The sequence below is a fragment of the Petromyzon marinus genome, chromosome 25 (genome assembly GCF_048934315.1).
Source record: "Petromyzon marinus isolate PM22_M1 ecotype Great Lakes invasive population chromosome 25, UKy_Petmar_22M1.pri1.0, whole genome shotgun sequence".
Taxonomy (NCBI): domain Eukaryota; kingdom Metazoa; phylum Chordata; class Hyperoartia; order Petromyzontiformes; family Petromyzontidae; genus Petromyzon; species Petromyzon marinus.
In genome coordinates, this window is record NC_133691.1 from 8567511 (window position 1) to 8632219 (window position 64709).

The window sequence follows — 64709 nt, forward strand, 5'->3', positions numbered from 1 at the left end:
TCAGCATTGGTTCAAGCAAGCCTGCCTGACTGCGGATGAGACACTGAATGTCGAAACTAGGCTCAGGGTTATCAGTCCACGTGTTGGCGTCTGTGTTTGGGTGGCAGGAATTGAGATGCGGTGGTATTGCCATGAACTGATTTGAGTTTACTGCACAATTGATAGACCCAGCCCGAGACAGGTGGCAACTGAAACCGGTGTAGAGATTGGATTGTAACAACAAACTTCCCCTTTTTTACGTGGAGGGACAGAAATGGGAAAGAGATCAATTGTCTGCTTATTTATTTTAATTGATTTAACAATGTGAATTACGTGATTTGAAGCTTTCGTCACTGCAGGAATCCATACTCTTTGGTTCTTTCGCTAAAGACACTGTGACTTTAGCGAAAGAACCAGAAATAATGTGAATACGGTAGTTTCTTTGTTTTTATAAAGCAGAATGGAGGACAGTAAATTGGTGATGCTGCTGCTGTGTGGACAGTGTTGCACATTACCCCCTCCTCTGGCCTCTCCATGTGCTGTGAAGATGGACTATTGCCCGAAACGTTGCCTATTTTTTGTAATTAATGGTTTGGCCCCATGTGACCCGCCCATACTGGACATCAGTAAGAAAGAGCTTCTAAGCTCATCGGATTCCTCCAGTCTCGTACCTGTCAACCCCTAATCAGTGCCCTCCCTATCTTATGACAGACCAATTCAGACCTTATTGGTCACCCCCTTGCCCTTATAAATCTCAACGTTCATCCGACAAAGTCCCATCATCACAAGCGAGAAAAACACAAATAAACATTTTATTTTGCCCGTATTGAAACGGCTGTACGCCGCATGGACCTGCAAACTCGATTTCCCCGCACAAAAATACGGGTACAAACCCGTGTTTGCTTTGATAGCTATGAAGTCTCAATAAATATTCTAACATTACTGACCCAAGAGGTACACACACACACACAAAAACCCCCCCACACACACACACAGAGAGATAAACCCTCTGACATGGCAAGGGGGCATTGAACGTGACCGAAGCCTAAGAACCCCGTGGCATGTCAACGAAAACCAGAGACGCGTCTGTGCTGTGCGTGTGTTGGGGGACGGGTGGTGTCAGCCTCGCTGCCCCCTAAGTTAAACCTCGGCGTTGTTGTTGTTGATGTTGTTGATGTTGTTGTTGCTGCTCTTCAAGCTGTTTAAACGTCGGGACGGGTTCCACAATGCGCGCCCTGCTGATCGCGGCTTCCTGCAGAGCGGCGCCGCTGTTCGCTGAAGCCCTCCGCAGAGGAGGCGAGTTGCCAATCCGGGATTCTCTCTCTCATCGTCGGCTCGAGGGCCTTCAGCTAGCAGTGGATCGATCACTGCTGCTGATGATGATTGTTATGATAACGAGCATGATAATTGGGGGGGGGGGGAGGCGGAAGCAAGTGGACTTGTAACTTGCTTCGTACCGCCATTGCGCGCGCTGGCCGCGAGGGGGTTGTTGTTGTTATTGTTGTTGTAGCCATACTTCACCACGATGGTCGTGTTGTTTTTGTTGGTGAGATATTGTTGGTGGTGGTGGTGGTTGGTGGTGGTGGTGAGGTTTATAGCCTCTCGGTAACAGGATGAATGTGGGTGACTTATTTGTGGATGCAAAGTGGGGTTGAATGTTCCGCCAATTCCTGGGCAACATTTTGTTAAAACGTTTTGGCGAGCGGTGGGTTTGATGACTGTCCACGGAATAACCGAGATGCTCGGATAATTGGGAATTACCCCACGGAATCGATCGAGGGGTATCGGCAAGAGTTGTTGAGTGGGATTACGGGAATTTCATTCCGAGGTATCGTGTACAGGAGGGTGCTGTCTGATAACTTATTTGTTATAAATCAAAAGCCTCTGGGTTTTCGCGACCTGCAGTATATGATTAAATATTCGCTTTTTGGGAAGAGGTCCCTTGAGTAAAGCGTGTGTCGTAAACCCTCCTCCACCCGACACAGCCAATTATAATACAGTACAGTTGTCGCGTGAAGAGACCGTGCTTGATTGATCACTGCTTCCGATCGATCACGAACGTGTCCGATCGATCACAAACGTGTCCGATCGATCACGAACGTGTCCGATTTTATCACAAAGTGCTCGATTTATCACTGCTTCCACACTTACTGGTGATGTTGGAGAGTTGATGATCGGGCAGTTATCGCAGTACTGACAAACTGCCTGATGATGCTGGTTGTAAGCTACCAGCGAAACGTCGGACTACTACCCGATTGTTAAATGTGTGGGAATCGCTCTCCATCCCTTCATGATGTCAAGACGTGCTTTGATACTGGCAGGAACCTCCCGGTTACACCACCAGTCCACAGGGGATTATTGTGGCCGTCCGTCCGTCGTGCATCCACAAATGGGAGGGGTGGGGCTGGGTGGGGTGGGAGGGGCTGGTCACCCCGTGGTGCCCTTATAAAACTCAACGTTTAACCTACTCACGCCGAATTTTGATTTAAAGCTTTCGTGACCGCAGGGATTCATATTCTTGGTTCTTTCGGTAAAGTCACATATTATTCTATTGTTTCCCTTCTACTCAACGCCGGTTTGTGCCCGCCCTCACAGTCGGGCATATTTGTGGAATACACCACGTGGTGCCGCCGTTGACCCTGGCCATTGACCGAGCAACCCAACGTTCCTACCAGCTCCTCCCTCCGCAGGAATGTGTTAAGGCGCGATTCTTTCTAACCACCCCCCTCCGTGTTTGTATCTGCCTCAGGATTCAGCACAGGACGTTTCAGGAGCCAAAATCTTGTGGTGAGTTTTCTTTATAATGTGTGTGGTCTAATGACTATAAGACGTTAGTTTTACACTTGATAACCTCGCCTATTGGACATGAAACGTGTTGAACTTGAGAGCTTTGGTGAGAGAATTTCGTCTGAAGTACCCTTGCAATATGTACGTTGTTACCGATGTTAATGTGGTGCCTCAGGAATACCCAAGAACGCATGACCATATCTGTCAACCCATACGGTTTACCCCGTATCCTTGTACTGTATAGGGAAATTGAGTTTCAGGTCCAGACGTTTCAATACGGGCAAAAAAAATAGTTTTTGTGTTTCTCCCCTGTGATGGGACTTTGTAGGATGAACTTTGAGATGTATAAGGGGCATGGGGTGACCAGTAAGGTCTGAATTTGTCTGTAATAAGGTAGTGCACTGATAATTAAGGGCTTGACAGGGTATGCATTACCAATGCGCCTAAAAGAAGAGCATCTTCAATCCGTGCAGTGCATGGGCGTCAGGAACTTAGACATTGACAATGGAAATGGAACGAGCTGTTAAGTGGGCAAAGAAACATGGTGAGTGAGGTGCACGTTTGGAATGATTCTGAGAGACAGTGCCGGTTAGCGTTTTTATAGCAATATATAAATAACTTCTGTCTGGGTTACTCATTCGAGTCACATAAATCACCTCCTTGTGTTTTTTTTCACGAATAGGCTTTGCTGTGTGCTCTGTAATTTTGCAGGTATCAGTCGAAGGCAACATTGGGTGTGGAAAAACAAAATGCCTGGAATACTTCCAGGGTTCACCGGGTATTGAGGTTCGTACCGCACGTCAGCACAGCGGTTCCAAAAGCCTTCGTGTGAATTTAAAAAAAAAATGCAGCTCATTACATTTGGAGTGAGAAACTTCTTGAGACTTTGATCTGAACAACAAACTGAATGCTGCGGTGTGTGATTACTTGTAGCGGCACCGTAAGTTAATTGAGAGCCTTTTGTGAATTTCGTTACTGACGTATGATGAGTGTCTTGCTACCGTGTTGCAATTTGTCACATTTCAGGTGGTTGCCGAGCCTGTTACCAAGTGGAGAAACATTTGGGGCCATAATCTACTGGTAAGGAAGCCCGGAACCCTCCGAGTTGGAAGTTGATTTCTTGTGCGTGAATCTTGTTATCTGAGAAACAGCACTGCGAGGAAAACACGAGGGATTTATGTGGAAATATATCGATGATTTAAATTTATAGGGGACTTACATTATATTCTGCAACTCAAAGCACCTTGCGTCAAAACTCCTGTCAATAATTCCAAGTGGCAGCTGTAGTTTTCTTTAGCCTAGGGGGCTGAACCCCGGTTGAGAGTTGTCCCTGAGGGACACAAAGTGACGAAGCACCGATCTGCAAGTTGAAATTAGACCATCAGTAGGGGGTGGTGGGGGGGGGGGGAATGTCGCCACTGGTTATTAAAATTGTACATTTTTAAGTAAATTTTGAAATTTGGCAAATTAGGATCGTCACGCAGGGATCATATATTGTCAGGAATCGCACTGTGAATGAAACACAAAGGAATACATTTATTTCTGAACATTCCGAAACAATTGGACTGCGAGGTGGCCAGGAGATGAGGATAAATTAAATCAGTCTGAGAACCCATCTGTGCAGATCTTGGTGTTGTCACCACGCACGTGTGGACTTTCGCTGGGTTCTTCCAAATGCAATTTTTGTTTTTCCAAACGTCTTACTGAAAGACTCAATTATTTTCTGCGTACAGACATTTCACGACTTATTTTAAACATAGTGTTCACGTATTTTTAGATGTTCTGTCTTCAGACACCAATGTAAGTATTTGGGAAGCTTGTATGCAGACCATGTATTAATTTACATTTGTAGGTAATGTATATTGGTAATATTTGACTGGACCTGTTTTTTGTATTATTACTACTTCCCATGACTGTTCAAAATGAACATTGATGTTAAGGCCTAGACTGATTGAATCATCCTTGCTCCATGTCCCTACTCGTCAGTTTAGTCATCTCCATATATATAAAAGGCAAAGTTGTGAATGTGTGTGTTTTATATTTTTATTATTTTATTGTTTCCCTTCTACGTGAATTTACCGAAAGAACCAAGAATATGTGTGTGTCTGTTAAAAATGTTTAGCATACTTCCCGACATGCAACAAACTTGAAATTTGCCGTGTGGGTACTTTCCAGACTGTACACCATGCACAAATTATAAAAATACACTTTTTTTTTGGGGGGGGGGGGGGTGGGAGCTCAATACTGCATAGATTTTTTGCACGGCAAGTGAGCTGTGACGTCAAATCTGTCACGTGACCCTCGCATGCGGAAGCGTAACGCATTGTAGTGTAGTGGTTAGCGCGCTGCGCTACAAACCCGGCCACCTGAGTTGGATTCCCGCTCACGGCCACCACCGGTGACGATTATTTAAACCGCTCCTGGGCCTCCTCTAGGTCGACTCAGCCTCAAACGAGTAACTGGTGTGGTGTGTGAACATCGCCATTGGGGAGACAAAGGCGGCCGGGCGTGGTGAATCCAAGTCCCGGGCGAAGCCGGGTAGTTAAGCTAGTGCAACATATAATTGAAGACCAGACTGTTGCATGTCAATGCAGAGTATACTCATGCAACCTTCTTTGCTTTGTCAAACTGGCTCTTTCTAATGATGTTATTAAAATAAACTGAGTTTGATTCCCGCTCACGGCCAACATCAGCGACGATTTACTTGAAATAGTCACGGGCCTACCTTAGATTGACTCGGCCTAAAATCAGTACCACGTGTGATGTATAAACATCGCCACTAGGGTGACAAAGGCGGCTGGGTGTGGTCCTTTTCGCCCACCCCATCGTGTGCCGTGCCGGCTTACATAGTTGCTGCTCTCTTACAGCACTTGCCCCAACTGCTCATTAAGAATATATGGCGGATCTTTGTTTTGTGTGTGTGTGTGTGGCAGGCATTGTTATACAGTGACCCGAAGCGCTGGAGCCTGACGTTGCAGACGTATGTGCAGCTCACCATGATCATGAATCACACCAGCCCATCGGTAAGCGAACACCCAGACCTGGGTTATAGCCGCAGTATTGGATGCTCGACAAGCACGCACGCCAGGTTGGCATAGGTTTCTGTGGGGTTGTGCTAATGTTGTGGGTAGCATAGAGCAGTTCAGCGAATATACGTTTATGTATTGCACACCTTTGCCTCCATGTCTGTGCTCACTGATCATCTTGGTGAAGTTATGGTCAAACAGCGTCCACGATATTCACAGCTTGAGAAGGTCATCATCCAGAAGTGGCCAAGGTCAAGAGGCCATCATAACCAGTGCCACCGATGCCCACCGCATCGTCACTTTGACAAAATCCTGCAACTCGTGCTTAGCTACAACCGACTCCAAGCTCCTCTCTCACTGTATACATTGTATGAGTTAAAGGACTCGAAATAGCACCTCTTATTAACTAGCACGGTTGGCTTCGTACGGTGCGGAAGAAGTTCAACATACAAAAACAACGTGACTTTACCAAAAGAACCAAAGAGTATGGATTCCTGCAGTCACGAAAACTTCAAATCAAGATTGATACATAAACAAATTCCACGTCACCTCCAACATGGTCATTAGGCAGTGTTAATTATGGCATTGTATAAGTTCACCAAATAATAAACCTGCAGCAAACTAATTCTAGAGTAATTTAAGCAGATGTATTCCAGTGTGGTGAACTGCACCTCTTGCTCATCCCATGCAGACCACCCCAGTCAGGATGATGGAGAGGTCTATCTTCAGCGCAAGATACATCTTTGTGGAAAACCTCTTCCGAAGGTAAACCACCTGCATCCCAGTATTAATGGAAGAGTTGCCAGATCATGGATCACATGATCAAACACTGCCCGTGCTGCTTATTCGCAGGCAACATCACTGACATCCACCAAGCCTCCGCAGAGACTTCTGAGAATGGCTTAATAACCTCAATATCCGCAAAGATAACGTTGCTAATTCACCTCGCATATTCTTAGCTCTTTCGGTAAAGTCACGTTGAAGGGAAACAACAAAATAACAAAATATATATAAAACAATAACGTGACTTTACCGAAAGAGCTAAGAATATGAATTACTGCAGTCACGAAAGCTTTAAATCAAAATTCACCTCGCCTTATGAAATAATGAGAATGAAAAAGTAGGTGTTGAATAGAGATATGGGGACGTCCCTTTCGAATCCAGCGAACGCGTTACCTCTCTCTGCCGCCGATCTGTTGTTAAGTACACGGTTCGATACTGTACTATGAGACGTAAGATTCCCTTGCAATTGACACATTTTATTGAATCGTTATGTGCTTCTAATAGGGGAGTGTCGATTAATCCGCCCCCCCCCCACCTCCCACCCTCGCCTTGTGTTACCTTGTGGAGCAGTGGCCTAATGCCAGAGGTGGAGTACGCCGTGCTGGGCGAGTGGTTCGACTGGCTCACCAAGACCATCCCCATACCCGTCGACCTCATTGGTACGAGCGCACGCCACCTCGCGACGATAAACGCAAGGGCCGTGAGAAACAAACGGTGCCTACTCACGGCCCACACTTGTAAGCTACCAGTTTTGTTGCTTTGTGTCAAGTATATTTTGCGTAACCATGTAAGACCTCAGGAGGCCAGGATGAGTCTCATTTGCAAGGTTGACCTGGGGCGTTAGTCTGCCAGTAGGGAGGCGATGATCGCTCGGTATGATTTCAGTTTGATGTGTTTGTGGACAATTTGGACCCTGAAATGCCCACACACATTGGCCTACTCTTGTGAATGAATTGACGGGCTCTTTAAGGTCCACCTCGAAGCGTGTGGCGTGTGGCATTATTATTTTATCACACCCACTGCTGGAATCGAACCGCGAATCTCTGCCACAAGCGGCAAACGCGCTCGCGCTACGCCTTGTCACTGCGCTCATGTCGCCACCAATGTATTACCATTTCTCCGTGTTCTGTCCCGCTGCTCTCCTACGTTTCTGTGTTTCACAACGCAGTGTACCTTCAGGCGTCCCCGCAGACTTGCCATGAGCGTCTGAAGTCGCGCAGCCGCGAAGAAGAACGCGTCGTTCCGCTGGTAGGGGCTCCCCACAGCCGACACGTGCCTCCGCTCTCGGTCTCTCGCCATGACGCTCTGCATTACCCACTCCCCGCTGTGTCCACGCACTCGGTCCTTGCGCCATGGATGCCTTGTTCTCAAGAAGAGAACAATATACTTTCTAAAGTGAATGATTCGGAAGGGACATTAGAACTTCGAGTCGTTTAGAGAACAGGACTTGAACCATCCGTAACCATGTTTTGTGATTTATGTAAAAGACCGACCGCAGTTTGAATTTTTGTAAAGCAAATCGAGATGTGGTGGCAACAGAGTGGCAGCCAAGGAGTGGAACACGTCCGAGGGGATGTCCATCGAGGGGGACATGGAATTATGGAATCGGTACATATGCTGCTACTGTATAAATTATTTCATCGCAGGATCGAGGGAGGTTATGGTGGCTTGTGGATGCCTCCACCCAGCAGTGGATTGATCATGGCTGCTGATGATAATAGCCTTCGGATGTAATTGCATTTAGACGCTATATAAATTATAGTTCTCGTTCTTTATTTCAGTTATACAGGACATCTCAATGAAGCCAAAGCTTGCAAGACCTGATCAGTAAAATGGTGCCCGTGTGTGCAGGAATACTTGCAGAGTCTGCACTCGCTCTATGAGAGTTGGCTTGTGGACAAGAGTATCTTCCGACTGCCGGCTCCTGTGCTGGTGAGTAAAGTAATGAACGGCCGGCACGATCACACGGGAGGGAAAAATGTTTTGGTTTGAGGATCGAATCGCCACACTTTTACCGAGGCGATGCATCGAATTTCCAGGGAGGGGTTGAATGGTTCTGGCCGCACCTGGCACCACGTGGAAGCACTCTGGAACGGCATTGCTGAGGGCCTGTGTTCCAATCTGGCCAACGAGCTTGCAGCTTGTGGTCACCAATGCCTGACCAAAAAAAAACACCAATAGTTTTTTTTAATTTTGTTTGACCTTTTCCAGCTCTGATAATTAACATTTTTTTAATTTCATTGCCATTCAACAAACATTGTTTAAATGTTATATATGTAAAAAAAAAGCTGCACACCTAGTTTTGAATTAAGAGTCCTACTAAAGTAACTTAAAAAGTAGTTCTGTGATATCATAATCCAGGACAATTTTTTGTTAAACATAGTGTTATACTGCTAGCTGTGATCATTCCAAATGGAAATGTCTTCTCCATGACATTACACTGATCGTACAATCGGGATATATTTTAGGGGGAAAGGGCATTTGTTTAAAGGTAAATGTAATGCAATGTAAATGTGTATCTTGACGGTGACCTCCAGGTGATCCCAGCAGAGGAGAGCTTGGAGCGCATGTACACCGTGTTCGAAGAGGCACGACCTCTCATCCTGCGGCCCAACTCCAAGAACACGCTCGGCGCGTGACCACCTCCACACCGATCACGCCGTCACGTGACGAGCGAGGTCACGTGACCTCCGCAGCCGGTCGTGTGACTTCATACCCTAGCCTTGCACCCTTTCAAGTTTACATTAATATTGTATTACGGCCTTTAGTTACCCAGGAGCGCTTTATTGACTGTCCAATTGCCTACTTCGGAGTACCAAGCCAGGTCTGCTCTTGGTTTGATTCTTAAGCCGGGCGACTGGGCTCAGCCTGCATTCCCTTCTTGCTGGGCCAACCTGGCTTGGATGTTGTACCGGCTTGTGCGTGCTTTTACAAGGTAGCCTGTTGGTTTACACTGGCCGTGCTCACAAACAGTCGTGAGGTCAACACGAGAGAGAGCGCAGTCATTGGTCTCTTTCACCTCGGTCAAATTTAGGTCCATGCTCTTTGTTTAATAAAAAAACTGGTGGAAAATTAATATATAATGTATGTATATGTAAATAGATTTAACTTCTTTCGTACCGCATAGCTTGGGGTGACCTAACCCAAACCCAAACCTTTTCATATTGTTAAAAAAACATTAAATTGACTTCCCTCTGGCTGGTGGAGGAAGGGTGTGGAAGGGGCTGAGCGCACGGGAACCCGAGACGCCTCGAATCGTTGGGATGCATTCCAAGCTGCGCCGGGATGGCCCAGGACAGTTTCCGGGCCTGCGAGCTTTTGTTTGCCCGTGGCCTTGGGAATGGCGGCATTTCTCAGCAGGGTCATGCGTTGAGATATTTGGTTTAAAAAAATCATTTTGCAAATTACCCTGTACATTTCCTGAAAGCGTAGAACGTGTACCTTGTGGACATGTCTGGTGGACTTGTGAAAGTAGGAGGAATAGTGGTTATAATTGTGTTGCCATAGCAATTTATTTTTACTTTTAGATCAGTATGCATTTCACGTGTGGGACTACTTATTCACATTTATGAAACCCAAATCTACCCATCCGAATTAGGTCAGCAATCTGATCATTAGCAACGTTGAAAGAGGAAAGCGTTCCACTGCGTTGCCTATTTCCGCACTAAAAAAATAGCACAAAAACATTTTTACAGGTCAAGGTGTCTATAGATGTAGTCTCTGGTTGTGATCTGGACACCATAAACGTCTTAATGGGTGTCTCAATGCTTGTTCATCATTAAGGAAGTGCTTTGGGAGATTTAAAAAAAAATATCTCCTCTAAGTCTGTCCATGTGCACGCTATTTATTGATGTCGTGTATACGTTTAAATGTTTAGCAGCCTTTCCATTACGTATACACCGCTCTGCCCTTTAGGTCGGACCAAGCACATCTTGTAGTCTCGAGAATACGATACATTTAATTCTAAGCACTTATTAATTTGGGAACATGGTTTTAATTTTGCGACTTCCGAACTGTTTATCTGGGGTGCACGGAAACTGCTCACCGCCTCCTGCTCGCTGCTGCTCGTCTAGGGATCAGGAACTGGAACCTGGTGACTCGATCCTTGTGAGTCACCAACCTCGCCTCGCCCCACTACGTTACAGGCATGCACCATGGACTCCAATGGTGGGAAATCATAAAAAAAAAATCCGAGGCCTGGTGTAAGTGCTATAGATGGAGCATGGAGTTGGCGTTCATTATCAAGTGTTGTAGAGGTAGTTTAAGGTCTGGTTGGCTAATGGGGGTGAATCTAACCCCCACTATGTGAGATGATTTATAATGGAATAATGACCATAACCCACTGCTGAGAAGTTGCAGATGTTGAGTAAAACAGCATTTGTTTTTTCCAGTAGATGTTTTTTTTTTATCACATTCATTGTGATTAATGTGAGCTTTGTAAAGACGTATTAAAAATTGTGCTTGATATATTCTTTTAATGACGTGCTACATTTTTTCGTAACATAAATTCCCGGTAAATGGCGTTTGCTCGAGGTGGCCTCGTGGCGGAGGAAGCTCGTGAACCGGCAGCAGCAGCGACATAAAGAATACGAGCGGGGGGCCTCGTGAGGACCTCGGAAGGGCCTCGTGAAGGCCTTGTGAGGGACACGGGGGGGACGTGTGCGGGGCGTGCGAGGGACAGGTGTAGTCCACGCGGTGAGATAATCTCGTGGTAGCATGAGATAATGGGGGGGGATTTGGCTATATATCGCAACTCCCATTATTGCGGGAGGCTAAGTACGGTGGGAAAGAAATTCTACATATATACAAACATGCATGTGTGGCGATGGCTGGATTAAAATGTACGCTCCGCTGCGCTGTTGAGATGCACTCACAAAGGGAAAGTATGCGTTTGTGTGGAGGGACTGATGCTTGGACGCCAATTACTCGTGGACAAAACGGCCAACTTGATTGGGCCATTTATCACCGAGGATAAAGTGCCGTGTAGGAGAGACCGTGAAGTAATCTTGGAGAAGCAATGGTGGAACATCGTGGCGCTGCCTGGGGGTTAAAATCTTGTTGAACATTTCCAGGGCCACCACCCCAACCTATCCGGACCGCAGAATGCATATTCAGGTGATGTTCGGAGGAAGGTGCAAAACAAGTTGAATATTGACACGGAGAGCATAAAATGACTCGCATTTTAATTTATTAGCCTACAAGAGTGAACCATCGCAGAAAGGAAGCTGGTCTACAGTCTCCACGCGCCAGGCTCAAGTGTAGCAGCAGAGTTAACGTTACACGAAGACACAGATATTATACACAGCATATATGACCCTTATGGAAAGACCTGCAATATAGCTCAAATGTAATCTAAGTTATCCATTACGTCTTTCGTAGCTACAAAAAAACAACCCTTATTTTTATACATATAGCACTTATCTGATTCACAAAAAAATAGAGCAAATACAATATAATTGTTTAATATTGAATACGTGTTTTCAATCGGTGAATTAAAAAAGTATATTCATTGTTGAAGGAAAATATAATTCCATTGCACACAACTACCCTTTAGTCAATAAGGAGTCAAAGTGAGTTCCTATGCAAGTAGGGGGCATTGCAGCATTGGTGCCCATCACCTGTTTACAGCCCTGAGTCACAGTGGTGGAAATTCCACATTCCTACAGCAGGGTGGGGGGAGCAAGTACCTCAATAGAACAATCACTGTTGACTTCACTGCAAAGTGGTTTTCATTTAATCGACCCCAGTGGGATGATAGGCTGAGTCAACCCCCACCCCCCCAACCGGGATTTGAACTCTCAACCTTTCTGATTGTGAGCCACTCGCTCTTCCACTGAGCCGCACGGCCGGTATTAGTCAATCACATTAGTCAATGTTCATGAAACGCCCTTCCATTTTTGGTTAAAATAAAATACAGAACATTGTATTCTACAGTTGTGCACGTACACTATTGTTAAGTTAATACAAATACAACTAGCGATTGCAATTAGAACTTAAGAGGAAATTTAAATGCACATTCCCCAGTCCGTTGGCGTGTGTGTGTGTGCGCGCGTGGTTGAGTGACGATTGATCGTGGGCGGAGGTTTGCGGCGGAAGTGGCCAATCGTGCGAGTGAGTCCGGGTGCACGTGAGAATTGAGACTGGAGGAATGACGGCTTGGGTGACTGGGCTGGTGTGTGTGTGTGTGTAAGTGGGGTGCTGCGGTGGCGAGATGTTAACGACCTTGCTTGGTATACAGGAGGTCGTCGGTTCAATCCTGACCCTGAATGCCTGTATATTTGGAGTTTGCATTCTCCCCGTGGTCGCATGAATTTTTCTCCGGGTCCTCCAGTTTTTCCCTCCACATTTAGAAACATGCGTTAAGAGTATTTAGCTGCTATACATTTACACGTGATAAGCCACTTCATTGGGCTATCATTTGTGGCCAGATCGCTTCTGAAAAAGAACTACATCGCTCAGTGGGCCTTACCTGGTAAAATAAAAAATTGTTTAGTTCATTGTTTAAGTAGAGTGTGAGCGAGCGATCGGGTGTGAGTGTGCTTACGATGACCGTGTGCTGGCGTGCGTGCGTGCGAGCGGGCCGCGAGCGTGGTTTTCCGCAAGCGTGCGTCACTGGCTGTAGATGGTGAGCACGTTCACGTGGTTGCCCCTCATGATGAGCACTGGGGGCAGGTCCCGGCTGAGCACCTCCAGCCAGGCCATGCCCAACGCCGACGGGCACCGTCCCTTCTTGATCATGGGCAGGCTCCTGCACGGCGCAAATTGACGACACAAAAAAGGGGCCCTGTGTCACCAATCGTGCACACTGACGATTGGCAAAGGGCGCTCGGGTGCAGTGGTGAGGCTATCGATTGTGCAGGTGGTGCCACTGCTCAAGGGCCCACGGGGTAGAGGAGCCCATGTGCTGAGTTTCAAAGAAGCGAGAATTGGACAAGGAGGGCCCCATTCCAAATCGTGCACCAGGACCCTTGTCAACCATGCCCCGCCTCTGCTAGAGTGGCAACAGCAGGTTAGTTGACAACCGAGATAAGTGATCGATTGCAGTGGACTGAACGCACGCTACTATTTTATTTTCTAAAAGAGGGGATCGAGAACGTTTTTCTTACCGAGGGCAGAATGCGAATGTGTCGCCCACACTTGGCGGGCGACACATTAACACACACCAATGAGGAACGCCACAATAATTAACTCTCACCTCTACTGAGCAAGCTAAAATTAAAAGGGTTTTTGGCAGATCGAAAAATAGGCCCGTCTAGTACCCGGCCAGTGCAGCTAAGATGCCGGCAGCGATGAACAAATTCCGACGGTGGGCCGATTTGAAGTGCAAGGCCTCATGTGGCCATAAGCCGCGTGAACTGAAGCCACGGGACGTCGGTTCCCCACGCCTGCTTTGAAACTAACCTCGGCGGCGGTCAGTCCACTGCCAACTACGCGTTCCGTTCCACAATAGCAGGCGGTGGTGGCGTCCGCGGGCTCTCTAACGTAGCAGCCAAGCCCTTGTGCTGACGCATGGACCCCCCGCGTTACTCACACAACGATGAGGGCTGCGTCGTTGGAGTTCTGAATCATGAGCTCGTTCAGCTTCAGCTGCCGGTTCGTCTGAAAGAGAGAGACGAAAGCATGGGACGTGAAGAGGCTGCGATCATCTCAAAGCTGATCTGTGTATATATATATCTCTTCGCTGTGCCGCAGCGTCACCTCGCGGTCACAAACCGCCGTGCAAGAGGCCACGCAAGGGGGGGTCAAGGAATGCGAAGCCCAAAAAAAGCCAACGCGGTACGGCCAGGGCTTCGTGTCAGCCGCGTCTGCCCGGTTCGGAGACCCGGGATATGTCACGTGTCCAGCATGCTGCACGTCCACAGGCGGCGTACGGCCCAGGTTACGAGCTGGTTGCCACCTCCGCGACCGAGCCAACGCTCGCGGCTGTGCCTTCTGCCGTCCTGGAAATCGCCGCTGTGCGTGCAGCGCCACTCTTTGTTTTTGTGACGAGGAGCTGGGCCGTGTCGTCCTCCGGCGCGCGAGGGTGAACAAAGCGCGAGCACCTTGTCCCGCAGCGAGAGCAGCTCGTGGTCGGACACCTTCCAGGGGCAGTCACGGCGCAACTCCTCCACCTCCGCCTCCTCCTTGAAGCCGTCGTTGAGTCGGAACGGAGAGATCATGTCCTCGAACTGCTTTATCCTGGCGGGGAGACGCACAGCGGAGGAGGAGGAGAGGGGGAGCACGGGCGTCGGTCAGCAGAGGGATCGGGGACGCGGGCCACGACCGCGTGCACGGCACCTCCTGCCGCCCGCGAGCGTTGGTCCGCCGTGGCGTACGGGGCGCGCCGCTCGAGTATGAGGGAACGTTTTCGACGGTGCGCGCGATCGCGAGCTGAACGACGCAAAGCGAGCAGACGTCAAAGTGAGTGCCGCCCGCGATGCGGGGGACACCTCGCACGGTGAGCAGGGAGAAGTGCTCAGCTCGACAGGGGGAGCCCAGCCAGAAGTGGAAATTCCACATTCACACGGCTGTCAACCCCTTATCATTGCCCTAACTTATTACAGACCGATGCAGACCGTATTGGTCACCCCGTGCCCTTATAAATCTCAACGTTCATCCTACAAAGTCCCATCACATGGGAGCAACACGAACAAATATATATATTTTTTTGTCCGTATGGAAACGGCTATACACAGTATGGACCTAAAAACTAAATTATTCTGTACAGGAACAGGGGTAAACCGTATGGGTTGACAGGTATGGCATTCATCCTCAACACGCCGGTCTCTCCTGAGAAGACAACGACAACGGCTGCTGACTTCTCACGTGGTGGTGTTGATTAGATCCGCCCTGAAGGCATGAGGGGCCGTGTTGACTCCAAGGGGCCATCCATTGGGTAGGCACGCAAAAATCTGTCAGAACTTGACCCCTCTCCCTGTACGCACGCGGACTTTGTACACCCCCTCCCCCCCACCTGCGTACGTACGCTTGACGCACCCCCCCCCCCGAATCCTATAGAATGGCAGATATTTAATCCACGCAGAAACGATCAAGGATGAATAATATTAACGTGTTTAAGCAAACAGATAGTCCACCGCCGGCTGCATTAAAGATTTAAGTTGCGTACCTTGGCCACTTATTTTGCTGAGCTGCGTGATAGCTGCAGTCAGGGGGCACGGTGGCACACAAAGTGACACCTCTCCCACAGTCCTACCTCTCCCGGTAGTACTTGTTCTCTCACAGCTGAAGAAACTGAACTGTGGCTCATTTGAAGGCCAACGTCGACAAATTATTATCGAGGTTTCACCCCCCTCCCCCCTCCATGCGTACGTACTAAACGGATGGCCCCCAACCGGGCTGCGAACTCACTACCTGACAACTCTTCTGGTTCCCCTAGGAACCTCCACCTGCCGAGGAGATTGCTGCTTTCCTGGTAAATCGGCGAGTTCTTCCAGGGGACTACAAGTCTCGGTTTTTGTCGGTAGGCGAAATTATACCCCCCTCAAGGCAATGCATTGACGTGGAGCTCTCCCCTCGTCCTCTATTGTGAGATATCACTCACCACGTGACATGTGCCGCACTTTTTGTAGCTCAGAGGTGGCAACCGTAACTGTACATCACCCAGTTAGACACTCAAGGTGGACACTCAAGGTGGACACTCAAGGTAGACACTCAAGATGGACACTCAAGGTGGACACTCAAGATGGACACTCAAGGTGGACACTCAAGCTAGACACTCAAGGTAGACAATCAAGGTGGACACTCAAGGTGGACAGTCAAACTGGACACTCAAGATGGACACTCAAGGTGGACACTCAAGGTAAACACTCAAGCTAGGCACTCAAGGTAGACACTCAAGGTAGACACTCAAGGTGGACACTCAAGGTGGACACTCAAGGTGGACACTCAAGATAGACACTCAAGGTGGACAGTCAAACTGGACATGACTGAAGGTGTCGGCGACGCGTCCTCACTTCTCCGTGCGCGGCTTCTTGTTGATGTCCGTCAGGATGATGACGTCGTCCACGTCCAGGCGGAAGCGGGTGATGAGCCGCGTCATGCTGGGGATGGAGAGGTGGCGCACACCACCGGTTACTTCACTCGCTGACTCCGCCGGTTGCTTCACTCGCTCACGCCGCGAGTCACTTTACTCGCTCGCATGGCACGAGCGGCAAGGAGCGGTCTCCACCGCTCGCTCTCGGCGTGCGCTCCGCACGTTTGGCCACGGCGCAGAGGCACACGACGGGGAATCCAACTGCGTGATAATTTTGTTGATAGGCGAATCCAGTTTTTTTTTTTTTTCCACGCAAATTAAAGCAGCCCTGGCCCAAATTCAGTCCCCCTGTCATTCCACTGCAGGATCCACCCGCGTTCGCTGCACGCGAGTAATCGTGCGTTTGGCGCGAGCCTTACTTCTGCTTGTCCTCCTCCAGGCGGTCCAGCTTCCCTCCCATGAAGACGCGGATCTTGCAGTGTCTCCAGCGCTTCTTCTTGGACAGCAGGTACGGCAGCAGCAGCGTGAGGCCTGGAGAAAAACACAACCGCCCGGCGGCTCACTCCATAGCCAACGTGACGGCAGCGAGCTACCCAGCGGGACACTTACTCATCATGAGTCGTCATCTGCAGCTCTCTGTCAACCCACTGTTGGATGAAGGCCTCCCTCCCATCATTATCAGTCATGGTGGGGTTGGTGGAGTTGGATGGGGCCTGGATTGGTTTAGATATCACTCACCGCTGATGTTAACCATGGCCAAAGAATTAAACTCAGATCGCCAGGTTTGTGGACCGCGTGAACCACTGCGCCATGCTCGTATTTTTGGAACGATGTTTTCCAATGGACAATGCCTGGTGGCTTTCTACAGAGTTGTACTAATTTTCTGTTGATAACATTGTCCAGGTATTCAAATAGAGCGACGACGATTTGGTCATCTCGGGTGGTACCGGTGGGGGTTCATTGCCTGCACTGGGCCCATCGACTAAGAGGGGACCCAGAGCAACCCCGGTGGGACAAACCTCCGTCGTCAAAGAGCCAGTAGATGTCGATCGTCCTCTTGCCCTGGCTGAACTGGAAGACGGTGCTGATCTGCGGCATCCCCTCCTGGACGGCGCCTTCTGCGAGCACCGGGACACAGGAGCAATGAGTTGACGCTGCAACCGCACGGCTCACCCCGCTTACATCCCCTCCCCTGTGTGCCGACCTTCTCCCCAATGCACCCACCGGTTACACGGCACTAGAGGGGTAACGATGAACCCTTTCCCACGATTTGAGGATTCGTTATTGTTTTGGGGTCACGATTTGATGAAGCATTCGATTACGCTTCTGTTAGAATACATGCAGAATCCACAGGTGTATGAATAGATACGTTATATAACTGTATAAACGCATAGTGAAATGAAATTAATCAATCAATTCCAGCCAATCTCAATCCACCAATGAAATGAGGTCCCTCAACCCCACCACGCCGTGGAGGTCACGGGGGTTTCTTTTACCGTAACTTCGCCACGCTGGTCAGTGCGGGTCAGTGATTCTCCCACGCACGATTCGACGAGCGTATCACGAGTAGCACAAGTAGCTACATATGTGGTAGCTACGGGCCCCACACTTTCAAGGGCCCCGCGCTAAACGCTTTCAAGCTATCAATTCCGGTTCAGTGATTCTGCACTTGCTCTATTACTAAAGTACTATACCGCCTTCAACTTTTATGAACGACTGGGTGTTTAAGGTTAGTAATTTGTCGTATTATTTGGCTGTATAGAAAAAATTAAATTACTTTACTGTGAAAGTAAAAAATTTGTGTTTTCATATTTATGTGTTTTTTTTTATTTAGGACCCTTTTATAACATATGCTACAGGCCCCGCACTCGCTTAATCCGTCACTGGGCTACAGGGTCCACAGATACAGCCTTGGGAAGCGAGCGTTCGCTCTGACATTCACTGTAATGTCATTCGCCCCAATGGCAGTCAAATGATCTCATTGCCTTTCATTTGATTTCATTTTAAGACCGCCGATCACGATACGTTAGGTTAGTGCGTGAAACACCGCTGGCCCGATTTACATCTCAGGAAGAGGCTCTCTTCACCGGGTTGTGGATAGAAGCACAAAGTTTCACGGTGGCCGCGCGTGCACAAAAGCTGTGCTCAAAGGGGCTGCTTCCCAGACAAGGATGAAGCCCGGTAGGTTTGCGAATGATATTTTTGGCACAGATCACCATGGTATATTCAGTCAAAGGTTTTCCCCGTGTTCGTAAAAAGTGGCAGGCATAGCTCATTATATCATTTAAAGCCCTGAGCTGGAAGTGGAAATTTCACATTGCTATGGCAATATCCATTGTCTACACTAGACAACCAATGGTGATTTCCCACAAAGCTGTACTTATTTTAAAAACTCCAAGAAGGATGATGGGCTAATTTAAGCGATCTGCCAACAGTGCCACCAGTTGAAATACCACACTGGAGTGTTGCAGTGCTGTAATATACTGGACATGTGCTTCTTCTTGGTTCTTTCGGTAAAGTCACGTAGAAGGGAAATAATAAAATAAGAAAAATTAAACATAAAATAAAATTCTCACTTGTGCTGTTAATGTGAAGCCTTTATTTGTTTTAACTTACACATGTTAAATGTTAGGGAACCATGGTCAGCTGCGCCAAAATCACCACTGACGATCGTGATTGAGTTAAGAATGTCACCGTCAACACCAGAAACAAAAAAGCAGCCAACATCTGAAAAAATGCCACGCGTTGCTTTGGGAAGGAGGGGCAAGTGAGACCGAGACACACGCCATGGCCAATCGGACGCTATCCCGGCCCCTAGCCTCAACCCTAACCATAACATTATCAGGTGTTCAGCATTAACCATATGGGCCGTCCGGCCACGAGCGCTAGCCATCTCACGAACCGTAGCCCCTACTTGCTAGCAAGCCCGTTATTTGTTTGTTTTCCATGGCCTTTTTTCGTGTATTGCTTCCGCTTTTCAGTTTCAGTGTTCACCGCGGTACAGGTGGGGCAGAAGAAGGTGCCACAGCAAAAGGGGAGAGCGGCAGCGTCTATACCTTGCGCCGTGTTCGGGGAAACTCTCTTCAGACTGCAGAGAGAACGCGGAAAGAAATGCTTTTAACAGACGTATCCGACGCTGCTTGGCGCGAATGCAAACTGGCGCCGGGGAGGTGCAAAAGTCGAGTATTTTGTGTGAATTTGCTGCGGATCCTTACGCTGACGTTGCTACAAGGCTGGCCACTTTGCGAGAGGACTTGCTATCCGCGTCAAACTGGAAAGCCATGTTGACTGGATGAGCAGAACAAAACAGCGACGTCATTAACACAGGGTAAAGGCACAGGTGCAGCCCTGCAATCACGCTCCTGGCAGCTTAAGGCCCCCCCCCCCTACTCCTCCCCCAACTTCCCAAATAGCAGAAGCACTAGAGAGGACCTCTGCAGGGTAAAGTATTTTTGGCTATACGCATCTCGGAAGAGGTGGGGGTCACCCACGCTTAACCCCACCACACGCGGCCTGCCGATTGACTCACTGGAATATGATGAATGCTCTAATAACAGGCTGCTTTTTGGGGATAGCTGTGGCGAGCGCTGCTGCGAGCTCCTTCGCGGCGTCTCGCCTCCTCCCACGGGATCCTCGGGCAGTGTGCATCCAGCCGAGGTGTTGCTACCGCTTGTCTAAGTCCTGGCATCTCGCGGGAATGCGCGATAACTATTGACTCCTGTGAGTCACCAGGACTTTAAAATAAGCGTTCCGTCAGCCGTGGCTAACATCAGTGGCGAGTGACGTTCACGAATGCGCACTAACTGAAACATACACTCGAGAATGTCCCCACTTTTCGATTGAAAGCTTTCGTGACTCCAGGGATTCATCTTCTGGGTTCTTTCGGTGACTTTACCGAAATAACCCAGAAGAAAAATGTCCCCACTATTGTGTGCTTTCTGAAAGAAGCACTGCCTGATATTGTCTCTACGACCAAGCCATCCGATGCGTTTCCCGGTCTGATGCTCCCAGCACGCGGAGCGAAACCTCGAGTACACACGAATGACACGCGGTTTAATCCCGAAACCACGGACATCGACACCGCGTGGTATACAACCCTAGCAAACATCGTGGCACCACCGCTAAAACCTTCGCGGATGCATCGAAACATTTGTCACGGTCCTCACAAGCAAACTGTCCAGGCATGTATAGGTTCGTATGGTTACCCTAGCGCGTAGGGTTTTTCAGCTGATGTTATGATTCATAAATGGTGTTTGAGTTAGGCCACATCATGATCTGGGAAAATTCGACTTCCTGGATGTTGGTCAGAATCTTTTAAGTTTCTCCTAACAATGCTTGGCATAGTTTTAAGTGAAAAGCATCACAAATTTGAGCCTGAAGTCGCTCCAAAGCTAAGACCATAAGCAGACAAGACGCACAGAGGTTACAAAAGCCAGAATCATTGCTCCCAAGAGATGGATTGCTCAAGCAACGCCGTGAAAATCATTCGGCAGAAATCAGCAATGCACCATTCCTGAAATAAGCGATTGACCCCAGGTTAAGAGTTCAAATCCCGGCCAAGGCCTACTCAGCCCATCATCAGTCTGAAATAAATATAAACAAGCACCATTTGGAGGAGAATCAATTAGAGGTCATTGAATGGGATCAACTGGTCCCTAGCATATGATTGTGGAATTTACATCACTGCCTCTGGGTCACCAAGGGAGTTGAGTGCTGCCCTCAATACTAATTAGAGCAGAATGGACACTGCCCTTTGACGTGAATATGCAGATGATCCTAATTGCACAACCGGTGGAAAAGAAATGCGCGGAAGGGTCAAGGTACAGCCCTGCAATTGCTTACTCGCGTGACTGCTGGTGGAAGGGCTTCCACCTTAGGGAGCTCGAGAGGGCCCCTCTGATAGGTATACTGGCCTATTTTACTGGCCAAAGGCCTTCAATGCCTCATTTGGTTGATGGATTTCTTGGTATTGCTTTCTCATTGCTAAAGAGAGAGGAGAGTTCATTATAGTATTGCTGTACCTCTGAATATTTATTTCGAACTTTAGATGGAGTATTTCCCATATTCAAATGTTTTTTTTTTATCAACGATGACTTGCACATCCCAACGTGACTGTCCGATTGCGGTGTGTAACTGTCGACATAAATCGCTTCAATGTGTTTGAGAACCTCAAATGCATTGCGAAATATTTTGTAGCTTAAAATGACCTTGGTATACAGTCTACACAAGGATGATAAGCCACGTTGTCTAAAAACAGCTCTTAAGGAAACTGGATTGCTATAAGATGAGCACATGTGCAAATAAATGAACACCGAGCAATTTAGCCATCTGATGCATTCTCGGTTCGTGCCACGCATTGTTCGGCATGATGTCCGACGTTTCATTCCACGTGCTGGGAGCTTTTTGAGGAACCGAAGTTAAAAGATGTCGCGTATCTCATCGCTAAATTTGGCTGTGAGAATTGTGCCGCAACTCACGGACGAGGCTGAACCAATGACGTTTGGGGCGATTAAACGCTCGTACGCCACGTGACAAATTCATTTGTTTTAGCTATGTCGGGGGGTGGACGGTCTTACATCGCCAATTTGGCCAGATCATTACGTGGCCCAACACAAAAGTGTATCACGTATCAGCATTATCCGGTGGTCGGTGCAAGCTGAGAGTACAAGAACACGTATCCCCCCCCCCCCCCTTCTTACTCCACGGCTCCTCGGGTTTGTGCCGTGGTCACTTACCGTGAGTCTCGGGCATGCTGGTGATGTCGATGCCCTCCTTGACTCGCAGGATGCCCAGGGACATGTTCAAGTCGAACACGTCGCTGTGGAAACACGAGGGTGCAATCACGGCGTCGCCGCGTCAGCAGCAGCAGCTGGAAGAACCGGTGAGCAGAGCCGGATCGGTGTTCACCAACATGGACTACAGCACCTTGGCAGGTTAAGTAATGATGAGCAATTCAACAAAATAATTTCCTTTTGGGATTTCCCATCCGTGATAGCCATGGGCCATCCATTGTCGTACTGCATATGGTACGTGTACTTGGGCCAGGCAGGCGTCTCCAGATATTGCCAGCAGTGCCGCAAGTTGGGGCCCCTCACTGGACTTTTTGGCGACCGCAGGCAGGCGCACCGTGGCGTGTTTCCTAATGTCCCATGGGCAGCGCGAATGAGCAGCACTCACTGGATGATTTGGATGTAGTGGTGCATGTTAATGGGCTCCTCCTCCTGCCACATGTTCTTGAAGCCCATGATGAGGATGTTGGGGCACAGCTTCCCAATACCGGTGCTCTGCGGGGCAAAAACAACGGCAGCCGTCACTCGTGGTTTAATACATTTGCTCTCGGATTTTAAACTAACGTCATAAGAGTGAGTGGTTTCCTTCCGCATATGAGCATGGGATTGCAACACACAGCAGCAATCATCGGCCCCACCTGATGCCAGAGCAATGCCCGCATGGCAGGTGAGGTGCTGAGTCAGCCTGTGCTGCAAAGGGGACAACTGCCCCTGGAGTGTGGGGAGAGGTGGTGGGGTCCTGTCAAAAACGTGTTGAGGAGATGAGACGAGACGAAAGTTGTTTGTCGCGTGTCAAGCGCTACGAGACGCCCCGGCGTAAAGGAGGGCAGTTCGATTGAAAAACAAATTGCCATCGGTGTCATTGACGGGCACTGGATTGGCCCATGTGCCAGTGACACCGGAGGGCCTGAGTGCACAGTCAAAACAGGGGGATGCCTATTCCATAACAGGAGGGACGCTAACATGCACCACAGATGCTTTCCCTCGCCGTAATCGCTGACCGAAGCCGACGTGTGTTGGCCACACGGGCCGTGCGGAGCGCTCGCTTGTGTCGGACCTGCAGCAGGCCGAAGGCTCCGTCCTGCATGTTGGTGGCGACGAACCCCGTGTAGAAGGCGTTCACCTTGCGCCTGTGCAGCCACTCGTTGTGCTTGCTCTCCAGCAGCTCCTTCACCTTCTCGCCCTTGGGACCCTGCGATGAGGCGAGACGCAGGTGCACGGCCGGCGCGAGGCCTGGGTAAGGGCGCGGGCTAGCACACGACATCGACACCTATTTGACCCCTTTTCCCGTGCTGATGCAGTGCGCCGTACGTAATCAGTTTTGACGTACGCGTCCGTCATCGGAACGGAATCGGAAGTAAAAGGGCATGGGGAACGGCGTCCTCCACAGTTTTGACGCCAGCTATCGTACAGCGTGGTGGTCGTGTCGCTACGGTTCTCTGCGGTGAGTACGATGTCTTTAAAAACGGCGGCGCTATGCCTCTATAATAAAATTAACGCTGAACCGCTTGCTCGTTCCGAGATCCAGAGGCCTTAATAGAGTTGTAATATTCGTCGTTTTATTGTTTGGTAATTACAGTGTTGCAAGATACACTATGATGATTACGACTTTAATAAAGTATTGTAAATGGGTAATGGCTTGTACATAATATTATATATAAACCCGTACATTGAACGGCCTCATTGTAAATTTGTGTAGATTGCATATTTGTGGTATATATGTATGTTGAACTACTTTAAAAACGGCGGCGCTATGCCTCTCTAATAAAATTAACGCTGAACCGCTTGCTCGTTCCGAGATCCAGAGGCCTTAATAGAGTTGTAATATTCGTCGTTTTATTGTTTGGTAATTACAGTGTTGCAAGATACACTATGATGATTACGACTTTAATAAAGTATTGTAAATGGGTAATGGCTTGTACATAATATTATATATAAACCCGTACATTGAACGGCCTCATTGTAAATTTGTGTAGATTGCATATTTGTGGTATATATGTATGTTGAACTACTTTCGCACCCTACATCGTCAACCGTGCAGCAATCGGAGGATATCAGTGGTGCCACGAATGGCACAGACCCAACTCCTTTGCCAACTGGGTAATTTTCACTGCTGTGATGCAGGAGACCAGGAAAAATGAAGCGTCCTCGCTTACCACGAGGATGTTGCCGCAGACCATGAGGCCGATGTCCTTGGTGAAGGTGCCCACAAAGTCGACCAGCGCCGGCCGCAGGTTTGGAGGCCCCGTTAGCACCAGGCAGTTGGGCCTGCAGGAAGCGGTTGGGTCACAGGGTTCGTCAAGGGACGGTGCAAACTCGCGAAGGCAGTGCTCGTGCGCACAAAGTGGATTCTAGCCGTAGATGGATAAAGAACCGCCGGCAGTAACTCGCTGTCTCAGCCTCTCTTCTTTCTGAGGTTGGTCAACAACAACAACAACAACAGCAAGAATCAACTAGAGGTTGTCAACCCCCGAGATAATAATTCTACCGTAGGAATGAGGAATTTCCACTCCTGGCTCGGGACCACCGATGCTGATGAGCACTGCTGAGCATTCATTTGAGAGCAGAAGGGGCAGACTTCGACCTCAAGAATCGGTTGACCATCACCAGCACAGCCGGCTGGGGAATTTAAGGGGGGAGGCATTTAGGGGGCCTTGGTGCTCTGTGCAGATTTGGGGCGCGACTCACGCTGAACACGCAGGAGGCCTCTACAACAGGAGATTAGAAGGGCCGAAATCACAGTCCTGGAGTTAAGGTGGATGAAGGCGACCCTTAACACACAGACGAGCGAAACCAATGACTATGATGATTCCTCAGTACTGGAATGGTTTAAGGTAGCCGGTATGACGATGAAGGCGCAGACACAGAAATCCCCTTTGGTGTGCTGTCACCTGTAATTTTTGACGTGGTACAGCTCCCGGTCCAGAGTGAGGTTCGTGTAGAGTGCAGTATTGAAGCTCATGGCCTGCATCGATGAACCCCAGTTCACGTCTGCAAAGAGGGACCAAAGAAGTTGTTGGTATCTGGAGGCGTCCAGTTAAACTGCCAGCTGTCGACACATGGTTGGGTTAACATGCAGTGCTATTCACAAACCATTGGTATCTCCTTGCTCAATTGAGTCTCGCCATAGCATGCAGTCTGACTTTTCACAAAGTAGTAGCCATTTTATTCACCCTGGAGAGATTATGCGTTGAGTGAACTCCCAACCATATTTTTTAATTCACAACATTCCGATTGTGACACAGCCACTTCTTCACAGACTGGGCCTCGTCGTATCAATGTGGAATTGTCATCACTGGCTAGGGTTCACGAACGTCGATGAACGCTTCCCAATGCTCATTCGATCGTTCGATTATGGAGACACATTTGACTCTGAGCAATTTTAGGTTTTCATAAGCGAGGTCAGATGGCCCTGCGGCTCGGAGGTTAGAGTGTCGAGCTAGCACCGCTGAGATCATGGCTTTGAGTCCCGTCGGCTGTCTGTGATTAAAATAGAATTCTCAAGTGTAGTGAGCTGCTGACTTGAGGCCAGTCATCAACGACTGCACAAAAAATAACCCCGTCGCATAAAATGTTCTTCCGCACTTAATCTGGATAAATGCCAGCTCCTATGTCAGAGCAGGTGAGAAAGTACTATTATCCCCCCCCCCCCCCCCCATTTTGTGGACCAGAGTTTACTTTAAGGGATCTCAGAGGTAGCTCTGTTGTATCCACTTTGTGTGGGCCAGAGAGTTGCACCGCTGCATGCGAGATCCCGAATGGATTCTTCATCACATAACGCGACACCGTTTGAAGCAACTGGTATAGAAATTGGGGGGGGGGGGGGGGGAGGGTAAATACAAAGGTGACGTTGCAAGTGTCGAGAGGCAACGTGTGAAGGGAACGCTGGCGCGTATTGACACCTGGCCTGCGGTAGGTGACGTAAAGGTAGAGGATGATCCACATGCCGAAGGCGATGATGGCGCCCCACCACAGCAGCAGGAACATCACGATCACGTTGAGCACCGCGCCGATGAAGGACACCGCTGGGTGGTAGAACTTGAAGTCGGGGCGCCATCCTGCGCGCGGGACAAACGACGCTCCGTGAGCCTCGGCTTGGCCCCCAAGAGCACTCACCCCCCCCAACGTTGTGAAAGGATAAACTGTGCCCGCAATCTTTGGCTTTGCTTGGGGAGCAGCAGCGCAGTGATTGGGGCACTGCGCGGCGATCGCGGGTAACTAGGTCCAACCCCCTGCCATGGGTAACGTCCGTTTTAAACATGCCCTGGGCAAACTTGGAATCAATTATAATTACAGTTACAGCAACACTGCGAGCTAAAATTTTAATTACCCTCCTGTGATCACGACGCATTGTGAATTATATAAATAACTACAATTTTAATAGACCCGGACATCCTACAGCGTAAAGTAAAGGTAAAAGTGCAACCCTGGAAATCACTTGCTCACACCAGCTGTTGGTTAAAGGGCCCTCCTCGAGAGGGGAGCTCCACAGAGCTCATCGAGAGAGACATTGAATGCAGGAGCCGTTGTGCGGCGAGTTGCATGCCCTCCACATCGATTGGCATTTGCATCAACTCCGTCTCACCGGGAGTTTTGATGAAGGAGGCGTGGAAGCAGCTGAAGTTGAGGATGGTGTAGGAGATGATGAAAAAGCAGGAGATGATGGGCGCGATGATATTCAACTCGGCTGCAGAAAAATACGAACGGCATCAAATGGAGCTTCACTGTGGGATTGATGAGAATTATCCTCCCGTGTTCATGGTAATAAACACTCTGCATCACTCGACGTGGACAGAAACAAATGATTACCCAGTTTGCAACGTGATACCAAATTATGTTGATCAATGTTTCTGATCTCTTTTTTGACAAAAAATGTAAAAATGTCACGGCATATTGAATGCCATGAACTACGTAGACAGCTCCAGACATATAGCTGCCACGAGTCTCCTGATCATTGGATCTCTATATTCTACAGCGCTTATATCGCACGTGCTGTCAATTACACAATAACTGATTACAGCCAGTGATGGATTATCCCTAGGAGCAAAAGTAGCTACGTATGTACAGTATATTCTTGGGTCTTTCGGTAAAGTCACGTAGATAAGTTCAGAGAAATTTTGATTTAAAGCTTTCGTGACTGCAGTAATTCATATTCTTTATTGTTTTATATATTTTATTATTTTATTGTTTCCCTTCAACGTGACTTTGCGAAAGAGCTAAGAATATAGGCTCAGAGTAGGTCTGAAATGGGTGTAGACCCTTGGGCTACACCCATTTCAAACCTTTAAAACAGCCTGCCTCAGCAACTTTCCCGCCTTTTTTTCTGATGACGATTGCTTTTGTTGCGATCGAAACGTCGTAGTTTTTTGTTATTTTCTTTTAACCTATCTATGTGACTTTACCGAAAGACCCAAGAATATTAATTCCTGCAGTCACGAAAGCTTTATGTCAAGATTTAGATACATACGCTACGGGCCCCGCACTTTCAAGGACCCCGCGCTAAACGCTTTCAAGCTATCAATTCTGGTTCAGTGATTCTACACTTGCTCTATTACTATAGTACTATACCGCATTCGACTTTTACGAACGACTGGGTGTTTAAGGATAGCGATTTGTCGTATTATCTGGCTGTATAGCAAATGAAAAAATACAATTGCTTTACTATGCAAGTAAAAAATATGTTTTAATATTCATCTGTTTCTTTTTTATTTAGGGCCCCTTTATAATGTATGCTACAGTCCCCGCACTAGCTTAATCCGGCACTGATTACAGGGACTGCAAATATTATAACGCCATTTAACCGCCACCATCAGCTACTCGAGAAAATGTTTTGCAAAGCACTGATGTAGTGGGTAATCGGTATTTATTTACCATTATTCTAAACGGGAATGAAACATTTAAGAACATTAACTGAACAGCGATAATCATGAAGTAATACTATTGTGGATCTTGCATCGTACGATTAATCGCAGGATCGCATCACAGCAATCGCATTGCAGACAATGCTGCCACTGCCATCATTTCCGCTGGCTTGTAGCAACGATACTCAAGTTGAAAAATTTCAGCAATGCCACTTCTTACGGTTCATTATATTATTGTGCAATTGCATTGGTGAAAAGAGAAAATACTAAATCAATGGCTTGTGTAAAGCAGAAGACACCAATGACTACCAATGGTGTGACACATGTCCACGCCTGTTTAAATCACCACGCATCTATTTTTAAAGTTGCTTTAACTGAATTTTACGACGAATGTTTATTTTTTAAAGTAATTTGCCGAAACCAACTTTTTAATAATGGAATTATTCTTTGAGCTGCAGTGAAACCACTCAGTATATCGATTAGATGTTTTAATGTCTAATGTGGCTATTGTTCACAATTTGCACCCACATTTTTAAAATTGTATTTTATGATTATTTGTGCGTGTGCACCGTTTTTTAAATATATTTTAGTTATGTAATGTGGTTGTTTTTCCTCAAATTGCTATTTGTGTAATTGTTGTACTTTATATGATACTACTTTTATCATTTTGGTGACCTGGGTGAATAAAATAACATTCCTCGTCTCTCTCTCTCTCTGAGTTCTAACGCAGTTAAACAAAATAAACTTTAAAGTGATAAACTTACCAATTATGATGAAGCAAATGGAAATTAAGTAGGCAAGCAGGTAGCCAAACAGGGGCTCCTGGTTGCGACCAAAGCCCTTGCCAAAGATGCTGATTCCAGGGTAAATGTTGTCCCTGGCCACTCCCTGAGAAGGTGGTGGGGGGGGCGGGCGGGGAGATAATCAAGTGCCACGCAAACAAACGAAACGCGCGTCAACTCAAAGTAAAGAAGCAACTCCACACTCGTAGAGAGCATGTGGCAGCGGGGGCAGCAGTGCGGCAGACATCCAATGCCGTGTGGCACTCTGCTTCTGTGCTCTCAAGCACGCAAACTCCCCCGCCCGCCTTCACCAACGCGCACTGACCGACGAGGCTCGGGCAGTGACGTCACAAGGGGTTGCGGGCGGGCGGGCGGGGGGGACCGCACCGCGTGCCACCATCAGAGGGAGTGACACCAAAATTACTGTCTATAACATTTTTTTGTGCAGTGTTTCAGCAGAATTTTTTTTATATATATAAAAAAAAATATCCCTGTAGTTTTAGTTATAACAACAACATTTTTCGTAAGCCCTGCTTACATGTACCGTATCAATATACCTACAAGGCTAAAACTCTAATTTACTTTTTGAGCCTTCGAATGCGCTCCGGTCAGAGCCGCCATTGTTACCCGACTGCAGTGACGCTTCGAGTCACGTGGTTTCGTCTGCACGCGCCACAAGCACGCGCTGTTGTGTTCGTCGCTGCTCGTGTTTTTATAGTCGCTGATTTAGTCAAATTTTCTGGTGTTTTAGCTACAATATTGTGGCAATTAGTATTTGTGAACCTATATCAATTACTTTTTAGAGAATTACGTAGTAATTTAATGAAATATTGTAATTTAAAGGTGTAATTTTTAATTTTGCTAGTTGTTTACGTCACCACTATTTGCCATTACAATCAGTGACATACGCGAATTACCCTTTACGAGTAACATTAGTACAAAAAACATTACTAAGGATTCTATATGGTCTTGTGCGGGCAGAGGTCCATGGGTGGTGACACCGTGAGTTACCGCACTGGGTGACAACAACCCTAGTGACGCCACTGGGCTCGAGGTCTGGTCAGATAATCCCCTGCGGCACCACACGGCGTGGGAGTTGGGGTGCGGCCCTCATCCAGCAGTGGATTGGCAACGTTTTGAACAGCGGATGCCGCGGTGCCCGGTGGGGGGAATCGCAGGGGTCAGGCATCGCGTGAACCCCCGGGCACGGCCTCACCTGGAAGCACTTGGGCGCGCTGATGAGATTGGCGAGCGCGGAGGAGAGAGCCGCCCCGAAAATGCCGGCGTAGATGAGCGGAGCCCAGGCGGACACCATCGCCATCACCTTGGGGGCGGCACGGAGGCAGCGGTTGTGGCCCAAGGGAGAGCGGCGCTGACATCAACCGCGCTCCCCTCTCTCGCTCCGCGGCACCGCCAGCTCACGTCGCTCGTGTAGACGACGCGTAGAGGCGGGGAGGGTTTATCAACGGGTTTTATTTAATTTCGCTTGTGTTTGTCGTGGTCAAATCTTGCCATCAAAAGTTAGTCTACTTGCTGTTGTCAAATCGATTGAAAAATTTGCACACGTACTCAGATCCGATGACAATGCATGCCCGTATGAAAATCGGCATCAATTCATCAATTGCCTCCTTTCAAGCAATTACAATTTTTGTATGGACGGCTTATTCATTATATATTTTTGTGTAGGTCAAAAACGCCGCGGTCCCTAAACTGTGGAATCGGTTCGCACACAAAGCAGGCGCCGCGTGTCTCAGGCGTCTATGACGTACTTCTCGACCGCGAGTTAAACGAAGTTGTTAATAAAAACCCGTTGTTTTAAAAAAAAAACTTTTTTTAAGGAGTTTATTTGCTGCGTGGAAATTGGTCAGCCGCATGGATTGCAGGCGATCGGCACGAACCAAACCCGCGCAGTGCGAGGTGGAAACCTATACAGGGTGTTTCAAAAAATGTTAACACTTCCGAGAATTTGCAACAACACCACGAGAAATGTTGTGCCGCCTCCGGGCTCTGGAGACCACCTGGAGAAGATTCCAGGCACGCGTTGACAACGATGGCGAACAAGTGGAAACGTCGTACTCGGATTGTAAATGTTGTGGCTTGGCTCTCCAACACACCGGTGTGCTGCTGTACTAGTGACGAATCGGCCACGTTCTGTTTACGTGACAACCCTTGCTAGTTGGCTGTGTCGGGTGGTGGCGGGTTTTAACGACACATTTATATATTTACGCGATCTAGCCCAAAAAAAAAAACCTCTATTATGGAAGTGGAGACTCTTTGAATTTTTGAAGCTATTAGCATAGATTTGTTATCAATTTACAGTTTATTATCCATCATTTTTCCATTAAAAACGATAGTGCCATGTAACTTCTAACATTGCTTTGAGGCACCCTGTATTTGCTGTAATTGTTTTGACAGTTGCTGAGCGCAGTGGGCCCAAAGTCCCCCAATCGTCAAGTGGCCAGCAACAAACGGCGCTCTCATCAAACTCGTAAATATCAGGATATTCACGCCGGAGGAATCCGATGAGCGCCAAAGCTCTTCCCCACCCCCACAGATGATGTCCAAACGGATAACGGAGAGCAGGTGAATCCTCCCATCGGAAACAAAACGCATCCGGCACCTGGTAGTTGTTGACGAAGCCGAAGGTGCAGGGTGACGTTGTGTCGGGCCTGAAGAGGCTGCAGGCAGTGAAGTTCCAGCCCAGCTCGCAGGCCAGCTTGCTGCTGCCGTTGCACACGTGCACGGACGCCGCGGTGGCGGAGGAGGAGGCGGAGGAGGCGAAGAGCGTGGCGACGGTGGTGCTCACGGTCACGTTGCTCGTCGCGAAGCTGCCCAGGGGGCTCAGCGTGGTGCTGCCGTTGGCGATCGGCAGGCTGGAGTTGGTGGCGTTGACGGAGGGCACCCAGGCGAAGGAGTCGGAGAGGAGGCCCGAGGCGTCGCGCAGCATCACCGCGCCTGCGACCAAAGCCACCGCCACGGTTTTGAATTTTTTTTTAAATAGCGAGTTATTATTGCCATTGTTGCGCTTGTGTAACCCAGCAAAGTCGTGTTGAGTCACGAGAAAAATAATATTTTTTTTTTGGTCAGGAAGGGGTCCTGCCAGGTTTTGGCAGCAGGAGGCAATGTTGCTCTATCCCCAGTTGAATGATTTGCAGGCGCGTTAATGTTTCAGCATTGCTACGTTTGGCCAATACCGGTCAAATTGTGCATGACGGCAGGGGCTGGAGGAGGGGGGGGGGGTTAGCTCTGGGAGGAAACTGGAGAGCCCGGAGCAAACCCCCCACGCAGAACAGGAGGATAACGTAGAAACTGCACGCAGAAAGGTGCCCCGGGTTAGGGAATCAAACCCAGGGCCAGCTTGCTGCGATGCAAGGATGTCAACCACTGCGCCACACCGTACCGTATGGGGGACCCCGTGATGCGCGTTGTGCCAAAAGCTGGGGAGCCACTCACCGATGGTCGTGTTGATGATGAGGTAGGACAAAGCCGTTGTCAGGATAGCCAGAAGCGTCCCCTTGGGAATGGCAGAGGCTGGGTCCTTCACGATAAGATTCGCACAAAACCACACCGTGAGCGGCGCTGCATTGGAGTGTGGCTGTTCTCAGGCACCACGCCACGTTATGAGTCTGACTCGGCGTGGACGACCGCACAACGTCTCACACCCGGGCCCCGTTGGGCACCGACGTATAGGCGGATGTGTGATCGGATGTGACCATTGAAAACGACCGATGTCCCGCATTACGCACACACTGCACTGCGTGTGTAAGCGGTTAAGCGGTCAGGGCAGACACGTGACGGTCGGGTATGCGACGTTGGCACTGTGCTGCAGAATTACTTCCCTTCGGTTATTCGCTGTTCAATAATCTCAGGCTCTTAGATTGGCAGCACGAGTGAAACTATATACGAGTGACGAATGTTCATCGCGTCGCAATATGAGCGGACGATACACTCCCTTTCCATATCTGCCCCTTCACATACAAAGCACGAGGTTTGTTTTTTGTTTACATGCCATCAGTCACACGGCCTTCTGAGAGGGACATTTTTGAGCTGCGTTTTGTTTAATATGAGCAAACTCGAGACAAGTTTTTGACATTCGGTGGATTCTCCAAATTGCCACCTTGGGTGGTGACGTGGGGTACCGAGCATCAGCGCTCGCGCGATCGCCGCCTGCTCCGGAGAGTCACGGTTCAGTTCCCGAGGCCGTCCTGATTAATCACTGCGGCTGTATTATCCGCAGTAATATTACGTGCTTCAAAGTGGACGCTCAAGATCCCCCTCGCGTCGTACGCAACGGCAGGCCATTGTGTACTGGCTTGGCGGTCCACATTTGCAGAATTTCGCGAAAAATACACACTGCAAGTGAATCAAATCGGGCTTACACACAAGAGTAACAATCATCGCTCCCTACTGGCAGACTAATGCCCCAGCTGTCGCCCGGTTATAGAATATACACTCGAAACTTGAACCTGATTATGTGTAACGTGCGCTTGTGCCGATAGACGGGCGAGCTGGCTGCAGAGTCCGTTACCTTGAGGTCTCCGCAGATATTGGCCCCAGCGAGTATGCCCGTGACGGCCGGGAAGAACACTCCAAACAGGCGGAAGAACTCCGTATTGCGAAACACCGGAGTGAAATTCTCGGCGAAAATCTTTGCTGGAAGTGACATAAGCACAAATGTGGCTGTTAGTTTTAGAACGCGCGGCAAATTCACAAAGTCAAATCCGTTGCGCGACTTTGGCGCGTAAAAATTCACAAAGTCCAGTCTGTTGCACGATTTTGGATATTAATAACGTTGAATAAATACCACAACTTCTAAGGTGCAGCCCTGCCCCCTTTAATGTGTCTCTGTGTGTGTATATAAAACAGCAAACACAACTCCAGCAGGGAGTGATATCTAAACTGATCCAAGATGCCCCCGTCACAAATCCACATTGACGAATGTAGCGGAGAAGCTTTCATCCAGCAGTGGATAGGCAACGGCCGACGGTGATGACGACGATGTGATTGAGGACCGCAGTCTACGCGGTTGCACGTTGCCGTTACATACCCGTCAACCCCTTATCAGTGCCCTACCTTGTTACAGACACGTTCAGACCTTATTGGTCACCCCGTGCCCCGTATAAATCTCAACGTTCATCCTACAAAGTCGCATTACGAGGGAGAAAGACAAACAAATAGACAAAAAAAATGTGTTTGCCCCTATTGAAACGGCTGTACGCCGTATGGATCTGAAAACTCAATTTCCTCGTACAAGAATACTACGGGGTAAAACCGTACGTGTTCACAGGCTGCTCGGCTGCCCTTCTCCCCCTTTTATTTATTTCCCTCGCTCACCGTTGTAGTTGAAGAATCCCTTGGACATCTTCTCTGGCGTCGCGGGAATAACGGTGCCGAGGAGGTAGTTGAGCAGCGAGATGATGATCAGGACGAAGAAGATGAGCTGGGCCTGGTGGGTGACGCGTACCGTGAGAAACCCCTCGTCCCTCGCACGACGTTAAAGATCCCCCCCCCCCCCAGCGCCCGGCCCACTACCCCTGCCACCGATGCCATGCACAAGAGTCAGACCATATATATCCTCCCCCCTTTCCAACCCAGAACGCGAAGGGAGAGGACGAATAAACCGGCATAGCGATACAAAAATCAGGGCCGGCCCTGGCGTGAGCCATGCGTCGGCCAATGTCCCGTTGGCACCACCCACGACCAAGTTCACTCTCCATAGCGAGCGCTCTTGGTCGCTGCAATAAGGGGCCATCCATTTAGTACGTTACGCATGGAGGGTGGAGGGGGGTTAACCCAAATGCGTACGCTTGCGTATGGGGGACCTACTGACAATCTATGTACGCATAGGAAGCGGGGGGGTGGGGGGTGAAGCCTCGATAGTAATTTGTCTACATTGACCTTCAAATCAGTTAGATAGTCCGGCGGTGGACTATCTGTTTGTGTGAACACGTTAATATTATTCATCCTTGATCGTTTCTGCGTGGATTAAATATCGGCCGTTCTATAGGATTCGGCGGGGGATAGGTTGCATCAATCGTACGTACGAAGGTGGGGGGCGGGGGGGTTTAAAAACTACGCGTGCGTACAGGGAATGGAGGGGGGGAGAGGTCAAGTTTTGACAGATTTTTGCGAACCTACTAAATGGATGGCCCCTAAGTAAATTAAAATCCCATGTGACCGGCCAAATGGCTGTGACCGAGGTCAGGGGGCGAACCTTGTTCTCCCACGCGAGTCCGGCCATGGCGATGCCCAGCAGGAAGGTGACCGTGATGACGCCGATGATTCGGATGTCGTTCACCTTGTCCACCATGATGAGGTTCGAGGCCTGACGCGCGCGTACACGGCAAACAGCGTTAAACACGAGAGACAAAGATCTCACCCCCCGTATAGCCTGAACAGACTGTTGGGGCAAGTGCTGTTAGCGAGCACCCTATGAAGGCCGGCACGGCACACGATGGAGTGGGTGGCCAACAAACCACGCCCGACCGCCTTTGTCTCCCCAGTGGCGCTGGTTTGTTTTGTTTTGTTACACAGTGCACCACCAGGTACTCATTTGAGGCTGAGACGACCTCGGACCGTGAGCTGGAATCGAACTCGGGTGACCGGGTTCGTAATCGCGCTAATCGCTACACTCCCGCTGCCCACCAGTTAAACACGTGCACACGTACCCGTGTGATCACACAGGTGATCACACGGGTATGTGTTATAGGTGCAGTACACGCTGTGTGTGTGTGTTATAGGTGCAGTACACGCTGTCTGTGTTATAGGTGCAGTGTAAGCTGTGTGTGTGTGTGTGTTATATGTGCAGTACACGCTGTGTGTGTTATATGTGCAGTACACGCTGTGTGTGTGTTGTAGGTGCAGTACACGCTGTGTGTGTGTGTGTTATAGGTGCAGTACACGCTGTCTGTGTGTTATAGGTGCAGTACACGCTGTGTGTGTGTGTTATAGGTGCAGTACACGCTGTCTGTGTGTGTTATAGGTGCAGTACACGCTGTGTGTGTGTTATATGTGCAGTACACGCTGTGTGTGTGTTATAGGTGCAGTACACGCTGCACCTATAACACGAGATTGTAGATGAGATTGTAGACGAGATTGTAGATGAGATTGTAGACGAGATTGTAGACGAGATTTGGGCGACCCGAACCCGAGCCGCGTGTGCAGAGAGGGGCAACAAACCGCACGAGGCGCACGGTTGGCTACGTACGGCGCGAAAGAAGTTCAACATACGAGGCACGCAGCCTCGCGCCCTGTGAATCAGAAGCACACGAGAGTTCTGGGGGTGGCCGGCACCGCGCAGTGGGGGGGGTTCGTGGGGGGCTCCTCACGTGCAAGATGTCGCGCAGGGTCTCGGCGAAGCCCACGGTGTGCATGGCGATGCCCACGGCCGCCGCGAACGAGTAGAGGATCCCGAAGGGGGCACCCAACTCGTACCCCAGGGTGCGTGACACCATGAAGTAGGTCCCACCTGGGCACAACGCCGTCCAGACACCCACGGGTCAACCGGGCAGCCGCCGTGGCAGCGCGCGCGCTCCGCCACGCCGTGACGATCCACTCCGTCGCCCAGAGCCTTCTGCGCTCTCGCTTCGTCGCCCACTGGTGCGACACCACCTCCTCCTAGTCTCTCTGCTATCGCTGTTGCTGGCGCGAGATGTGTGTGCCCGTGTGTGCGTGCGCGCGCGCACGTGTGTGTGCGTCTTCATTTTGCTTCTGATTCACAGGACGCGAGCTGCGTGTCTCGTTATGTATATTGAACTTCTTTCGCACCGCACGTAGACAACCGTGCACCTCGTGTGGTCGTTACCCTTCTCTGCACACGCGGCTAACTTGACTGAAACAGCTTGTATTGCACCTATAACACACACAGCAGCTTGGACTGCACCTATAACACACACACACACTGCTTCTACTGCACCTAGAACACACACTGCTTGTACTGCACATAGAACACACACACACTGCTTGTATTGCACCTATAACACACACGGCAGCTTGGACTGCACCTAGAACACACACACACACTGCTTGTACTGCACCTAGAACACACACACACACTGCTTCTACTGCACATAGAACACACACACACACTGCTTGTATTGCACCTATAACACACACAGCAGCTTGGGCTGCACCTATAACACACACACACACTGCTTCTACTGCACCTATAACACACACTGCTTGTACTGCACATAGAACACACACACACTGCTTGTATTGCACCTATAACACACACGGCAGCTTGGACTGCACCTAGAACACACACACTGCTTGTACTGCACCTATAACACACACTGCTTGTACTGCACATAGAACAGACACACACACTGCTTGTACTGCACCTAGAACACACACACTCGCTACCCTCGCTGTCGCTGGATCAGAACTCGTTGTGTTCTCACTCCAGGGCGTGTGGTTAACCGGTGGGGTTCGGAAGATGATTCGGCACTACTGGCGATGGGGAGGCATGTGCCCTATTGTGGGGTGGTCGCGATATGCTGACCCAAAGAGCAATAGGCTGCCTTCTGAGTTTCGTTGGTTAAGTTTCGTTCATAGTTTAGTTTTCATTTATTTGGTATAGCCCTGTGAGCCATTCGGCTCTTGAATCGGGTGCAACCGCAACAAACAAAAAAACAAAAACATGAACAACAAAACATCTTAAAGTGACTTTGTGTGACTGTGCAAACAGAAAATCCAGGAAAAAAACATCAAAATATTCCTGAAATAGCACCGTACACCAACGCTGTGTGCAAAAATCCCAGTGGGATGCAAGTCAAACAACAACAACAAGAAAACTTAGATTAAGGCCATCAGTCTAACTCTGTACTACAATAAATCAAAACATGGCCAAACCAAAAAACTTTTAGAAATCACCTAAATAAAGCCATAAATGCAATGTAACAGTGATCATAGGAACTGTGCCCGATTTCTTTTTTACAATAAACTACATAAATAACATGTAACACCAAGCCCTAGAGCCACAGCTGGCTGCATGAGTCACTCCATTTTGGTAACGACTTGAATCACCAATAAGATTATTTTTGTTGTTGTTTACGAGTCGTGTAAACGTTTTGCATTTCGGATTTTTTAATCGTCAAATTTGATTTCGTTAACCAACATTTTGCGTATCATTTGCATTCTTCTTCGTTTGTTTAGTCTCGTTTGTGCTTTATTGTTTGTTACACGAGCCAATAGAAATCACTTGAACATAATTCAGATACACGTAACAATGATTCATCATTAGACGTATCATTCGATGATGCATGCAGCGTAAGAACATATTTGTATGAATTAACCGTTACGTATCAATTGTTTTACTTCGACACTGTTCAATGAAGTGTTTCACCACCATCATTATCATCACAATCGCCATCATTAGCCACGAATTATGCACTGCGAATGCGTTAAGAGTCCTAAGATTATCGGTCGTGGGTGGGAAAGTGTCACCTCACCTCGGGCCACTTTTCCGTTGTTGGAAATAGCGGAGATGGAAAGGCCAGAAATGGAGGTGATGATGACGGCCACGAGCACGATGACCCACGTCAGCCCTGCAGAGACCACGGCAGGCAGGCAGGGCAGGGCAGCGTCAACATGACTCCACTCCGCTCAATAAATACGCGGACAATTGAGTCTCCTTCGCAACGCCCCGTCGTTCGACATGGACAACAAACAAAACGCGTTCCTCGCACATGCCATCAGCCGGGAGTGCTTCATTTCAGCAAGGCAAATGATCTCGGGGCCGGTTTTGGCACGCAGCGTCTCATCAGCAGGGTTGGGTTTTGCTCGGATCTATGCCGGTGAGCTGCGGGACTTCGAGGCAAGGACCATTACGCTATGGGGTCCGGTTTCCGACGCAACTTTGTGCCGTCATACACGACTCAACATGGTCATTCGTTAGCGAATTTGTGGAGAATGCAACAAGTAAGATAGCGCGCAGATAAAACGACTGCACGGAGATTCGCTCGTGTAGCGGCCACCCGCAATAGCGTTAATGGATATGTTTTCATGCATTTGATAACAACAACAACAAAAAAGATCATCATTAGACCTCCTTTGCCAGTAACAAAATGTAATAATAGGGGTTTTCCCCTTTTTTCTGGCAACAAAACTGAAACCTTTTTACAAGGATTCATGTCTGCATTAACCACAATACCTGCAGTCAAAATGCAAACAAAAAAATATACTATGATAATATGATGATACATTGTCCTTGAAACTGATTGGTCCACACCAAGGGACGGCTTTCTTTTGAGCCTCGACCCAATTGGTGCTCGACCACATGACGCCAGAAGGTTTTGTAAACGTTCGTAAGAAAAAAAAAACCCAACGATCTTTAGACACGGCATTGCCGTGATTCGGTGTCACCTGTGGAAAGAGCGCCATGGTGTCAAGATTTCGACTACTTTGCCTCCTTATACAGGAGGGCATAGGTTCGATCCCAACCCTGACGCATGTATATTTGTGGATTTTTTTTTCTTCTCCGGGTCCTCCGGTTTTTCCCTCCACATTTAGAAACGTGCGTTTTAGAGTATTTGGCTGCGAATACATTTCCACCAGATAAGCCACTGCGTTGACCTTACATCCGTGGCCAGGTAGCTTCTGAAAAAAAGAGCTCTATATATATAGCTCAGTGGGCCTTAACCTGGTAAAATATAACAAAAAAAGTTAACAGTTTATAAGAGCGAACTCCCCACCACCACCACCACCGCCGCCGCCGCCGTTGCCAGGAGGCGATGACTCCTTACCAATCCCAGCCTGAGCGGTGATCCAGGGCAGGCGCAGGTACATAAGGACTCCCCAGATGTTCACTATCACCCGCATCTGCACCGAGACAGAAAACGTTGCCAAAAGTGTTACGGGGGCATCGTCGGCCGCGTTGTCCGCTGCTCAGAGTTCACTGCTGGAAGGAAGGAACCTGCGCTAAGGCTGCCGTATGACGGCAGAGAGGTCATGGTGGGCACTCCGTGAATTTGGCGCCACTGAGAACCAGTACTTGAGATATCCAGTCAAGCCTAACGAAGCTCGCAAATCCGTCGCGATCTGTGCCATTTATAATTGTATACTTTTCTGCTATTTCGCATTTGCGAGACACTTCGCAGCCCCCTGCGAAACAATTCGCGAAATTACTGTGAACGCGCATTTATTTCATCTCGTGAAAACAGAAAGGACAGATAGTTTTCCTTACCATGATAAAGTTGTTAAGCGAGGCAGGGCAAAGTTGACCAATGCTGAAGATTGCGGCCGGTAAAGGCGCAGCCCCGAAATTGCTTGCTCCCTAAAGGGAACACTGCCCCCCCCCATAACCGCAAATATGCCAATTCGAATCGGGCATTGAAAACGAATTTATTTCTAGAACTGCTCTTTTGTGTTTAGCTCGTTGTCCTTTCCCCGCACATCCAATGAGCGCGGTTGGCTACGTACGGCGCGAAAGAAGTTCAACACACATTCATGCAGCATCACCACCACCGCCACCACCGCCGCCACTCACCATAACGCCACGGAACCAGCCAAAGAGAACGGGTTCCGGCGGTTTGACTTCCTCCACCGGCTCCCCGTCGGGAAGGTCTTCCAGCACGGCATCCCCGTACACATGATGCAGGGTTGACGGCACTGCCGATGGATCCTGCACAGCGCACACACCGAAGACAAAAGATCCCGCCCCCCCCGCATCGCCTTAGCCAGAATGTTGGGGCTATTCGCGAGCACCTATGAAGGCCGGCACTGCCCACGAGGGATTGGGTGGCCACAACCACGCCCGGCCGCCTTTGTCTCCCTGGTCGAATCGACCTGGGGGGAGGCCTTGCCACGCATTGCACGCGCACGCATGAGGCTGCGTGGTGTAGCGCTGTGCATGCAGCCACCCCAGTTTAAAGTGTGAGTTGGATTCCCGGCCAACATCGGTGTCGAGTGATATCTGAACCGGTTGTGCCCCCCACCCCCACCACGCCCTTCAACGGCTCGCATTGACCAACGTGGTGAAGTATGGTCAGACAACTCCAGCAGCGGAGTAACAGAGCGCTGGAGGTCACGAGCGTTGTTTTTTCGACTGTGCACTTTAACACAAGACCCGAAATATCGCACGCTCCGTGTTAAGAACACACGCGCAGGGAATCAACAAAACTAAACAACGGCAGGATTCTCGTTTCTCGCGTTTGGTTTATCAGCATTGTGAACGCATAACATACGACTCCTGGCGTGTCCACTGCTGGATGAAGGCACCACCACACCGGGTGTGGGTGGGGGTGGAGTGGGTGAGACCGCGTGTGCCTACCTTCACGTAGGTGGCGTGCAGGTCGTAGATGGTTGCTCGCGCCGCCTTCTTGCCGTGGATGGTGCCCGTGCGGCAGTAGTAGTTGTAGTTGGGCACCGGGTCCAGGGTGTTGTGGCCGAACGTGCGCGAGTAGTAGGTGTTGGTGTGCGTGTCCGTGTACGCGTAGTTTTCGTGGGCGCCGCCGCCGCCGCCGTCTTCCCTGGGTTGCACTTGGAAGCGGCCGTTCCCGTGTCCGTTGGCAGACGGAGCCGCCTCCGAGATTTCCTCCATGGTCCCTTGGCTGATGAGCGAGTGAGCGAGGGAGCGAGCGAGGGAGGGAGCGAGCGAGGGAGGTTTCCTGCTGTGACCCTTACACGGCCGTCACGCACGCGGCGTCTCGCTTCGCGAGAGCCGGCGGCGCGAATGTTGCCCGCGCGCTCGCGGATCTGCTCCGGCTGCGACTTGGCGCGCTCGAAAATACCGAACCCCGAGCGAAAGCCGCGGCTGCGAGAGCGACTTCCAAACTGGAGACGTAAACAAAGTTTCGGCCCGTTACTTTATAGGGCCGAGGGTACGCCGCGAGAGACTGCGTAATTCGTGCGTATTTTCGTGCTCGATCCTGATCCCGCCGGAACGAACCCCCCCCCCCCCTCTCCCCCCCCCCCTGCGCGGAAAGCCACGGCGGGGGTGGGAGGGGGGTACCTGCGGAGATGACATCTCGAGATTGGCGGCCCCTCGCGGCTCACGGACTGCTGTTGCTGCTGTTGCTGCTGGAGAGTCGCGAAGGCAGCGCGCAGCGCGCAGAGAGCCCCTCGCTGTGCATCCACCACCACGACCACCACCACCGCACACTGAAGGTCAGACTAGATGAAGGGCGAGCGGGGGTGGGGGAGTTTGGAGTATTTCAGTGTTATAAAGGATATAGACGCTATTGCGACGCATTCTTGCCCGTGTTTCCCGGACACGTATTAACATACAGTGAGGGAAAAAAAGTGTTTGATCCCCTGCTGATTTTGTACGTTTGCCCACTGACAAAGAAATGATCAGTCTATAATTTTAATGGTAGGTTTGTTTGAACAGACAGAATAACAACAAAAAATCCCGAAAAAAGCATGTCAAAAATTTTATAAATTGATTTGCATTTTAATGAGGGAAATAAGTATTTGACCCCTCTGCAAAACATGACTTAGTACTTGGTGGCAAAACCCTTGTTGGCAATCACAGAGGTCAGACGTTTCTTGTTGTTGGCCACCAGGTTTGCACACATCTCAGGAGGTATTTTGTCCCATTCCTCTTTGCAGATCTTCTCCAAGTCATTAAGGTTTCGAGGGTGACGTTTGGCAACTCGAACCTTCAGCTCCCTCCACAGATTTTCTATGGGATTAAGGTCTGGAGACTGGCTAGGCCACTCCAGGACCTTAATGTGCTTCTTCTTGAGCCATTTCTTTGTTGCCTTGGCCGTGTGTTTTGGGTCATTGTCATGCAGGAATACCCATCCACGACCCATTTTCAATGCCCTGGCTGAGGGAAGGAGGTTCTCACCCAAGATTTGACGGTACATGTCCCCGTCCATCGTCCCTTTGATGCGGTGAAGTTGTCCTGTCCCCTTAGCAGAAAAACACCCCCAAAGCATAATATTTCCACCTCCATGTTTGACGGTGGGGATGGTGTTCTTGGGGTCATAGGCAGCATTCCTCCTCCTCCTCCAAACACGGCGAGTTGAGTTGATGCCAAGGAGCTCCATTTTGGTCTCATCTGACCACAATACTTTCACCCAGTTGTCCCCTGAATCATTCAGATGTTCATTGGCAAACTTCAGACGGGCATGTATATGTGCTTTCTTGAGCAGGGGGACCTTGCGGGCGCTGCAGGATTTCAGTCCTTCACGGCGTAGTGTGTCACCAATTGTTTTCTTGGTGACTATGGTCCCAGCTGCCTTGAGATCATTGACAAGATCCTCCCGTGTAGTTCTGGGCTGATTCTTCACCCTTCTCATGATCATTGCAACTCCACGAGGTGAGATCTTGCATGGAGCCCCAGGCTGAGGGAGATTGACAGTTCTTTTGTGTTTTTTCCATTTGCGAATAATCGCACCAACTGTTGTCACCTTCTCACCAAGCTGCTTGGCAATGGTCTTGTAGCCCATTCCAGCCTTGTGTAGGTCTACAATCTTGTCGCTAACATCCTTGGAGAGCTCTTTGGTCTTGGCCATGGTGGAGAGTTTGAAATCTGATTGATTGATTGCTTCTGTGGACAGGTGTCTTTTATACAGGTAACAAGCTGAGATTAGGAGCAGTCCCTTTAAGAGTGTGCTCCTAATCTCAGCTCGTTACCTGTATAAAAGACACCTGGGAGCCAGAAATCTTTCTGATTGAGAGGGGGTCAAATACTTATTTTCCTCATTAAAATGCAAATCAATTTATAACATTTTTCACATGCGTTTTTCTGGATTGTTTTGTTGTTATTCTGTCTCTCACTGTTCAAATCAACCTACCATTAAAATTATAGACTGATCATTTCTTTGTCAGTGGGCAAACGTACAAAATCAGCAGGGGATCAAATACTTTTTCCCTCACTGTATTGAGAAGTGCAGCACATCATGATCACAGCACTCTTCATGCCCGTCTGTTAAATAATCATCATCAAAGTCTGGTCTCCAAGCATTGCACCAAAATCATCACAATACACGTGGTTCTGCACCTTATTTGGCTGAGCTGAATCACCAAACATGAAATATATCGGGTCGACTTTCATGCGACTAAGATTGCTCTCACTGCCGTAGCGGGTGGGAAAATGCTCCTTACTACTCTGTGGACCGGAGGGAACTCTAAGAGACCTCAGAGGTAGCTCTCTGATATCCGCTTCCGTTGGCCGTTCTCTGTCACTCTTTCTGCGCGAGATGTAAACCAGATGTCTCGTCTCGTGGCGCAAATCCGATAGCGCGGTTGTGGCAACATTTAAGGGAAAGCCCAATCACACACCTGTAATAAAAGTGTAAATAGTTGTCGAGTCTGCGATCGAGTTGACTCGTTTTGACCACGCACGATAGACTTGACAGTAAACACGCGCTCCCACTCCCATCCCGCCCCCTCCCCCCCCCCCCGTGCAATCCGTGTGGCTGGGGAAAGTGGACACGGGTTGACAGGCAGCACGGGGAGGAGGAGGAGGGCGCGATCGTGTTGACTCACGAGTGCTAGGCGAGAAGCGACAACACACCGCCACTTGCTGCACAAACTCCTCGTCTCTGGGACGCCCGTCTCGCGAGACGCCCCCCCCGCCTCCCCACGACCCGCGACAGCGGAGCAGATCCTTGCTCCGCTCTTAATCTTCTCAGCACTTCCCCGGTCGTGTGGGGTCTGCCGGAATCGTGCTCCTCGTTCACTCATCGCTGTCCTGGGCCATCATTGCCATGTCCACCCCACAGAGGTCTCTTTGCCATGAACAAGGACCATGCTCAAAGCGTTGCCTCTGACTTATATATGTTTCTCCTGTGGTTAGGGCAGCGTTATTGACGGATGTGTTGAACTTTGTCCATGTTTACAGTGGTGCATTTATGCACCACTGTAAACAAAGACAAAAGGTTCCCGTGTGGCATCAACAAACTCTTTGAACAAGTGATGTTGTCGAACACCTATATCCGTACGAAATATCTGTAAGCTTAAAATGAAAGTGACACTTTAAATGCATGATAATTAATAAGAGTATGAGTACATTTATATCGCTCACGTAATGTAAGTTAAGCGTCACGGAGCACAGATTTTTGTTTAACCCTACGGCAAGGGTCGGCAACCAAAATGGTGTAACAAGAAGAGACGTTTTGTTCGAATTTTGTACTTAAAAAAAAACCTCATCAATATTTTAAGAGCCGCAATGCACTGCGTGGTGAATATGAATAACGGTCACGAAGCAGTCCGCAAAGAACCGCATTCAACTCCGGAGCCGCGGGTTTTCCCGACCCTTGCCCTAGGCAAAAAAACTGCGCTCCAAGCCGCTTAACTTATATCACGGGAGCGATGTAAATGTACTCGTACTCTTCTTATCATAGATTGAAAGCGTCGTTTTAATTTAAAACTCACGGATATTTTGTACGGATATAAAGCCGCAGGTTTCCAACCCCCCCCCAAGGTAAGTTTGTCCCCGTGCGTACAATTTATGGAGATTCCTATGCGATTTGTAAACATTCGATCATGCGTCTGGTGGGACGGACGAGGCAGAACACGAGTCCCCTAACAATACAAGCAAGACGGTACAACACGCGTCAGCGAGCTAATCGACTCTGTATGGACAAATTCATTATTAACGTCCTTGTGGAGACTTATAATAGCCGCAGCAAATGAATAAGCAGACAACGTAACTCCTTCCTACATGTAAAAAATTGTAAAGTTCTTATTACATTTCCTGTCAACCACACGACCTTCTGGGAGTGCATAATCTCAGCAGCATTGATTCACCACGAGCAAACTCTGGACCGATTTCGACATCCAGCGTCTGATCAGCAGAGTCAAGCCTGCCTCGACCAACGCTGGTGCACTTCCAGACGTTTATCGGCATGGACCTTCTCTTCAACATACGGGCCCCAGTTCAACGCACGCTCTTTGAATCAATTCATCTCACGGCACCAAATATTAGAATCGTGGGGTGGAGGTCCGGATTTGAGGAAGGGGGGTGGGGGGGATGAACGGAGCGTGCGTAATGAACACACCTTCGCATGCCCCGCCTGTCTCATAGTGAACAGAGTGAACTCATACCTTGATGATGATGATGAGTCAAGATGTGGGTATGAGGAATGCTTGCGTCACGCACTCACTCACTGGCTCCAACCTGACTCGGCAACGAGCCGAGTGACGTTCGCATCACCCCACAGTACACCTCGATATTGCTTCTGGTTTAGGGTTAATGTGATGGGGTTAGCATGAAATATGTGATGGTCAGGATTCAGGCAAACCTACAATTTAATTATCATCATCATCATCATCGTCGGCCATGATCGATCCACTTCTCAATGAAAGTGTTCCCAAGCGGCCACCACTTCTCACGGCCTCTTGATGCAATAATCCTGCCAGCTGGTGCGCGTGGACCCATCGCGCCATCTCTGCTGTGGAGGGTTTTTTTGTATCTTTAACGAGCTGCCATTGTCGTTGAGCCTCGACCGCTGGACCATCGCCGCTTTTCGTGATGTGTGCTGAACCAGCCGGCCTGACAATCCCTGGTTGCGCGTGTCTCCTGATGAGACGCGTTCCTCTTTCTCTCAGCATTTACGGAACCACGGTAGCGAGATGTTTCAACTACGTCGCCTGACTTGCAGGAGATTGTGGATTCGATCCCTGAACCTGACAACGGCTGTATATTTGTAGTTTGCGTGTTCTCCCCCGTGGTCGTGTAGATTTTTTTCTGGGTTCTACAGTTTTTCCCCTACACATTAACAATCAACACGCGTTCAGAGTATTTGACTGCTTTACATTTCCACACGATAAGCCACTACGTTGAGCTATTATTTCTGGCCATATCGCTTCTGAAAAAGACATAGCTTCAGTGGGCCTTACCTGGTAAAATAAAAAAAATCGTTTATTTTGAGTTTGTCATTCCTGCAAGCGAGCCCCTCTCCTCGCTTCTTTGAACGCCTTTAAGATTCTCGTTTCCATTTCCTTTGTCCATGTCCAAGTTTCTGATTCCATGTCGTATAGCAGGCGATACCCACTGATTGCAACATCTTTATTCTCTTGGTCCGTTGGTAGAGGTGCTTTTTATTCTAGATTTTAAGTTTTCGTGACTGCAGGGATCCATACTCTTTGGTTCTTTCGGTAAAGTCACGTAGGCAGAAAATAAAATAAATTAAATCATGACTGATGACTTTACCGAAAGAACCAAAGAATATGTGCTTTTTATTCTTACAGCTCAGTTTTCCAAAAGTACTCCAAGCTGCTCTCATCTCTGCCTCTATAGTTCGTTATTTTGAACTCCAGTTGGCTTACAATAACTGGCCCAGAGGTTCCACACGCTCTGATGAGATTCCCAAGCGTGTTCTTCCGACAGACATCGTCAGCTATTGAGCAAATCTGGTCTTGGTGACTTTTTTTTGGCTCGTAATTATCTTGAGCAAAAAAACTTCGCAGCCTTATTGAATCATTTCTAAGATGCAGTCAGGAATAGGAGATTGCAGGGTGAGGCATGTGTGCAGGGAGGAGGAGAGCAGGCGACTGGGACAGAACTGGCACGACGGGAAAGACCTCGTGATGGTGGTATACTGTAAGATCAGTCCGCGGAGGTTGAGTGCCCGTTTTATTTTCAACCATACGATCTATCAGGCAGCAGGAAGTACAGAATGACGAGGTGTCAAATGTATTTATTTATCCAGGTTGAGAACTCAAGCCGTCTGGATCGTCGCATTAGTGACCTGGGAGGTGGGGTGACTCCAACAGCATTGGCCACGATGACCTCTTGACCTCAACAGCGACAACAACACAAGGTGTGCCGTGACCGTGGATTGTGATCTGAGTGTCGCCCGCTCCCTCTAAATTGCCAAACGCGGCGCACTCAATCCCCGCGCGGCACCGGGGCTCGGCCCGCGGTGCCGCTTCTGGTGGGGGTCGCCACGGCGTGGCCACTGCTACCACGCCGACTCCGGCTCGGTCCGGCCGCGAGCCGACACGAAGCAGCCGCGCCAAGGACGCGACCAACTCCGCCCGAGGCTTCACTCAGCCTTGAGCGGCATCTTAGAGGTCTTGGCTAACTCGTCGGGTTCTCTCCGGCTGTTCACAATTTATCGCCAAAATGGAATTCATGTTGTGTATGTTGCGTAATCGGTGTGGTTCTCCTACCCTCGGTGTCATTCCCAGCATACGTCTCTGCCCTAGGTACACATCCTGTAACTTAGATGTGTTTTGCCACCGGTGTCCCCCTCCGACACAAAAAAAATCTGCAAATTAGTCGTGAATTTAGTTTTGCATTCATTAAAAAAAATTTTTTACAGCAAAAGGAATTGGCCAAACATTCCAATGCAGAACCAAGATTAAAAAAACGTATTTAGACTCAGTGAGGCTTAATCAGGATATATTAATTACATTATTAATACTCTTATTATTTTATCTCAGAGTTGGTCTTTGGCTCCTTATCAGGGTCGGCTTCTATATGCTGTGCTCATCAAACACTCGTTCTGGTCATTCGGCGAACGCAGCACCGTAATAGTTGACGGCAGCCTATGGACGCTTTCAAGCAGCAGTGGATCGATCATCGTTGATGACTATGATGGTCATTATAAAGTGACCGATTTGAAGACGACAAACACTATGACAAGTTTTGATTTCCCCCCCCCCCCCCGCCAGAATTTACATCTTTTGCCGGGCACGACCATAATATTTATTTTACCACCCTACAGGTATGGCACGTCAGTGTGGGGCGAGAAAGACTGAGCTGCGAGTCCTGTTACCAATAACACTAATAATAGCGTTCGTCATTGTGACTCCTTCCATAAAATACATAGCGTAAGCATTTCGGGAAATCAACAACTTTAGATTTACATGCGGAAGAATTACATATTATTTAAAATCAAAATTGCAAAGCCACTTTAAAACTCATATCGTTCACTCGTAACCGCTCGTAGACGCGCGGTTGCATTTCATTGGCCGACACACGTCATATAATATCCGCTATGAAAACACAATGTCCCGGGGTGCATGTAACAGGAGGACTTGCTCGCAATTCTGGCTGTCGCCTGATGACACTGGCTGTCATCACCAGCGAAACGTCGTACTTCGAGCTGTAAATGCTGCGGGCTTACTCTCCAACGCACCGGTGTGCTTAAGTAGTCACTAATCGGCACGTCTCGTTCACGTGACGAACCTTACTGATTGGCTGTCGGGTGGCGTTGGGTTGACGACACATTTATATATTTACGCGATCTACCCCCCCCCCCCACCCTAAAAAAAACACCTTTATTATGGATAATATTGGTCGCGAAAGCTTACGTGTTAAACTGAATGTATCACGCGCGTTGATGCAAGCAAGGAGGCGATACCCATCCTGCGTCATCACGCCCGCGGTGAGCGTCAGAGCAGTGGCCTGGCACGCCACGCGTCATGACTCGTCCCAAAAGCGCACATACCCGTGATGCCCCCACTGCACGCTTCCCATAGCTGGCACGAACCTACTTCACCCAGCATCATCATAATCATCATCAGCCATGATCAATCCACTGTTGGATGAAGGCCCTCCCCAAGCCCTCAACCATCTCTAAGGCGGGGTCTTGCAATGCAACAATCCATGGTAGCTCCTTATACATGTACGACAGGCGACGTTTGGGGTGATGGCAGCCCCCTCCGACTGTTGCAGACTGTGCAGGTCAAACGAGGCTTGCGAATTCAAGGACATGGCATCTGATGAGTCCGCCTGTGTGTGCGCGTGTGTGAGGAGCGGTGGTGTAGCGGTTAGCGCGCTACGCTAGGAACCCGGCGGGCCGAGTTCAATTGCTGCTCTCGGCCAATTCCCGTGACGATTTTCTGAATCGGTCCTGGGCCTCCACTAGATCGACTCAGTCTCAATTGGTGCGGTGTGTAAACATCGCCACTGGGGAGACATAGGCGACCGAGTGTGGTGTTGGCCACCCACCCCTTGTGTGCCGTACCGGCATTCATAATGTGCTCGCTAACAGCACTGGCCCCAACAGTCTGTTCAGGCTATACGGGGGATCTTTGTATTTGGAGCCATGATCGAGTGTGGAAGGAACACAGTGGCTGCGGCTGTTGTGTCTTTCCTCCGCACCTCCAATGAGCGCGGTTGGCTACGCACGGTGCGAAATAAGTCCACCATACATACATATACAAACAGCGCCGTTTGAGAACCATTGCTATTCGCTGAAAGCGCTCTAAGCACGCATCAATGCTCTCTCGTACGCAACCGGCGCCGAGTTGGCCTTGCTCGGGCGCGACACCGGCCTCGTGTGTCTGGCTCCAGAGTCGTAGCGGACGCCTCTCACGGGGACATCGCTCGCTGGCTCTTTGTCGAACTGGCCAAATTTGAAGGTAATCGATGGCGATTGTGAAAATGTTGTTCCAACGAATGTTAACTTCTAAGGGTGGCTGAGCCTTTAACAGCGTGGGGGGGGGGCGGGGGGTCAGCCCCTCTCCAGCCTCGCTGAGGCTGTGGAGCTGGGTGTCAATGTGCCCGCCGGTCTGTGTTTCTGTGTGTCCTGGCTAACAGCACTTGCCCCAACAGTATGTGAAACTCTATTCGGGGGATCTTTGTGTTTGTTTGTGTATCTGTAGCTCTCTCTCTCTCTCCCTGTCTCTCTGCGGACTCTTTTATTTCTTTGTACAAGGGGCCTCGACTTTATTTAGAGATGGTTTTTATTATGGCTGTTTTCTTAAATACCGCTCGCGTACGCAATTGTTTGCGTTGTTCAGAAGATAATGATCATCTGTACGAAACAAATCAAGCTGACATTTAGTGCAGCAGCCCTCGCGGACACTTTCCCGACATTTCAGCCCGTAAACAAACATCGGTTAATGAAAACATTTAATCAACAAAGGCACGCGCGCGCGCACGCACGCACGCACGCGCGCGCACAAACAAGCACACGCGTAAGTCGAGGACATTCCGATGCTTTGTCGCCGTACGCAATCTCCCACAAAGCCACGCAGCTGTTTGCCGCTGCGTCGCTTTGTCTCGTCGGGCTACTCTGCCCTCCTCCGCCAGTAACAAGTTGCCCTCTACCTGTCACTGGCTATATCTGGCCGGAGAGCAACGCGGGTGCGGGGGTGGTTGCTGTGCCGCCTCTCCACCACCACCACCACCAACCCCCCCCCGAGTGAGTTGCTAGAGGTCGCGTGTCCACTCCTTGACGTTCTCGCCAGAACCAGCGGCCAGGGATGCTGTGCCAAGGGGGCTCGGCGTGGCGCCTTTCAAAGTGGCCACTATCGTAGGCATTTCAGAGGTCCGCTGATTATTAAAAAAATAAATTAGTTATCTAATGTTTCTGGAGGGAAAAAAAAACGCGCCGAGTTCGGTTTTTCTCGTTTGCGCGCCAGCCATGCGTTGCAGCACATTAACGTGCTGGCGAGCTCGATTAAAGTAGGATAGTCCGAACATGCAATGACACCATTCAATAGTGATTAAGGTATGGCATATTAGGCGCACGAATAATCGTTGTCGAGATAAAAAAAAGATATATATTAATCATTTAGCTGATAATGCCTTTTTTTCCTTATTTTTCTCTGCCACGTGCTCTTCCAGCGAGTGACACGTGCAACATAACATGAACACATATATTATAATAGTCCTTTGTTAATCTATTGTTGGGTAAAGGCTTCCGACGGCGTGTCTGTCATGCGGATGGTTTGACCATACTTCACCATGCTGATAAGTGTGGGTTAGTGAATGGGGTGTGGGCAAGACGAGCTCAGATAACGCTCGCCACCGATTTTAGCCATCGCCGAGGATCAAACTCAGGTCGCCGGATTCACAGCATGGTGCATTAACCACTGTGCCACCGCTCCAATGCACACTTGACGGTCAAAAACTCAGTAAGCAAGGCCTCCTTCCAGCCAGCCAGCAAAACTTAAAAACTATATATAACATCGAATTATACGATGTAAATGGAATTAAAAATCTAATTCTGTTCCCCGACATGCGAGCCTGTATGTTAACAAGATAAAATGTGAACGCATAGCTAAATAATGTAATTAATTGATGCATTGTTCACCCTAATCACGCCGTGAATATTCACCATCCTTATTGTAAATGTGTTTTACACGGTGACTACCATGCAGTAGGTGTCGAGGCGCCAAGGGGTGCGTGAGACACTCGGGAAGTGACTGCTGGCCAAAGAGCGAGTGGGGTAACGCTCATGCAGCACCGGGGTCGACAAACCGCGTGCGGCTCCGAAGACCGCATGCGGCTTTTTTAAGGACCGCTTCGTAACCGTTATTTATTCAGGGACCATCGTCTCGTAGTCACGTGCATTTTTTTTTTATTTTACCGATTGAGTATTTTTTTTTGTACCGAATTAAAACAAAAAAATGGCTCTTCTTGTTATTATGGTTGCCGAACCATGCTCTGGTTATTTATACAATCTTCTGAATTATTGTCCATAATAGAGGGGTTTTTTTTTGGCTGTCCGCCTGATGATGCTGGTTGTAATTACCGGCGAAACGTCGTTCTCGCATTGTTTACTCAACACCGAAGTGGCATGTTTCGTTTACGTGACAAACCCTTACTAATTGGCTGTGTCGGGTGGTGGCGGTTTTAACGACACTTTTATATATTTACGCGACCGAGCCCAAAAAAAACCCTCTATTACAGTATGGATAATATTGGTCGCAAAAGCCTACGTTTTAAACATTCTGACATTTAATTCTTGTTTTTTTTTTTAAAGCGATTCGTTGTGGGTGCACGACTCCTGGGAGACTGCGTTCCACGTTTTCGCCGCGTCGTCCCCCAGTGCCCGTCGAGGTTGTTTTGCTCATTCATGACCCCAACAGAGTTCCTTCCACGCGGAGTGCTGCCCCATTTAACGCGGCCTCTGTTTACAAAACACGTGCTAGGAAATTAAAAAGTAAAGAAGACAAAAAAGCACTCTCCCCCAAATCAAGCTCCGTGTGCCGAACAACGCGGTGAACGTGAACTCAGTACGCGTCACCGCCGAGTGGTTTAAGCGAATGTAACCGTGCGAATCCGTCGTCTGTATCTGCACACGTATAAATAGAACGACAAAAGTTAGTCCGCCGGCATGTTGGCTTTCCAGACCAACGTTATCCAGCACCGTTCGTTTAAGGGGCAATCAAACAAACCCCTGTACAAGTCTCAAGTATCGGAGTCTCGTCGGCAGTCAGGCTTGCTGAACAAATGCTTCTGGATTAGCAGATTTGCTCGTGTGCAAGAGCACTCCGTACAAACTATGGTGACCCTATTCTTGGTGCTTTCGGTAAAGTCACGTAGAAGGGAAACAATAAAATAGTAAATAATTATGATTGCTTGTGTTGCAGTCGAAACGTCGTGAGCATTTTATTGTTTTATATTTTTATTATTTTATTGTTTCCCTTCTACGTGGTGACTTTACCGAAAGAACCAAGAATATGAATCCCTGCAGTCACGAAAGCTTTAAATTATATGGTGACCCTGTTCAACGCGACGAGAACTACACAACTCAAACTCATCATGCGTTGCCTTGGAGCGTCATTGGTGAAAGCGAACATAAGCAGAGCTCATTTCTGTCTCTACACGTGGACAGACAATGAATGAGCTGTTTTCTCTCTCTGTAATGGCCAAGTCGCGGAGACGGGGTGAGAGAGAGAGGGGGCACCCGTGCTGTGGGGTTGTAAGACTTCAGGATCAAGGCAGCACACAACACAACGAAATCATTCCCGCGTTGTTCAAGACTGCAACGCCATGCTTGCTCGGGCATCTGCCAACCCCCCCCCTCCCCGCCACCGACACACGACAGTCCAGAGACTCAAGCAGGGCGCGTCGCTCGCCCTCCTGGGTTTCGTGGCACGCTCAGGATGGGCTTCTGTGGCCACGCTCTGGCAGAGGGCTTCCTGGGGAGCGAGATCTCCGTGCTGAGTCATTGCGCTCTCATCCACGGCATTGCCCCCACCCCATCACCCGTCACCCGTCCTCTCCGTTCACACCACGGACGGACCGCACGGGCAAGTCAGCGGCCCTCGGGCACTGGGTTTTCTCTCGCCGTCCCCAGAGCGAGGGCTCCTCCGTGGAGTCATCGGCGTTCGTTTCTCCGTGGACTCATCGCGCACTGCACGCGCGGCTCCGACCCCAACCCCCCCCCCCGTCTCCCCTCCGCTTTCAGGAAAGCATCTGAAGTGACGATCTGCTCCCAGTTCCGATGAGCACGGATGGGGCTGGCGTGGCGAAATGTAGCCTTTGCACATTTCGGGAAATGTGTGCACGTGACAAAAATATGTTTGGGTTTTTTTTTTTTACTCTGAAGACTCCATTGATTGTTCGAATACAATTCTCTTCTTCTTTCGGATGGATTGATAGCAGAAAATTAAAGATGTCATTTTAGATTTGTTACCCACTCAATTGTCTGTTCAGAAGCAGAGTGGATCTCGTCCATTCCTCCTTTAAAGGAGTGAAGGCAGCAGCGGCGGAGTGTTTACCACGTGGTCGATGGTTTGGAAACGAATATAAAATATGGTCGAATGTTTGAGCTACAGGGTGATCCATTTATAGACACCCCGCTAAGATAGTAGAGATGATTGTGTGGGGGTGAGTGGGGGAGCAAGCAACACTTTATTTCAGAGCCTTGACCCGTGTCCTCACCAGTCCTAACCCCACGTCTTACACCTCTTAAGTCCCTCCTCTTCCCCTGTACGATTCGGAGCTGTGGCTTTCACACAACATTCAACGCCGCACACAACCCCCCCCCCTCCCCCCAATGATCTCCACGATTCTGGCTCGGGTGCTCTGACTCCCTCGGATTCAGGTCCTGAGCCGACCGGATCACCGAGTGCATCTCGACATCTGTCTCAAAAAAAAACAGGCGTTAGTCAGTAACGCTCTAAAGCCTGCAAGTTACATACCTCGCGTGCCTAAATCAGCGGCCTTTTTTTCTGTTTTGCCAACCGCCCGGGTTGCGGTGCGAAGAGTGAGAATTGTTTATGCGGATGCACCAAGTTGTGGCCCTTTACAATTAAATCTGTTTACAAAACACCGCTGGCAGCGAGTGGCCTGCCCCCCACTGCGTGGCGCTCTCACTGCCGCGTTACGGATCGCAGCGCAGATTCAACGCCCCCGTGTCCATGCACGTGGCCACTGGCCCTGCTGATCGCGCGCGAGCGGCGAACTCACCCCGTGATGGTGAGTTACCACAAGGCCCTTGATTGAGAGAGAGAGAGAGAGCTTGCCGGTCATGCCTACTGAGTGGTAGACATGGGGGGGGGAGGAGTGAGACAATGCGAGGAGTAGGAGATGGAGGAGTGAGACGTGGGGAGGAGGTGGAGGGGAGAGACATGGGGAGGAGTAGGAGATGGAGGAGGTGGAGGAGGAGTGAGACGTGGGGAGGAGGTGGAGGAGAGAGACATGGGGAGGAGTAGGAGATGGAGGAGGTGGAGGAGGAGTGAGACGTGGGGAGGAGGTGGAGGAGAGAGACATGGGGAGGAGTAGGAGATGGAGGAGGTTGAGGAGGAGGAGTGAGACGTGGGGAGGAGGTGGAGGAGAGAGACATGGGGAGGAGTAGGAGATGGAGGAGGTTGAGGAGGAGGAGTGAGACGTGGGCAGGAGGTGGAGGGTAGAGACATGGGGAGGAGTAGGAGATGGAGGAGGTGGAGGAGGAGGAGTGAGACGTGGGGAGGAGATGGAGGAGTGAGACGTGGGGAGGAGGTGGAGGGGAGAGACATGGGGAGGAGTAGGAGATGGAGGAGGAGGAGTGAGACGTGGGGAGGAGGTGGAGGGGAGAGACATGGGGAGGAGTAGAAGATGGAGGAGTGAGACGTGGGGAGGAGGTGGAGTGAGACGTGGGGAGGAGGTGGAGGAGGAGGTGGAGAGATAAATGGGGAGGAGATGAAAGGAAATGGGTAGGAGGTGTCAAGGGAAGAATGTGGAGGATGATGAGTAAGATTGAATGGTTGTGGAATGTGTAACGTTGACGGGAGGGACGCACATCATAAGCCTTATATTAAGACCGGAGGAATCCGATGAGCTTTGCAGCTCTTCTTTCATAGACTACCAGTAGGAGGACGCTGGGTTGGCATGAGACGTGTTGTTGACGGGGACACGCGAGGAGCTGGTCACCGCTGAACATTTGGCACTGACGCACACGGCGGGGGCGTGGGAGCTGTTGCTGAGTTCTGCTCGAGCCAGGAGGATGCGGAGTGGTCGGCGAGTGGAGCACTCCGGCCGCAGCCGGCACCACCCGAGCTGCGTGGACTAACACCCGAAGCGCCCCGACACAGCTCCGGCTCGTGCTCGCAGGGCTACATAAACAGCGAGCTCAATGTCGACACATTAGAGAGAGAGAGGGAGAGGAAAGGGGGGGGGGGGACACGTTCACGATTTAAGCCATTGTATTACTAGCGAGCGAATTGGATTTGTAATACAGCGGTGAGCGGTTAAACAATGGTGCGTTTTAAAAGGCTGCCTCTGTGTCCAACCCAGCGGTTCGCGTGGGGGATCCATCGCCCGTGTGTGTGGGTGCGAAGTGCGAACGCTCCCATCTCTTCCAAGACGTCTGGCCAGTGTGGACGAGGAGGAAAAATACCATCTGGAGGGGTAGGGGGAGTGGGGGGCCTCTCCTCTAGAGCTTCCTCCAGTGCTGGCCTTCAGCCAGCAGTGGCGTGAGCCAGCAATTAGCGGGGCTGCGCCATTACTTTTTATATACACAGTTTATATATATATTTATATTGACATGTTATATACACACAGTTTATATATATTTATATTGGCTGTCTATATATACATCGTTTATATATTTATATTGGCAGTCTATATACACACAGTTTATATATTTATATTGGCAGTCTATATACACAGTTTATATATATTTATATTGGCAGTCTATACACACAGTTTATATTTATATTGGCAGTATATATACACGCACTTTATATATATTTATATTGACAGTCTATATATACACAGTTTATATATTTATATTGGCAGTCTATACGCACAGTTTATATATTTATATTGGCAGTCTATATATACACAGTTTATATACATTGATATTGGCAGTCTATACACACAGTTTATATATATATTCATATTGGCAGTCTATACACACAGTTTATATATATTTATATTGGCAGTCTATACACACAGTTTATATATATTTATATTGGCAGTCTATATATACACAGTTTATATATTTATATTGGCAGTCTATACACACAGTTTATATATATTTATATTGGCAGTCTATATACACACACTTTATATATTTATATTGGCAGTCTATATACACACACTTTATATATTTATATTGGCAGTTTATATACACACAGTTTATATATTTATATTGGCAGTCTATATACACACAGTTTATATATATTTATATTGGCAGTTTATATACACACAGTTTATATATATTTATATTGGCAGTCTATATACACACAGTTTATATATTTATATTGGCAGTTTATATACACACTTTCTATATTTATATTGGCTGTCTATATACACACAGTTTATATATTTATATTGGCAGTTTATATACACACAGTTTATATATATTTATATTGGCAGTCTATACATACAGTTTATATATTTATATTGGCAGTCTATATACACACTTTCTATATTTATATTGGCTGTCTATATACACACAGTTTATATATTTATATTGGCAGTCTATATATACACAGTTTATATATATTTATATTCGGCAGTCTATATACACACAGTTTATATATTTATATTGGCTGTCTATATACACACAGTTTATATATATTTATATTGGCAGTCTATATATACAAAGTTTATATATATTTATATTGGCAGTTTATATACACACAGTTTATATATTTATATTGGCTGTCTATATAAACACGGTTTATATATATTTATATTGGCAGTCTATATATACACAGTTTATATATATTTATAATGGCTGTCTATATACATACAGTTTATATATATTTATATTGGCTGTCTATATACACACGGTTTATATATTTATATTGGCAGTCTATATACACACGGTTTATATATATTTATATTGGCAGTCTATATATACACAGTTTATATATATTTATAATGGCTGTCTATATACATACAGTTTATATATTTATATTGGCTGCCTATATACACACGGCTTATATATATTTATATTGGCAGTCTATATATACACAGTTTATATATTTATAATGGCTGTCTATATACATGCAGTTTATATATATATATTTATATTGGCTGTCTATATACACACAGTTTATATATATTTATATTCGGCAGTCTATATATACACAGTTTATATATTTATATTGGCAGCCTATATACACACAGTTTATATATATTTATATTGGCTGTCTATATACACACAGTTTATACATTTATATTGGCAGTCTATATACACACAGTTTATATTGGCAGTCTATATACACACACTTTATATATTTATATTGGCAGTCGATATACACAGTTTATATGCACTTACAAACACATTTTTTGCATACATATGTACACAGTTTATATACATCTATACACACACAGTTTTGGAAGCCCCCCTTGAGTGTGTCAGAACATGCATCTGTAGATATAAATAGTCTATGGGCCCAAACTACATAATGTCCTTTGTTGGGGTACCACCTGAGATGAAAACAAACCGACTTTTACCACATCAAGCTCTTTACATCGCTAATGCAAGTGAATTATGCCTTCACGCGCTATTTAATGAGTAGAGCTATCAGATAATTCACTTCCATTATCCCATGCACAGAAACTGGAATCACTAAATATTTACCGCCACCACCCAGCGGTGCCCGATCAGTGCCGGATTAAGCTAGTGCGGGGCCCGCAGCATATTATATTAAGGGACCCTGATTAAAAAAAACACCTAAATATTTAAACACAAATGTTTAACTTGCATAGTAAAGTAATTGTAAAGTTTTCATTTGCTATACGGCCAGATAATACGACAAATCACTAACCTTAAACACCCAGTCGTTCATAAATGTTGAAGGCGGTATAGTACTATAATAATAGAGCAAGTGCAAAATCACTGAAACGGAATTGATAGCTTGAAAGCATTTAGCGTGGGGCCCTTGAAAGTGCGGGGCCCGTAGTTACTACAACATATGTAGTAGCTACTACACGTGCAGCTACTACTACACGTGTAGTAGCTACTACTACACGTGTAGTAGTAGCTACTACTACTACACGTGTAGTAGCTACTACTACACGTGTAGCTACTACTACACGTGTAGCGACTACTACTACATGTGTAGCTACTACTACACGTGTAGCTACTACTACATGTGTAGCGACTACTACATGTGTAGCGAATACTACATATGTAGCTACTACTAAATGTGTAGCTACTACTACATGTTTAGCTACTACTGCATGTGTAGCTACTACTACACGTGTAGCTACTACTACATGTGTAGCGACTACTACATGTGTAGCGAATACTACATATGTAGCTACTACTAAATGTGTAGCTACTACTACATGTGTAGCTACTACTACATGTGTAGCTACTACTACTACTACACGTGTAGCTACTACTACACGTGTAGCTACTACTACACGTGTAGCTACTACTAAATGTGTAGCTACTACTACATGTGTAGCGACTACTACTACATGTGTAGCTACTACTACACGTGTAGCTACTACTACATGTGTAGCTACTACTACACGTGTAGCGACTACTACATGTGTAGCGACTACTACATGTGTAGCTACTACTACATGTGTAGCTACTACTACTACTACACGTGTAGCTACTACTACACGTGTAGCGACTACACGTGTAGCTACTACTACACGTTACTACACGTGTAGCTACTACTACACGTGTAGCTACTACTACACGTGTAGCTACTACTACACGTGTAGCGACTACTACACGTGTAGCGACTACTACACGTGTAGCTACTACTACACGTGTAGCGACTACTACACGTGTAGCTACTACTACACGTGTAGCTACTACTACATGTGTAGCTACTACTACACTTGTAGCTACTACTATACGTGTAGCGACTACTACATGTGTAGCGACTACTACACGTGTAGCTACTACTACACGTGTAGCGACTGCTACACTTGTAGCGACTACTACATGTGTAGCGACTACTACACGTGTAGCTACTGCTACATGTGTAGCGACTAATACACGTGTAGCTACTACTACTACACGTATAGCTACTACTACACGTGTAGCTACTACTACACGTGTAACGACTGCTACACTTGTAGCGACTACTACATGTGTAGCGACTACTACACGTGTAGCTACTGCTACATGTGTAGCTACTACATATGTAGCTACTACTACTACACGTGTAGCTACTACTACATATGTAGCTACTACTACATGTGTAGCGACTACTACATGTGTAGCTACTACTACACGTGTAGCTACTACATGTGTAGCTACTACTACTACACGTGTAGCTACTACTACACGTGTAGCGACTACTACACGTGTAGCTACTACTACACGTGTAGCGACTACTACACGTGTAGCTACTACTATACGTGTAGCGACTAATACACGTGTAGCTACTACTACTACACGTATAGCTACTACTACACGTGTAGCTACTACTACACGTGTAGCTACTACTACTACATGTGTAGCTACTACTACACGTGTAGCTACTACTACTACACGTATAGCTACTACTACACGTGTAGCGACTACTACACGTGTAGCTACTACTACTACACGTATAGCTACTGCTACATGTGTAGCTACTACTACATGTGTAGCTACTACTACTACATGTGTAGCTACTACATGTGTAGCTACTACTACATGTGTAGCTACTACTACATGTGCAGCTACTACATGTGTAGCTACTACTACATATGTAGCGACTACTACATGTGTAGCTACTACTACACGTGTAGCTACTACTACATGTGTAGCGACTACTACACGTGTAGCTACTACTACTACACGTGTAGCTACTACTACTACACGGCTAGCTACTACTACATGTGTAGCTACTACTACAACAGTAGCTACTACTAAACGTGTAGCGACTACTACACGTGTAGCGACTACTACATGTGTAGTAGCTACTACTACAACAGTAGCTACTACTACATATGTAGCTACTACTACACATGTAGCTACTACTACACATGTAGCTACTACTACACGTGTAGCTACTACTACACTTGTAGCTACTACTACACTTGTAGCTACTACTACACTTGTAGCTACTACTACACGTGTAGCTACTACTACACGTGTAGCTACTACTACACGTGTAGCTACTACTACTACACGTATAGCTACTACTACACGTGTAGCGACTACTACACGTGTAGCTACTACTACTACACGTATAGCTACTACTACATGTGTAGCTACTACTACATGTGTAGCTACTACTACTACTACATGTGTAGCTACTACATGTGTAGCTACTACTACATGTGTAGCTACTACTACATGTGCAGCTACTACATGTGTAGCTACTACTACATATGTAGCGACTACTACATGTGTAGCTACTACTACACGTGTAGCTACTACTACATGTGTAGCGACTACTACACGTGTAGCTACTACTACTACACGTGTAGCTACTACTACTACACGGCTAGCTACTACTACATGTGTAGCTACTACTACAACAGTAGCTACTACTAAACGTGTAGCGACTACTACACGTGTAGCGACTACTACATGTGTAGTAGCTACTACTACAACAGTAGCTACTACTACATATGTAGCTACTACTACATGTGTAGCTACTACTACACATGTAGCTACTACTACACATGTAGCTACTACTACACGTGTAACTACTACTACACTTGTAGCTACTACTACATGTGTAGCGACTACTACATGTGTAGCGACTACTACACGTGTAGCTACTACTACACGTGTAGCGACTACTACACGTGTAGCTACTACTACTACACGTGTAGCTACTACTACTACACGTGTAGCTACTACTACAACAGTAGCCACTACTACATATGTAGCTACTACTACATGTGTAGCTACTACTACACATGTAGCTACTACTACACGTGTAGCTACTACTACACACGTGTAGCTACTACTAGACGTGTAGCTACTACTACATGTGTAGCGACTACACGTGTAGCGACTACTACATCTGTAGCAGCTACTACTTGTGTAGCTACTACTACATGTGTAGCGACTTGTACTGCTTGGATAATGCGGGACTGTGCCCGATCCCTGTGCTGGCTCCGTGGTCTGTCAGTCCGAAGCTACGGAGCTGACCGCCCCGACCCATCAGCATGGCGCTCCCCGGTGACCCAGGGTTTTGCTTTCCACGCAGGGTTGGTGGATCATGCAGAGATCACCTGGTGCTGTGAGAACTCCCAACCGTGCTGGGATGCGAGGTGGTCCTGAGATAGCAGTCGGGTAGCTTTTGCGCATTTTGACTGGGTTTCGTCACATGCGCCTGACGATGTTTGACACGTGGTAGGCTTTTGCCACTAATATTATCCATAATAGAGGGTGAGATTGCGTAAATATATATACATGTGTTTTTAAACCCGAAGACCACCCGACACATCCAATTAGTAAGGTTTGTCACGTAAACAAAACATGGCAATGAGTTACTAGTTCAGCCCACAGGTGTATTGGAGAGTAAACCCACAACATTTACGCCTGAGGATTATTCATTATAGAACCGGCCAAACGTCACAACGCAAGACCCTCTTGCAAATGGGTCTTTGAGGCTCATATCAGGCTTTCCTGAATATACAAAAGGGTATTATTATTCCCGTCCAAATAATGTGAGTTTTAAACATGACTCAGCCACGTAATAAAATCTATAAGTTAAATGCATATGCTATTATAAAGATCGTAAACTCCAGACATTGCATGTAGCTTCATTGTTTGAAGTCAGTGTTTAAATGAGTAGTACTTTTTGATATTAAACCTTTCGTGACTGCAGGGATTCATATTCTTGGTTCTTTCGGTAAAGTCACGTAGAAGGGAAACAATAAAATAATAAAAATATAAAACACGCTTACGGTGGCTTTCAGACCGCATCCATTATTTTCGTCTCCCCCCTCCTCTTTTCCGAACATAGATGGACTCGTCCATCTGAATAACTGCCAAATCGCTCTCCGTGGTGCTAACGTTAAAAAAACGCCACTTTTTAAAATTTTTCTTGCTGTGGTTTTCACACCTGATGATGATTGCTTGTGCTGCAGTCGAAACGTCGTGATAATTTTATTGTTTTATATTTGTATTATGTTATTTTTCGATTTAAAGCTTTCGTGACTGCAATGATTCATCTTCTTTGGTTCTTTCGGTAAAGTCACGTAGAATGAGAATAAAATAATAAATTGATAAAATAAAATAACACAATAATATTCTCACGACGTTTCGGCCACAACACTTTGAGGGCTCTTTGTTCCTCTCACACAGCTTAAAAGCCGTGATCTGAACGTGGCTCTCTCACTCCAGCGCTGTCCTACCAGACAGTCTCGCCCCCTTCACCTGATGAAGGCCGCTTGTGTTGTGGCCGAAACGTCGTGAGAATATTATTGTGTTATTTTATTTTATCAATTTATTATTTTATTCTCATTCTACGTGACTTTACCGAAAGAACCAAAGAAGATGTATTATGTTATTGTTTCCCTTCTACGTGGTGACTTTACCGAAAGAACCAAGAATATGAGTAGTACTTTACCAAGTCGGTCAGAAAAAAACGCTCTCGTGCCGTGGTTCTTAGCCTTTATTGCAGCCTTGCACCCCTTTGGTTCTAAATCGGAATTTTAAAAAAATGTTAATAAATACAGAGGGGTTTGATGAGACAAAGTAGTTTTACTTACATGCCCGTGCTTAATTTGTGTGTTTCGATGATTTACCTTCTAAACAAAAATCTGTCCTTGTCCCGCACCCCCAGAGAGGGCATCTCACACCCCCAGAAAGGGCATCTCACACCCCCAGAAAGAGCATCTCACACCCCCAGAGAGGGCATCTAGCACCCCCAGAAAGAGCATCTCACACCCCCAGAAAGGGGATCTCACACCCCCAGAAAGAGCATCTCACACCCCCAGAGAGGGCATCTCGCACCCCCAGAAAGGGCATCTCACACCCCCAGAAAGAGCATCTCACACCCCCAGAGAGGGCATCTCACACCCCCAGAAAGGGGATCTCACACCCCCAGAGAGGGCATCTCGCACCCCCAGAAAGGGGATCTCACACCCCCAGAGAGGGCATCTCGCACCCCCAGAAAGGGGATCTCACACCCCCAGAGAGGGCATCTCGCACCCCCAGAAAGAGCATCTCACACCCCCAGAGAGGGCATCTCGCACCCCCAGAAAGGGGATCTCGCACCCCGCGTTAGGTAGAAGAAGAAGAGCCGCCAGTGCCTGTCTTGTTTTGTTCGGCGTGCAATGTCAACGCACCGCATGTGTCAGTGTCACTTTGAGCGTTGTGGACCCCGGCCGTGACCGGCCACCGTCAGGATGCACGAGACGGGTACCCGGTGCTACCCGGCGTGCCCGGCTCGCAGATTGACAGATTGCATTGTTGGAGAAGCGTGATACATACACACTTACAGATTGCATCGATAGTGAAGTGCGCTGATCTAATAGCTGATTGAACGAGCGGCTGAAGTATGTCTCACAATAATAACCATATTAGGAACATATAATCCTGGTACATAGCACGTTTCAGTTTTTCAGTTTTCATTTATTAGCCACTAGCTTTACTGCCCGGCTTCGCCCGGGACTTGGATTCACCCAGAGGCGATGTTCACACACCACAACAGTTACTCGTTTGAGGCTGAGTCGACCTAGGGGAGGCCCAGGACCGGTTCAAATAATCGTCACCGGTGGTGGCCATGAGCGG

General features: G+C 48.2%; 2 protein-coding genes across 4 annotated transcripts; one reads left to right on the plus strand and one right to left on the minus strand.

The window, feature by feature from the left end:
* Window positions 1-996: 996 nt before the first annotated feature.
* Window positions 997-11044, plus strand: TK2 (thymidine kinase 2). The gene is made up of 10 exons (XM_032960310.2): window positions 997-1275; window positions 2729-2766; window positions 3478-3552; window positions 3793-3846; window positions 5700-5789; window positions 6484-6557; window positions 7146-7234; window positions 7744-7823; window positions 8427-8507; window positions 9113-11044. Exons 1-10 carry the CDS (start codon window positions 1206-1208, stop codon window positions 9212-9214), a joined length of 753 nt encoding a protein of 250 aa, XP_032816201.2. The 5' UTR covers window positions 997-1205; the 3' UTR covers window positions 9215-11044.
* A 702-nt stretch (window positions 11045-11746) lies between these two features.
* Window positions 11747-41772, minus strand: LOC116945751 (solute carrier family 12 member 3-like). 3 transcript variants are annotated; one of them, XM_032960264.2, is made up of 27 exons: window positions 41252-41771; window positions 40469-40603; window positions 39726-39801; window positions 38433-38528; window positions 36309-36448; window positions 35195-35305; window positions 34315-34426; window positions 33509-33633; window positions 32434-32518; window positions 31601-31935; window positions 30197-30304; window positions 28963-29086; window positions 26923-27024; window positions 26240-26395; window positions 25229-25328; window positions 24494-24605; window positions 23395-23529; window positions 22726-22832; window positions 22284-22366; window positions 19764-19836; window positions 19605-19636; window positions 17568-17666; window positions 16968-17079; window positions 16529-16615; window positions 14618-14753; window positions 14107-14174; window positions 11747-13323 (listed from the first exon to the last, which is right to left on the minus strand). In XM_032960264.2, exons 1-27 carry the CDS (start codon window positions 41519-41521, stop codon window positions 13185-13187), a joined length of 3258 nt encoding a protein of 1085 aa, XP_032816155.2. In that variant the 5' UTR covers window positions 41522-41771; the 3' UTR covers window positions 11747-13184. The 3 variants fall into 3 exon arrangements, with proteins under 3 accessions (XP_032816155.2, XP_032816158.2, XP_032816156.2); XM_032960267.2 differs by lacking the exons at window positions 19605-19636; window positions 19764-19836 and having other exon boundaries at window positions 17568-17663; window positions 41252-41772; XM_032960265.2 differs by lacking the exons at window positions 19605-19636; window positions 19764-19836 and having other exon boundaries at window positions 41252-41772.
* Window positions 41773-64709: the final 22937 nt, after the last annotated feature.

Coding starts and splice junctions, on each gene's coding strand:
- TK2 (XM_032960310.2), top strand. CDS start 1,206: ATGCGCGCCCTGCTGATCGCGGCTTCCTGCAGAGCGGCGCCGCTGTTC. Junction 2,767..3,477: donor TCAGGAGCCAAAATCTTGTG/GTGAGTTTTCTT, acceptor GTAATTTTGCAG/GTATCAGTCGAAGGCAACAT. Junction 3,553..3,792: donor AGGGTTCACCGGGTATTGAG/GTTCGTACCGCA, acceptor GTCACATTTCAG/GTGGTTGCCGAGCCTGTTAC.
- LOC116945751 (XM_032960264.2), bottom strand. CDS start 41,521: ATGGAGGAAATCTCGGAGGCGGCTCCGTCTGCCAACGGACACGGGAAC. Junction 19,837..22,283: donor CAGCATGCCCGAGACTCACG/GTAAGTGACCAC, acceptor CTGCTCATCCAG/TCAACATGGCTTTCCAGTTT. Junction 14,754..16,528: donor AAGAAGCCGCGCACGGAGAA/GTGAGGACGCGT, acceptor TCTCCCCGCCAG/GATAAAGCAGTTCGAGGACA.